Here is a 72,089-nt window from a genome sequence, read left to right on the forward strand (position 1 = left end):
TTATTTTGTATGCTTGTGTGCTGGCTTCTTTCCTGGATAGGAATAGTTTGCTTATGCAAGTAGGATAGAAAACCGAACTTAGGGTAACGATGCATGACAACACTAGGCTCGAGTCCAGCTCCCTAGTAGTGTGTCTTTCCCCGGTTTCTGGCTAGTAATTCAGTCCCTTTCAGGGGAACTACATCGCCCTGATCCTTGTTCCAGACAAGGTATGTAGGCAGGTGGTCGTGCGAGACCACTCCGGGCAACCTTTTTCTTTTTTGCGTGTGTTTACTTGTTATCTGACTGTGCTGTTTGGTGTTTTGGGTTCGGATGCCGACGTAATTCCATTCAGTGGTTGTCGGGCTCCACGTTTGCCCTTTTGAGTGTGTTTTGGTTCGGATGCCGACGTAATTCCATCCAGTGGTTGTCGGGCTCCATGTTTGCCACCCTTGCTTGTTTGTATGTTTTGTGTTGTTTGGCGTGCGTAAGCCGAACTACAGTGGCTCTGATTCTTGTTCCAGACAAGATATGTAGGCATAAGGTGTGATACCTTATCGAGCTCGTTCCTCTTAACCCCACCTGCGTTCCCCGTGTGTGTGTGTGATGTTTAGCAACCTTTTCTTTATTCTAGGACGTGGATCCCTAGGAGTACCTAGGACGTGAGGGGTGCTAATACCTTCCCCTCGCGTAACCGACTCCCGAACCCTTTCTCTTTGGTCGCGAGACCATGTCTTTTCCAGGTTTTTCTGAGCGTTTCCTTTCCCTATCTTGGGATAAATAACGCGCAGTGGCGGCTCTGTGTGTTTTTATTTTTAGGCTCGCCGGTTGATTTTTCGCAGGATGCGACAGACAGTAAATAAACTAAGTAATGCAGAGGAAAGTTTTGCTTTACCTTGTCACCTTCGACCCCAGGGATGTAGCTATCACTCTCACTTTAGGCCGCCGCTATCTTTGCCATTTCTTCAGGAGTAGGCTCTTGGATAGTAAGTGCAGAAGGCCTTTTCTTCGAGAGTTTTGTTGGAGGCTGGCTCAAAGCGTCAGTGATCTTAGGTTACTGCTTCCTCTTCTTGGAAGTTAGGTCAAGCATCGGCGACAGATCCTCTTTGTCATATTCTATTATGACGGGGAGTTCTGTGGGTTTTTGGATTTTGATGGGAGTTAGAGGAGGTTTTCGAGCAGCCTGAATTAAGAATTGGAATGTCAGCATCATTAAACATAACAAAAACAAAAAGAAAAGAGAAGGTAAAGTATACCTTTGTAGGCTTGCTACATCCCTCAGTATTTGATTCGACTGGTCTTCTGATGATGGGTTTCTTAGGTGGAACCCTGATGGCTAAAAGAAAATAACATAAAGCAGTTAGTGTCAGCTAAGAATAAATAGCCTAAAAGAGGGGTTTTCTTCGAGGAAAACCTCATGTGTCACACTTTCATATATGTCTGATTCGATGCGAACATCTTCGATCCCTATATGAAGATGCCCTTTGAAACTGTCTAGAGTATGCTTAGTCGCAACCACCCGCTGAGCTTTTTTCTTGGACTGCTCCCAAAGCATCTTAATGGAGTCCCCACAAATAAACCAGTCTGGAAATAGAGGGGCAAGGGCCACTCCAAAGTCAGCATTAGGCAGTGGAGGGAATTTTGGGGGAAATAGTTTGAAAGCCATCTCGTAGCGTTTCTCATGAGGAACGTACGAAGGAATTTTTAGACTTTCCATTTTCTTCGAAAAATTTTCTTTGAGCATGATAGCTGCTTCGCAGATGGTTCGACTAATATCATCAGGCCTATAGGCAATTTCAAAGTAACTTTGAAAAGCTTGGATTTCTTTGATAAAGGAAGAGACGTCATAGAACTCTTCAATGTAGTATTTGGTCCACCATCTCCCAAACTCTCGAGTGCAGAGGAAGTTAGGCTCGAAGTTAAAAGAAGTGAGTTGGGTTCTGCCAGTATATCTGGATATCTGCTTGAGGGCAATGCTACCCTTTTTATCATACAGACACTTTGAAAGAACCCGAATTAACCTAAACTGTCGAGCGACAAGGTTGGGTTGATAGGCGATCAAAGTAACCTGAACCTTTGAGGGATTAAATCGAAGGGTTAGGATCCTAGGGGTAAAAAAGGCTTCCCAAATCAGTAAAGATTTTGTCTCTCGTTGTTGGATGGAGATGGGAAAGTCCTGGTAAACCTTTCTGGACCATACTTTCTGGAAGCAAATGGGGCCATGCTCGAAGTGAAAACATGGCGCTTGGAGGACATCATTATGTAGCCCATGAAAGTTGATTGCAGGGCTTGTCCTTCGTCACTAGGAGTCAGTTGGGCCAGTCAAATGCCTTCGATCCTTCTGTTTTTAACCTTCTCGGTTTGTTCGTCAATGAGGCCTTTGTTCGGTAGACTAGCCTCGAAGGTGGCATTAAGCCAGAGTTGTAATAGCCAAAAGGGGCCAGAGAGAAGAAGATTCCCTTTTTCGCCCAAATTCTTCAATTGAGCGACTCCATCACTCAATGACTCATAGAGACTTGTCAGTATTATCTCACTTAGACAAACATCATGTCCAGCATGTAGTTGATTCACCAAGGTGATATATTTTTTGGCAACTTGCAGAGACTTCGAGCAGAAGACAGAGTGAGACAACCACGGGGCCAAGAAAGTTATGTGCTTCACGTCGAAGACGGTGTCAGTGCCTTTGTCGTGATAATGGGTGATGTGAGTCGAATATTCTGCTCGAGAGGTCGAAAAGGCTATGGTGTCTTCAGCATCAATTTCAGGATCGTATGTATGTCCAATAGGTTTTAGCCCTGTGATAGAGGCCACGTCGAAGAGTGTTGGTGTGGCCATGCCACATGGGAGGTGAAAAGTATAGTGTGTACTATCCCAAAAGTACAATGATGAAATAAACATAGAGGTGCTATACTCCAATTCTATCTTTGACAACATGATCAGGTTATAAATTCCCATGTCTTTCCAGTTCTGGGTAACCAATATAAATAATTTGTGGGGTCTTTGAATGTGGGGGTAGCGCGAAAAACTCAAAATCCATTGTTCATGAACCTTAAATTTATGATTTCACTAGCATTTAAGTTTTCAGTGGCGATTATTCCAGCCCTAGGATTTTTTTGCTTGCCCTATAGGCTTGCATTTATGATAAGAGGGGAAATACTCTCTAAGCTTACCAGAATCAGTGTCTAAATCAGTTAGAGACCCCAATAATGCATGATTTTTTCCAGAAATAGAAACAAGGATAAGTACCTGAGAAGCATAGATTTTGCGCTGTTCCTCCGTTTTGGGTTCTGGGATATATTGCCGGTTACCCACCGTTATTGGAGTAGACAATGTAGTGAAATGAGGAAGCTCTGAAATCTTCTTGGGAGCTTTTGTTTTAACAGTTGTGGTCTTGATAGCTACGCTCACTTCTTTAGGGGTTTTGCTTGAAGTTGCCATTTTTGTTGAAGGTTGAAAGAGAGAAATCTGGGTTTTATGGTTGAAGATTGTTTGAAGAGGAATAGCTAGTGTTTGGAAGTTCAGAAAGCGTAAAGTGTGAAATGGGTAGGTTTATGGTTTTTATAGGCGTGCTTCGAAGAGAAAACGCTTCAAATCAGCATTGATGGTTGACAAGTTAGTGGGACACGTGCCTTCCTTGGGAAGTGTGATGGAGAGATGTTAATTAATGTATGAACCCATGATTTCCTAGAGTCTAGGAAATATGATTAGTGAAAAGATTCGATTGTGGGCTGAAGAGATGTGGTTAGGAGAAGGGTAATGATGATTCTGACGTCATCAGACAGTTGGAGAAACTGAAAAGTTTTGCAACATTGGAACACTTGGAAAAAGGCCAAAGTTGTTTAAGGCGTCGAAGCGTGTTTTCAAAAAATGTCTTTTTCTCTCATATTTCAAAAATAACATTTTTGGGGGGCAATTTGTTATCTCATAATTTCGATGCCCATTGTAGAATTACCAAAAGAGAAATTCTATATAGAGAGGTTTCGACCATGTAGAGAGGTTTCGGCCAGGTAAAGATGTTTCGACCGGATATGGTATTAAAGACATCCAGTCGAAATTCCCTGGGTAATAAGGGCCAGCGTGCAGTTAGGACTTAGAAATACTTCCTCAAATGTTTAAAGACGGTTTTTGATTGGAGATTCAAAATTCAAATAAAGGATGGAACTTTGCTCTTATCTGAAACAGCTGAAGGTACACGTGGGGCATAATGGATAGTTGCATCCATGCAAAGTGCCATGTGTCTCGACGTGATTGAAGGGCCGTTAGAAATGATTATTTCGATTGAGTATAAATAAAGGGTCTTAGTGTTAGGATCGTGTGTGTGTCAAAGTGTGTACAGAGTCTGTAAAATTTACCAAATACTCGTGTGAAGAGGAACCGTAAATTAAGAAATGTACGTTTGTTTACACCATTGTCAGTTATTTTGAAGCAATACAATTTACCTTTACTTTTCCAGAAATACATCTTTTTACTTCTTTATTTCAAACAGTCTTAATAATTATTTAATTCGGACATTTACCTTTGCTACTTGGTTATCATCAGTTCTTTTACAGTTTTTCTCTTTAATTCATATTATTCTCTTACTGTCTAAGTTTTAATCATCAGTACCACAGACATTGTCGAAGTGTTCATATTTACTAGAATTTACTTTAAAAACAGTTAGAACATCTCCTAGGATCAATCTGATCTATCTTGTGAGTAACCACATTTAGTAATTTGGAATATCAGCGATTGTTTACCAATTCTCACGGTAAACACATACTCTTTTGCCCTTATGAAGTTCAGGCTCTGACTTTCAGGTCAGTCTCTTTTCTTTATATAGTTTACCCTATGGCATGCTTATACATCTTGCCCATGGAGTTCAGACTCTGGCAACCTTTGACATTGGCTTGAAGTTTAGACTTTGGTACTATATTCATTTTGCCCTTATTGAGTTTAGACTTTGGGAATCTGTTCCTTGCCTTTTTAGCAGTTCAAACCGTGGCATTCATCTATCTTGCCCTGTGGAGTTCAGACTCTGGCTATATCTCATTTGTCCTTTTGGTTGATTACCATCATTGGTTATTACCACATTCCTGCTTGTTAAGCAATTTGCCTTCTGGAAATCAATCAATTTCCCTTTATTTGCAATTGTGGTAGGTTGAACTACGATTGCTCTGATTTTCTCATTGCAAAATAAGAATATGTAGGCACAAGGGTTCGAATCCTCCGCGAGCATACTTATTTATTACTCCTGCCTTAAGGCATTCATCCATCCATCTCCATGATGCATTCATATCCTCCCTTCGTTCACTCCATGTGATATACCCTATTCTTTGAGCCAAATACATTATCCCTTTGAGCTACATCTTGTGTCTCCTTGTGAACCAAGAGATGTTTGGATCGTCCCCAAACACTTAATTCACCTTCTTTTAGGCTATACCATATATCGGCCAACGCCAGTTTTACTCTTGCGTTCATCTTTCACCTCTTGTTGGAGTTCAAATCTTACTATCCTTTGGTTCAGACCATACTCTGATAGAAAATTCTTTTCATCTGAATTCCTCATTGCACTATGAGGATACGTAGGCATTAGGTCCCCAATCCTCACCGAGCACTTTATTTATTTCCTTCCCTTTTCCCATTTTTTTGCGAGTAATCTTTAAATATAACACCCATTCGAGCGAGGATGATCAAAATGGTTCCCATGGAGTACCATGGATGTAAGGGGTGATAATACCTTCCCCATGCATAACCGACTTCCTTACCCATCATATCTCTTTCCCCCGGGTTTTATCGATGTTTTCTCTTTTCTTCGGGAATAAATAAAGTTCGATGGCGACTCTGTTGTATGTTCGAGTGTGCGATGCGTTCGGGTATATTTCCGCCAGTTTCAGATGTAGATGAAGGTATAAATGATGGGTTTTAATGAAGGAGTTGATGGTGAAACTAAGGATGGTGAGAATCCAAGTGAACCACCGAATAACATATTTATCACACAAGATATGGGTAGGGAACATATCATTAAAGAAGAATACAACATGATGAACTTGATAGTGAGACAGATGGTGATAGTTGTGATTCTATTTTTTATCAAAAAAAATCTTTTTTTTTCTATAATTTTTCTTGATTATTCTATTTTAATATTTAAAGTTGTACACAATTATGTAAAAAAGCAGTACGCATTATTTATTTACGTCTCATTTATCTTAAATAATCATGAATGTGAACTTTAGAGTGATGGATATACAACATTTCCGTTTGATGTTCCATGACATCTTATTATCTTTGTTTGATGTCCCATGATATCTTATTCCTTTGTCAACTTAATTTATAAATTAAAACTTGACTAAAACAATGTCAACACAACTATAATTATTAAACTTTCCTTTGTTGAAGGGTTTAGAGAGTTGTACAATGAATTTATCTTCTTCTTGGGTGGCATAAATTGACGTTCTTGCTGAATCAAAAGCGAAAAAAGTTTGTTGATTGGGGGAAGAGGTTATATAAGCATGATACTGGAGTGAACTGTTGAGTATTTCTCATTAAGGCCTTTTAAGAAGCGAATGACATAGTCATTTTCACGATATTGTTTTATTGTGGGGAGAAGGGTACATGAACATTTGATGGTACATAGACACGAATGGATTGGGTGGAAATTCTCCAATTCTTGCCACAATTTTTTCAAAGTGGTGAAGTATTGCGTGATAGACGAATCACCTTTCCGCAGAGTGAACATTTCTTCTTGGAGATCTGAAACCCTTAAAATGTCTTCTTGATGGTAGTGATCTTGTAACTCTTGCCAGATCTCGTGCACGGTGTCCATCCACAATACGCTTTCAGCTATCTCTAGTTCAATTGAGTTGGTAATCCAAGCTATAACCATCATGTTACAGTGATCTCGTGCTAAGGTCGTGCGATATGAGGAAGCGGGACGAATTAGGGTTCCATCGAGGAACCCTAATTTGTTCTTAGATCGATTAACAACTTTGACAGAACGAGACCATGAGTGATAGTTTTGATTGTTAAGGGATAATGAAATGATTGAGATATCAGAATTATTGCTCAGATGCATATAGAATGGATCTAACATGTTTTTTGATAAGAGTGATTGGTGGTGTCAGAGTTGTTTTTTGTAGGTTCAGATGATTTTGATGGTGGTGTTGATGGATGAGAATTTTCAGGTGAAGTCGTCGTGATGAAGACGACGATGAAAGTGACGAGAGTGAAAAAAGATTTTAAAAAACAGTGAGAGAGAAGATAGAAAGAATAATGACGGATGAAAAAAAAGAGAGAAATAGTCCAAGAAACGAAAGGATAGGGATAAAGAGATAGTCAATGGGATGGTGGTGAAATCTGATAAATCAATTAGAATAAAAAAAATATGATGAGATAGAAAAAAATCAAAATAATATTATTTATCTGATATCATCTTAACATCTAGCAAAGTAATTCCAAATAAAAGAGGAAGTTTCATACTAAAAAAATATTGTACAAATTTATATTTATAATAGATGAAAGATCCTTAAATAGATTATACATCAATTAAAAAATAACACTAGTTGTTACATCAAGTAACGACTATAAGTGAAATATAAAAAAGGATAAAAAAAGTAATAAAATAATATTAATCTATTTTAATAATAATGATGAAGATGAAGATTGGAATGAAAAGGATAAAAAAGTAATAAATAATGATAAAGATGAAGATTGGAATGAAAAGTCCAATTCTAAAAGAATTAGTGTGAATGAGAAATCTATATTTTTCATGTAGGCAATGCAAGCTCTTGAAGTGGCATTTTCTCTATTAGCAAGAATACATTAAATTTATCTATCCAAATTAAAAGTAGAATTTTTTTTTCAAATTTCCTTCTTCTATTACATCATAAATTAATAACACTCATTATTTCATAGTGTATTTTTTCTCTCTGTAATTGATTTTTTTTTAAGTCCATTTTAATATTGAGTTCAACTATAAAATGTCAACCAACCAATTTTCAACCTAATTAATTTAAATCCTCTAATTAAATCTTAATTTAACTGTAAAAAAATTGATATTAATAAATTGAAAATCAGAATTCTCTCGAATATTGCGGAGATTCTGTTTTAATTTTAAAAAGAAAGTATTTTGTAAAAATAATAATAAGTTTGTTATTTAAAATATATTACTAAAAATAAAATTCAATAATATATTTTTTAAAAGTTAATATATTATTCTATAATAAATAATAGATCAAGCCTCATGCAATACTACATTTATTTTATTATAAAAACATCGTAACAATTGAATAGATAGTAGTATGAATTATCTTTATGTATTTAATAATAACATTTGTTAAAAAGTCATTACTCAACATTTTTGTAAAAAGAAATAGACTAAAATTAATAGTGTATGGAAGGAAGAAAGATAGACAAATATTTATTGTCATAACCTCTATTAAAAATACACAAAAAATCATATGTGGTGTTTGACTAAAACTTTTGTCTTGTATAGATTTTTAAAATATGGTTTTATGAAAAGAAAATTAAAATATTAGAAGTTATTTTCAATGATTTTTTATAAAATAAAAGAGTGATTTTGACATCTAATAACTTAAATATTTATTATTAAATGTTTTAATATAATCAAAATCACATAATCTTTATAAACAATATATTTCAAATATAATCTTTTTTTCTAAAAATCTATTTAAAATAATTTTATTGATATTTTAAAATCTAAAATAATTATAACAGAATAATAAAATGCTTAAAATAATTTTTAAAATTAAAATAAACTACATTTTTATTTATTGAATGATTAAATTGATACGTAGGTTGGTAAAGCTTATGGATTATTAGCATACCTAATAAAAATATAATGAACCTTTGGATTTCAAGATTTCAGAGATGTTTTGCTAGACGCACCCCAAACACATACAATCAAGATTGTATTTATATATTGTTGTTTGTTTCCTAAGTACTATTCATTTTCTTAATGTAATTTGCATAACTGTCGAATTTTAATGTAATTTGCATAACTGTCGAATTTATATATAACAACTATTTTATTTATTTCAATGTTAAATTCACAATGATTGATCCGACCCAACAACATACAAAATCTTAGAAGAATCTATCTGCACCATCAGATTGACCGACCCAACAATATCTCTAAATCATTCAAATCATTTTTTTTAAATATTTGGTATGGTTTATAAATTATAAAAGCATATATATGACCATTGTGTATAGATCTTATAGATGATGTGTAGGAGATATTACTACCAATTCAACGAAGGGTTGCATGTTTGGATTTTTAAACTATTTTTTTTATGTTTTATTAGTTAAATTTAAATGATAAATATTAGTCTTTGATTTAATCTGGATCATCGATTCAAATTAATCAATGGTTCATGTTTGCAATCCTTATCTTATTTCATTCATCCAATAAAAAATTAGAAAAATCAAATAATAATAATATTAATAATAAAGAAAAATCTCTCCATTTTTATGTGAAGAGAGATAGGTGGCGTTGGATTATTGGCTCCCCTTTCTCAAATTTAGAAAAAAGAAAAGCTGAAAAAATACACCCCTTCATGATTTTTTTCATCACTCTCAAACAAACTCATGACAGCTCATTATTGGCCACTAGCAAAACAACCTCTCTCATCAACATTTTAACTTTGGGGAAAAATTCTTTTTCTTAAGATCTCTCTCAGACTAAAGGAGAAAAACTTTCAAGTAAAAAGTTCATTCATTTTGGTGGATTAGAGTTTTCACTCTATCAACGTCCAAGGTCCATTGAATTTGAAGAGATTTGAAGTCAAAATCATCATAATCCAAGACTAACAGAAATCCACAAGGTCAAACAAATTAAAAATAAAATTAAATGAAATAAAAATGCATAAAAGGTATTTTAAATGATTTTTAAAATAGAAATAAAATAGAAAATACACAAAGTCCTTCAAAACACCAAATAAATGACCAAGAAAATTATGGAAGGTTAGAAATAAAATGAGAAATATATAATAAAATTTTCAGAATTAAAAAATGCAGAAAAATATTTTTAAACCAATTAAAACAGAGGAGAAAAGGGGAAATTCATAAATAAAAAATAAAAAATCAATGAAATAAAGTGTGGAAAAATAAAAATCAGATGAAGAAAAATAAAAGAGAATTTTAAAAATTATTTTGGGATATTTTGGATTAAAAAAATGGAATTACTACGGTTTTTTAAAGAAAACGCAATTTAAAATAATAAAAGAAAAAGAATTCAAATCAGAAAAAACCAGGAGCGTTGGATCATGCCTCATTAATTGACGTGGCAGATCCAACACTCCAAATGATGAGAAACTCGATGGAACATGCTGCAATCAGAACATAGGATCCAATTTGAATTTAACCAATCAAAACATTTCAAAATTCCAACGTGTCTGGTTCAAACTCAGACCACCTGAGAAATACTCCGGTCATCTTCTTCGGTGAGCTCTCACCGGAGTTTCATCGTTTGGTAACTTCAAGACACGAGACCACCACCATTGTGATCCTCTTCTCATCCCGAATTCCACCTCATGCCTCAAATTCATTTATGTGAAATGAGCAAAGGGAATTTCAAAGAAGTTTCAGAAACAAGCAAGCCATGAAAAATTAAATTAAATGATGAACACGATCAATCAACACCAAATAAGCTAGGGAGAGAATCAGAGAGTGAAGGACTACATTGTGGTAACTTGTTTGAGTTCAAATGATGCCCAAAACTACCTTGTCCAGATGGTGATCAGAAGTTGATGAAGCTCGATCTGGTTAGAGCATTTCAGAAGGTCTCAGAGCTTGGGAATTGTTCCAAGATTCTCAGAGGATGCCGATGGAGCTAATAGAATCAAGAAAATGGATTGAAACAAGCTGAAACTCAAAACACGATAGTTGAATTTTCTGGAGAAATTTCAAGTTGCAGCAGGGGTTTCTTGGCTCTCCAAACCTTACAAATGAAGGCAATAGCATCCTCTATTTATAGGCAATGTAATTGGATCCAAATACGTGTGGAATGATGTTGAATTCATGCAAAACGAATTTGATTAAAGTGTGTGAAAAGTGTGACTTGAAACTCCTCAAAACTCAGCCAAATGGTGTATTTTAAGTGTCAATTAACTTCTGGAGGTTTGATTCAACATGTTTAGGACCAAAACACTTGCTAATTGGGCTTGCAATTGAGTTTAGTCATGATCAAATTTCGGGCAATGGTGATTTCTTCAGTTTTAAGTTACCATGTTCAACTCAACGGGGCATCATATTCAAGAGGCTTTTTGACTCCATTCTTTTTGCAATGTGTTAACATCATGACTAATATTACAATGAGCCAAGAAAGGTTGCCTTTGGATGCTTGAGCACAAAGTTATGGTGTGTAGAAGTTGGCATAAAATATTGGTTCCATAACTTAGAAAAATTTGAATGGTCCATGGCAGAAGATGGCCTATAATGTCCCAATGAATTACATGGCCTTCCATGCATAATTTGAACTTGGTCCTTGAAGCAAACTTGTAGAGGGTATCACTAATGGAATTGTGAAAAACGAATCAGATCCATATATTGAAAATTGAAGAAGTTATGATCTTTGAAAGTTGGCAAAAAGTCACTTGAAAATAGGTCAAATTTCACTAAGTCCACAAATGACCTATAATGTCTCTAAACGTTTGATGATCCTCCAAGCATAATTAGCTCTTTTTATGTAAAGAGAATTTGTATAGGATATTAAGAAGAGTCATATACAAAATGTGGCATTCAGAAATATTGAGAATTGAAGGAGTTGTGGTCCTTGGAACTTTGACTTCAAAATATTGACTTTTAGGTCAAACCCCTTGAAACAAGCTTGTGCACTTGGACTTTCCTTGTATTTCAAAGCACATTGGTGATCTTATGAACTCAAGATATGGTGTCCTTGATGGTATATTAATTAAATTGCTCAAATATTTAAGTTGCTTGTTGAAGAATGCATGGAAATAAACACATGAACCTTTGACTTTCTTTGAGAAGTAAGCAACAAAACTTTGAGATGCTCTTGATTTGGGGAGCCCTACCTTGCACAATAAACTCGAGAGAAACATGACATATTTTTGATATTTTGATTAGTGGTTAGATAAGCAAGGAATCAAATAAACACAAAGGTAAAACAAAAAGGTGTTTGGTGATCCCTGCAAGAAGCAAACCCAAGGATGGTTAAGGGAATGGCCAAGATGGGACCTTGTTTGTATATAAAAGATGCAAATGAGATGTGGGATCTTAGGGTTAAAAATTAGGGTATGACACGAGCAAGCACCAAAAAGTATCAACCACGAGCATGTTTAACATCGGTCAAGGCCATGTTGAATCACTCTGGAAACACCTAACTCACTTCAATGAAGAAACCATCAAGGTATCCCACCCGAACTAGGATATGTTCATAAAAGCATTCCAAAACGACCTAAAGGATGAACACTTCAACTAATCTTTGGCCTAGAAGATGACATCAACCATGGAGGAAATCATGAATAGACCTTAATGCTACATAAAGGAGAAGAAAGCAATGTAGAGAAGAGATCATGTGAGGCTATAGAAAGGGGGATGTCCAGGGCTAAAGGATATGGATAGAAAAAAGAATATTGACTGGTCCTGACTAAGGGAAAAGCTACAATATAACCCAATCGGGATCATTTTGAGATTTTTACCCAGTTGACCTTAAGGTGAGAATAAATCTCGAGAGAAGTGTATAATACAAAGATAATTCACGAGCCACCCTGACCAAGGGATCAGAGGATGGGATTGGAGACAAACAAATGGTGTAAATACCATAAGATATGAGGTCATCATACTGACAATTGCCATCACTTGAAAGGATAAATAGAGGCTTTGATCTAGAAGGACCATTTGTAGAGGTACATGCAAGGCATCCCCCATTCGGCTGAGAGAAGTAGTCTACCACGAAGGTCATCCCGGGAAAGAACCTCGCCTCCAAAAAAGAATTGGAGTGTAAAACAGGTTCATGAGGTAAGAGCCACTGACACACCTTGAACACCTTCGCAAGGTTATTCGCAATCGGTGGAGAATCCAGCTCATCTAGGAAGAAGTATGTTAGAACAGTAATGCATGTCACCAAGGCCCCACCTATCGAGTTCGGGAAAATGCCCCCTATTAGTTTTTCCTGGTGGTACGCTGAAGGAGTATTAACACATGAGGATGACCTAATGTTGATCAATCTCTAGATCCATGACTGGAGTTTGAAAAAGGTTTTGATCAATCTTGGGAGCTCGATTGACATAATTTATTGGGACATTTTCCAAGGAACAGAAGATGGACGCTAATGACCTCCAACTGTTCAATGGATCACTCATTTTTTCTAGATAACAAGTTTAAGTTTTTGGATACATTTCCATGAAAGTCATATATATGGTGATAAATGCATTCTCTCCATACAATATCATCATTGGCAGACCGACTTTCAACGCTTCGGAGGCAACTTTATGAACATTATACCTCACCATGTAGTACCCATTATCTAATGTGCAGGTCAGAGTGATAAAAGGTGAACAAGAGTTGGCGAGAAGATGTCATCAAGACAATTTGAAGTTGAAGGAAATATGTGGCACTAGGTCTTACCGACCAAAAGATACCCATAAAATAAATTACGTGGATCTCAACCCACGTGACAACCCACCAAAATATAGCTTGATACCTACGAAGGAATTAAAAGCCATCCTGGTCAGACCAGATGAGCACTAGACTACACAAATCAAGCCAAAATTGCCACAGGATGAGCATACCAAGATAATAAGAATGTTACAGAAGAATGTAGATTTATTCGCTTGGGCCCCTTCACACATCCCCTAGATTAATCTCGAAGTAGTTTGCCATCAGTTTTTTATCGATTCCAACATGAAACCTTTCGCCTTGACAAGCTTAAGTATTCAACTTGGTTAGAAAACATCGTCACAGTAAAGAAGAACTCGGGAAAGTGACGAATTTTCATACACTTCTTAGATCTATATAAGGCATACCCTAAAGATCCATATCATTTACCTAACATTGACAAGCTTATAGATGGGACCTTGGGTTTTTTCATTTTAAGATTCACTGATGCTTATTCTGACTACAACCAAAAAATAATGAGTCCAAGTGACACCCTGAAAACCGCATTCATGGAGAATTGCAACAATTATTACTATGAGATCATGCCCTTCGATCTAAAGAATGTGGGAGCAACTTATCAGAGAATTATGGAAATTGTCTTCATTTAGCAGATAGGCTAAATTTTGGAGGTTTACATTGAGGACATGGTAGTCAAGATCCTAGATATGGGAAAGTACTATGAGGATTTGGAGAAAACTTTGACCTCAATAAGTATATTCAACATGAGGTTAAATTAAAATAAATTCTCTTTCGGGGTGTAGGTCGGGAAGTTCCTAGGCTTCATGCTAACCTGTTGGGGTATCAAGGCGAAACCATACAAATGCCAACCCATAATTAACATGAAGAGCCCAACCTCAATTAAAGAAGTCCAGTAGTTGATGGGTAGGATCACCAACCTTTCCAAGTTCTTATCATATTCAGGAGAGAGGTTCATACATTTTTTTCAAGCTAAAAAAGTCAGTGAAGTCCCAGTGGACGAAGGAATGTGAGAAAGCCTTCTTAGAGCTGAAATAGTTTTTTCCTCACATTCAATCCTTACCCGACCTAAGGAAAATGCACTTCTGATTCTATACTTATTAGTCACAGAAAAATCTTTGAACTCAGTCATGTTACAAGAGGGCGGCGATGGTTGTCATACCCCAATTTTGTCCTATCTATTTTTACATTGCATCAAATAAAGGATGCACTCTTATGTGATAGAACTTTTAAGGAAAGTTGGAGCAAAAGTATATAAAGTGTCTGCTACAAATCATATTGAGGCAAGATTTGAGATATCAAGTATCCCCAATTCCCTTTGAATGTTGAAAAATGGCTCGGTCGCAAGTGGTTTTGTAAAGATATTCGCAAGTTGATTTTTTCTATCAACATGCTCAAATACGACGTCTCCTTTCTCAATATGGTCACATAGGAAGTGGTGACAGATCTCAATATGCTTAGTGCAAGAGTGTAGCATAGGATTTTTGGTTAGATTAATAGCACTAGCGTTGTTGCACATAATAGGAATACGTTGTAGTTTAATATCAAAGTCAAGTAGTTGTTATTTGAGCCACAAAATTTGAGTACAACAACTACCGGTCGCTACGCATTCCACCTTGGTAGTTGACAAAGCAATGAAAAAACTTATTTCTTGTTATGCCAACTTACTAAGGAATTTGAAAACATGTGGCAAGTTCCACTAGTACTTTTCCTATCCGATTTGCAATCGGAAAAATCGCAATCGATATAACCAACCAAATTACAATAGCTTCCCTTGAATGCCAAAGTCCATACTTAAAAGTACCATGAAGATATCTAAGAATGCATTTTACGGCTTTTAGATGAGATTTCTTAGGAGCCGATTGATAATGAGCGCACATAGACATGCTAAACATAATGTACAGGCCTAGATGTAGTGAGATATAGAAGAGAACCAAGCATACCTCTATACTTATTTACATCAACATCCTTACCATTTTTATTCATTTCCAAGTTTTCATTTGTAGGCATTGGAGTGTCAATCAATTTTGCATCTTCCATACCAAATCTCTTTAGTAATTCGTTGCAATATTTGGTTTGACACACGAATGTCCCTTCAATGAGTGGCATGATTTGAAGCTCATGGAAGTAATTCAACTCCCCCATGAGACTCATCTCAAACTCACCTTGCATAAGCTTAGAAAACTCCTTGACAAGTTGCATGTTAGTGGATCCAAAAATGATATCATCGACATAAACTTGAATTAGAAGAGTAATGTTTTCCTTGACACTTAATGAAACGTGTAGTATTTACCTTTCCCCTAGAGTATCCTTTATTGACTAAAAACTTACTAAGTCGCTCATACCAAGCCCTAGTGCTTGTTTGAGACCATACAAAGCTCGTTTTAGTTTATAAACATGATTAGGATACTCGTGATTTTCAAAACCCAGAGGTTGAGCTACATAAACTTCCTCATTAATATAGATATTAAGGAACACACTTTTCACGTCCATTTGAAATAACTTGAAATCTTTGGAGCAAGCAGAATCTAGTAGAAGGCGTACAGCCTCAAGAGGAGAAATCGGAGCATAAATCTCCTTATATTCAATGCCCTCCTCTTGGTTATAACCTTGAGTCATTAGTCGGGCTTTGTTCCGGGTTATCATTCTATATTCATCAAGTTTGTTTCTAAAAACCCATCTAATGTCAATTACTTGATTATTTCTCGAATGAGGGACAAGGTCTCAAACATCATTTCTTTTAAACTGGTTTAATTCATCTTGCATGGCCATAAGTCAATGCTCATCAAGTAATGCATCTTTAGCATTTTTAGGTTCAACTTGTGAAACAAATGCAAAGCAATAACAAAACTTTCTTATCTTGAAGCATGTTGTCATGCCTTTGGTGATGTCTCCAAGTATGTTATCAATAGCATGATATTTGGATGTTCTCCAAGCCAAAGGTAGACCGTCCACTGCAGCTGGACTTTCAACCTTGTCCTCTTTATTACCATGATCTTCTTCTTTCTCATTTTCCACCACTTTAGGCTGATCAATTCCACTTTCTGGTTCCTTGAGAATGCCTTGTGAAGATACACCTACATCATGAAAAGAAACACCTTACCCAATATTTTTCAAGAAAGACTCGTCAAAAGTAACGTGTATCGACTTTTCAACAATAAGTAATATTTTGTTATAAACCCTATAAACTTTTCTAGATTGCGAGTATCCAAGGAAGATATCCTCATTGGCTTTCGCATCAAAGTTACAAAATTATCCTTTCCATTATTCAAAATAAAACATTTACATCCAAAAACGTGAAGATGTGAAACATTAGATTTTCTATACCTAGGTAGTTCATAGGGAGTTTTGTCTAAAATATGACGTATTAGTATCCTATTCAAGACATAACATGTCGTGCTAATGCCATCAGCCCAGAAATGCTTTGGTAGATTACCATCATTAAGCATAGTTCTAGCCAACTCCTCTAAAACATGATTTTTACACTCCACAACATTGTTTTATTGTGGAGTTTTAGGAGCAGAGAAGTTATTCCCAATGCCATGTTTATCACAATACTTCTAAAAGAGGAGGGTTTCAAATTATCCTCCATGATCGCTTCGGATAGGAACAATTTCAAAATTCATCTTATTTTGGAATAATCTTGCAAATTGTTTGAAAGGTAAATAGGTCTCATCTTTACTATACAAAAACATGACCCAACAAAATCTCAAGTAATCGTCTACTATCACAAAACCATAATAGTAACCACCTAAGTTTTTGGTCCTTGAGGAACCAAATAGGTCCATATGAAGAAGCTCAAGAGGTCTCTAACTTGAAACAATGTTTTTCGATTTAAATGAGACTCGTGTTTGCTTACCCATTTGGCATGCATCGCATAGATGATCTTTTGAAAACTTTATTTTTGATAGACCGATTACTAAATATTTTGAAGTCACTTTATTTAGTAAATCAAAAGTTTACATGAGTTATGCGTCTATGTCATAACCAAGAGTTTTCACTCATAGACACTAGACACTTAGTTCCAACCAAGGATACATCATCCAAGTTAAGCATATAGGTGTTATTAACCCTCAATCCTTTAAACATATAATCCTTATTTTTATTATGTTCAAGCAAGCAACAAGTATTTGTAAAATTAACTTTAAATCCCTTGTCGCATAGTTGACTAATGTTAAGGAGGTTATGTTTAATACCATCAACTAACATAACATCGGAGATAGTAGTAGATGAGGGATTACCTACAATATATTTTTCAAGTATTACTCCCTTGTTGTTGTCTCCGTAAGTGACGAACCCCTTATTCTTTGGCACAAAGTCAATGAGTAGAGATATGACACCCGTCATATGTCTTGAGCATTCACTGTCGAGATACCACATCCTCTCTGTAGAGTCAAGACATTCAACCTGTAGAATCAAACAAGGGAAATAAGTACCCAATTTTCATTAGGTCCTTGAGAGTATGTGAAATCAATGTTGCATTTGGACAACCATTGAAAAGCTCATTTATGATCAAAAAGCTTTCTAAACTTGCATTTTTCAATAGTATGACCTTTCTTGCAACAATAGTGACAAGATAAATTGTGATGAGATCTGTTTTTTCTATTTGAGTCTTTTTTTTAAATATTTATGCCTTTTATATAAATGGTTCAAAGACCTTTCAAACTTTGATAAATCAATAGAAAATGCAATCTTTGGTTGTAAGGCTTTGTTCAATTTGACGTGAAAAATAATTATCTCTTCTTTCCAATCATGACAAGATTCACAACCAAAACTTGAAGGTTTTTCATCATCATTCTTGTCATTTTGAATATCTATCATAGACCGTTTAAGAGCTTCCATCTTCTTTTCGGATTCTTAGACTTTAACTTCTAAATATAAAAAGATTCTTTCATGTGAAGCTAACTTCTTAAAAGCTTCTAAGACTTCTCTATGAAGATTTTCAAATGCCTTTTGTAATTGAGAATAAGATAATTCATTAATAAATTCAAGCTTAGAAAAACTTACATTCTTCTTCTTCTTTCTATTTATCATGAGGCAAATTTGGGTTGATTCAACATTTGAAGTTAAGCTTTCATCACTTGACGAATCACTTGCGCTCTCCCAAGCAACATAGACTCTTCTAGACTTGCTAGATTTCTTGTGATGGACTCTCTCTTTGTCTTTCTTAATCATAGCGCATTCTAGTCTATAATGACCAACTTCTCCATAATTATAGCAAAAACTTCTAAATTTACCTTTCTTATTCTCATCTTCCTTTGAGAATTTAGATACCCTTCTAACCTTGGTTAAGTTCTCGTCAGATTGCTTGACTCCATTTTTCCTTATATATCTTTGGTACCTTTTGACAAACAATCACATGTCTTCATCATCGGAGTTCTTGTCATCTCTTGTTTCATAATCACTTTGCTCATTATGTGAGGGCCTTAAGCTTGAAGTCTTTAGAGCAATATACTTTTTCTCTACCTCTTTGTCTTTACCTTTCTCCTTATTTACATTCTTCTCATGTTTTTTCAAGCAAGTGAGTTCTTGCTCATGTTCTTTCAATTTGCCAAACAAAATAGTGAGATCAGGTGTTTTAAGATCATTCGCCTCTTTAATTGTGGTGACTTTGAATTGTCATTCCCTATTAAGACACCTCAAAACTTAGCTAGAAAGAATTTAGGATAAAAAATATATTTTAATGTCCTATTCGCCTCTTTTTTAATGATAGATGAGTAATTTATTTTTTATCACGTCGTACTTATTTTTTCTTTTTTACTCCTCTCATATTTAGGATAAAAATTTAGCTAGAAAGAAATTTGTATGTTTTTAAACTTATCATATTTTAATACCGTATCAAATACAAGACTTGTCTCTTATCCTACACATTAAAAGAGTCATAAGAGTTTAATCAAACATGGTGGAAAATAACCTTATAATAGGTATAAGGAATAATTTTACATTCTGAATTTGATGAAAGAGGAGGAATTTCTCATCTTAAGCTTTGTTTCAAACTTTCTATGTGCTTTTTGTTTTCAACAATATTTTTCTAAGGTACAATCGTTATTTTTCATCCTTTAAATAACATATGAATTTAGTTTTTACAAATAATTGGATAAAGCCTTTGAACTGTCTCGAATTTCAGTAAAAAATTTCAAGAAATGACATGTGTATCGTAGAAGGGGAGTACATTGCACCCTCTTTCGTGATGTATTTTATTTAGTGATACTCTGTTTTTTCTTCAGGGAATTGTGCCATCAAATGGAGAGACCATCGGTTTGAATCAATTTTGGTTTTTATTTTTTAAAATATATTTTATAAAATTATTTTAGAAAAATATTTTTAGAAAGAGTACAATTAAAAAATTTGTTTGGTAACACAATTTTTCAAAATTATTTTAAAAATGAAAAAATAAAAATATTTATTTGGTTAATTAATTTTTAAAAATAACTTTCAAAGATGAGAAAATAAAAAATCTATTTTATAATCTGATTTTTAAAAATTATAACATAACATGAAAAAGACTTTTATTAAAATTAATAAAAATATTTTTTGTGTAATCTATTGAGCGCAACCTGATTAAAAGCTCTATTGATTCGAGATCTGGTCTGGTGTAAAATTACTCTAGATTTCTTAATTCGGTCTAGTATAAATACTCAATTAGTTTGAGATCAGTCCGATTTATTATTTTCACATTATCAACCAATACTCATACTATACTCATACTCATACTTGACACATTCTCAACACTCCCTTCACATTATCAACCAATACTCATACTTGACACATTCTCAACCTCACAACCAATGTGGGATTATTATTTTCACATTATCAACCAATACTCATACTATACTCATACTCATACTTGACACATTCTCAACACTCCCTTCACATTATCAACCAATACTCATACTTGACACATTCTCAACCTCACATTATCAACCAATACTCATACTTGACACATTCTTAACCTCACATTATCAACCAATACTCATACTTGACACATTCTCAACACTCCCTTCATATTATCAACCAATGTGGGATTATTATCCTATCAACCAATGTGGGATTATTCTCCCCCTCAAGTGTGAGTCCATAATGCGTTCTACTTACTTCTCTTGTCTCGCACGGGGGAGTTTTTCTTCTTTTTCTAGAGCAACACTTTTGTGAGAGACACACAACATATTCACCCAAAATCTTAAGGTGATAGGTGAGTGGGTTCTCTCACTTATAAATGCTCAAGTATTCACATTATCAACCAATGTGGAACTATTATCCACACTACTCACACTTGACACATTCTCTGCATTTTTGTATTTCTAGAATGTGCAGAAAAATATTCAAAAATGAAAACCAAAACACAATTTATTAGTTTTGATTTTTTAATTTTGAAAACAACCAAAATTGAAACAGTTTTGCAAAATAAATTTTAAAAAAATAAACCAAACAATTTTTTTAATTTTTAAATTTTTGAAAAGAAAAAAACGTTTTTAAAAGTGAATCAAACCGGTCCTAACACGTTGTGGCGACGGACTTCTAATGGACTCTAATGCATTTGCTGATATTTGTTTGTGTCGTCTCACTATCATCTCTCTCATTGTGTATTTCTTACTAACACTTAGTAATTATGCTTCGTTCCGAACATTAACATAAGCTGCAAAATTTAGTAGGTAGAAAAAAAATTATATAAATTTGTCTAATTAGTGAGAAATCAATAATCATATAATCTACAAATTAAATCAAGAAAAGCTGAATTTCGATGGAACCCGATATCACTCTCCAAATAGCCATATTGGTAAAATAAGAAGGGCATTTAGGATGAATACCACCCTTCAAGAAAAGCTGAATCAAATGTCAAAATGCCTTGCAGAAATTGAGAACCAAACGGTTATCATTGAATTAAAGGAGGAAATAAAGAAAAAAGTTGAAGTCCCCATAAATGTTGTTCTAGTGTCATATTCTACTAGGATGGATCAAGACAGTGAATTTAAAACTTTGTTAAGAGGCTAAAATTCAGTGGGATACAATTACAACGGATTTTCCTCTCTATGGAAAGTGTCCTCTGTATGAAAAGTGGAAGAGGAAGAAGAAGATCTCTTGTTATTCTAAGTAGCGTTAAGTGGTGTAGTTTCAATAGTGTCAATACATGATACAGTAAATGTAATAGTGTCTCATTGAGTGGTTTAAGAAAAGTGATGTGTCAATTAGTCTTAAGTGAGATGTGTCAAGTAGTCTTAATATCGTGGTCATAGTGTCTTGATGCCATATGTCTTACTGTTTTCATATACTATATTAAAAATGTCGAAAGTCTTTCTATTTACAAGTATTACAATACGTATTTCCATGATTTCTTTTATGTAAAATTAAAACAACCATGAATAATTATTTTTTAAATCACAAACGCACATCTAAGATATTTTTAACCACAACCAGATATTTTGTGTTAGGATTACCGTGATGATTCAAATCTACAATTTTAGATTAAAAAAATTGCAGTTTGAAGGTTTACATGACATGAATGAGACATCTCACATAATGCAGGGCCTCACAAAAATAGAAAACCAGTATCGGCTTCTAGCAGTTCCAAGGAGCTAAATAAAACTTTGCAAAAAGATAACAAGGCACGTGTTCATAACACGGGCATCGGATCGACGTGAGCTTATGTTGGATGATTAGAATAAGTCAAATGCAGTGTAATTGGCTTTTGAAGTGTTTTTGGAGAATAGCTTATTTGAGAAGCTATTTTGGAAGGCTTCTTGTTTGCTGCAGAAATAGCAATTTCCTGAAGCCAAAACAGAAAAACAGTTTTGGATGCTTTGTTTAGTCAGTTTGTTTAGTGGTTTGTACACTATAAATAGACCTCAATTGTAATATTTGTGGTTAATGCCTTCAGATAATGCCATTCAATATTCTCATCTCAATTTTCTTATTTCTCTATTTTCATCATCTTCATCTTCATCAATTAACCTTTCTACCACCAAAATAACAACTTCCACCATTGATTCACCTTGAACAAGTTTTATCTTGTTCCAACATTTGGCATCAGGAGCTTTGGTTCTGATCCTATTCCGCTGCAATCATGTCCGTTTCAAACGATAAAATACCCACCAACCTTCCAATTCTTGATTCGAAGAACTACGACAAATGGTGCAAGCAAATGAAAGTCTTGTTCGATTATCAAGATGTGCTTTATGTGATTACCACCGGTGTTACTCCTCTTGTTGAAGAGGCTACTGCAGCCTAGCAAGCTACTCATAAAGAAGAGAAAAAGAAAGACTACAAAGCTCTCTTCTTGATACATTCTTGTGTCGATAGTGACAACTTTGAGAAAGTTGGTGATTGTGACTCGGCAAAGCAAGCTTGGGGGATTCTTGAGAAGGCTTATGCAGGGGCAGACAAGGTGAAGGTTGTGAGGTTACAAACTCACAAACGTCAATTCGAGTTACTTCAAATGGAAGAAAAGGAAACGGTCAACAATTATGTGACGCGTGTTACGCGTTTGGTGAATCAAATGAAGTCTTGCGGTGAAGCTATTTCGGAGCAGAATATTGTATCGAAAGTGTTGCGTTCTTTAACACCTAGATTCGATAACATTGTGGTTGCGATTGAAGAATCAAAGGACCTCAAGACTATGACCAAAGATGAGCTTCAAAGCTCATTGGAAGCTCATGAACAAAGGATGGATGAAAGAGGAAACAATAAGGCGAAAGCGGAAGTGGCTTTGCAAGCTCGTTTAAATGAAAAGAACAAGAGATCGAAAGAGAAATGGTCTTCTAGAAGTAAGAAGAATTTCCAGAATTTTGGTGGAAAAGATCCACAAAATTAAAAGGGGCTAAAGGGTGAAGGAAGCTCCAAAGAGGGTAATCAAAGCGCCTACAAACCACTCGACTAAAGTTCCATGAAGTGTTATAACTGTCAAAGGTTTGGGCATTTTTCGAGAGAATGTCGCTCAAAACGCAAGGAAAATGATGCGGATAAGGCTAAGGTAGCTAGGCAAGAAACGGATGATGAAAATACGCTTCTTGTGGTGATTACGAAGGAGAATAATGGCATGGACAGCAGTAGAAAGTTGCTGGACAGCAACTACTGCAGTACCGAAAAAGTGCAGAAAACGCGTTCGGAGAAAAACGCATTGTAACGGTTCGAGATGGAGTTCAAGGTAGTGATGAGTGGTACTTGGGTTCTGGTTGTTCGACTCATATGACTGGTAGAAAGGATTGGTTCGTGAAGATCAATCAAGTCACGCGAAGTAGAGTGAGATTCGCAGATAAGACGACTTTAGCGGCCGACGGTGTCGGTGATGTTTTGATCATGAGAAAGGATGGTGGTAATTCCTTGATCAAAGATGTATTGTATATTCCTGGAATCAAATGTAATCTTTTAAGTATTAGCCAATTGCTTGAAAGGAATTACACGATTCGCATGAAAAACAAGGTTTTGCGTGTTTTGGACCAAAACAGTATTTTGATCCTTAAGGCTCATATGGCTGCCAATAGAACTTTCAAGATTGAGTTGAAAGTTGTGGAGCATAGGTGCTTAGCTACTGCTGCAAGTCATGAAGAATGGTTATGGCACTACCGTCTCGGTCATCTCAACTTTCGAGACCTCGACGCGTTACATAGTGGTGTCCGGGCTACCACGGATTAATATTCCATCTGAAATATGTGATGAGTGTGTGCAAGGGAAGCAACACAAGAGTAATTTCAACAAGGATGCGGGTCATAGGACCAAGCATCGCCTTAAGGTGGTGTATTCCGATGTATGCGGACCAATGCAAGTCAATTCGTATGGAGGCAACCGATACTTCGTCACGTTTATTGATGATTTTAATAGGAAGCTATGGATTTATCTCATTAGGAGGAAGGATGAGGTGTTTGAAGTGTTCAAACGGTTCAAATCCATGGTTGAGCGACAAAGAGGTCACAAACTCAAAATTCTCAAAACCGACGGTGGAGGCAAATTTACTTCGGGTGAATTTAGGAGTTATTGTGATGACGAGGGTATAATGCGTGAGGTTGTACCACCTTATACGCCTCAGCAAAATGGTGTTGCCGAGAGGAAAAATCGGACGATTATGAACATGGTGCGTAACATGTTGAAAGTGAAGAATTTACCGAAAGAGCTTTAGGGTGAAGCCGTTTCTACTGTCGCCTATTTGGTGAATAGATGTCCTACAAAGAAGCTTGAAAAGGTTACTCCAGAAGAGGTATGGTCCGGATTCAAACCGAGTTTGAGTCATTTGCGTGTTTTCGGTTCGGTAGCGTTTCGACATATTCCGGGTCAACTTCGAAAGAAGTTAGATGACAAGGATGAAAAAATGTTGCTTGTTGGTTATCATCCTACCGGAGGCTACAAGTTGTTTGATATGAGTAGCAAGAAGATCGTGATTAGTCGAGACGAGATCGTGGATGAAATTCAGACTTTTGACAGCAGAATTTCTGCTATACCAGTCCAGGAAATTGATTCCCAGAAAGGGGAAATCGATTTCCAGCCCGAAATTGCACTTCCTGAAGCTACTGAGATTCGAAATGCAGGCCCAGAAATCGATTTACCACATGGGAAAATCGATTTCCTGGGAGGAAATTTGAATTTTCAGCTTGTTAATGATGTTGGACAGCAACCATTCGCAACGGAGAATGGTGAATCGAGTATACGACCAGCGAGGCAGAGAGGTATGCCTCAAAGACTCCGAGATTGTGAGGTATTCCGTGATAGTGATATCAATAACGATGGTGATCTCATTCATTTCGCTTTAATGGCCGAATCCGAACTGGTAGATACGGAGGAGGCATTAAGCGATCCAAAGTGGATGAATGCAATGAAGGAAGAGCTTGAATCGATTGAGAAAAACAATACTTGGATGTTGATTGACTTACCGAAAGGTAAAAAGGCAATTGGTGTGAAGTGGGTCTTCAAAGTGAAAGTGAATCCGAAAGGCGAGATAATCAAGCATAAGGCTCGATTAGTTGCAAAGGGATTTTTGCAAAAGGAAGGCATAGACTTTAATGAGGTATTTGCTCCGGTTGCTCGACATGAAACCATCCGGTTTGTTGTTGCGATAGCAAATAACAATAGTTGGCCGTTATATCAAATGGACGTCAAATCGGCATTTTTGAATGGTCCATTGGATGAGGAGGTGTATGTTGGACAGCCCCCTGGTTTTGTTGTTTAAAATCAAGAGGCAAGGGTCTACAAGTTGAGGAAGGCACTCTATGGTTTGAAACAAGCTCCAAGAGCTTGGAACAAACGCATAGATGGTTTTCTTAACGACATTGGTTTCAAAAAGTGTGTGTCCGAGTATGGTGTTTATGTGAAATCGGATGTAAGCGAAGGAGTAATCATATTTTGTCTATATGTGGATGATTTGTTGATTACCGAAAATTGTGAAAAGTACATTTCAAGCTTCAAAGAAGAGCTTATGAAGGAGTTTGAAATGAGTGACCTTAGATATGTGAAGTACTTCTTAGGCATAGAGTTCCAAAAGACAAAGTTGGGGCTGCTCATGCATCAAAGTAGGTATGCTTTGGAGATCTTAAAGAGATGTGATATGGAGCATTGTAATGCTGCCATAACTCCAGCCGAGGCACGGTCACAACTATCCAAAAGCGAGGAAGAGAAAGATGTGGATCCGACTCAATACCGGAGATTGATTGGATCATTGCGTTATTTGTGCAATTCGCGACCATATTTAACATTTAGTGTCGGTATTGCTAGTAGGTTCATGGAGAGGCCAAAGGTATCACACTTGACAGCGGTTAAGAGGTTCCTTCGTTATGTGAAAGGTACTCTTGACTGTGGAATTTTGTTTTCGGCAAGTGATACGGACAGAAGGTGCAATTTACTTGGATACGCCGACTCCAATTGGTGCGGAGATAAAGATGATCGAAAGTATACGGCTGGTTATGTCTTTATGTTCGGCGGACCACCAATCTTTTGGTGTTCCAAAAAGGAGCTGGTGATTGCTCTCTCTTCTTGCGAGACAGAGTACATTGCAGTGTCATTGTGTGCATGCCAAGCTTTGTGGCTTGTGAACTTACTGCGTGTGCTGGACAGCAACACGAGAGAAGTTGTTTTGTTGTTGGTGGACAATGTTTCAGCCATCAATCTTGCTAAAAATTCCATAGCACATGGGAGGAGCAAGCACATTGAGATGAGATTCCATTACTTGAGAGATTTAGTGAGTTCTGGACAGTTACGTTTGAGCTACTGCAGAAGTGAAGAACAAGTCGCGGACTTGTTGACGAAAGCGGTTGCGAATGATGTTTTCAAGCGACTCGTGGTGAGATTGGGCATGAAGAATATTGAGCATTTGACTTAAGGTGGTGTGTTGGATGATTAGAATAAGTCAAATGCAGTGTAATTGGTTTTTGAAGTGTTTTTGGAGAATAGCTTATTTGAGAAGCTATTTTGAAAGGCTTCTTGTTTGCTGCAGAAATAGCAATTTCTTGAAACCAAAACAGAAAAACAGTTTTGGATGCTTTGTTTAGTCAGTTTGTTTAGTGGTTTGTACACTATAAATAGACCTCAATTGTAATATTTGTGGTTAATACTTTCAGCTAATGTCATTCAATATTCTCATCTCAATTTTCTTATTTCTTTATTTTCATCATCTTCATCAATTAACCTTTCTACCACAATATAACAACTTCCACCATTGATTCATCTTGAACAAGTTTTATCTTGTTCCAACAAAAATAACAGTTGAACATGTTAAACTTCTGCTTTACACATCAAGCAACAGGTTTACACTGCTAGCAACCAGTTACTTGTGTATCAAGTCACCTTTGATTCAACTCACTATTAGTTGGTACTGATGCTATTCACTTACAATCATAGGTTGCAAATAGTTAGTAACAAGTTAGCTAGAAGCTTACATTCTTATCTATACCATGTTGTAACTAACTTCTCCATTAAGGCAAATCAATTCTTTTCACATTTTGCTTAATCTTCTTCTACTTTACCATGTTTTCTCTGGTTTTCATCTTACCATCTCCAACATGCTGAAGTTCACGACAACAGACAACAATGGACATGTTCATCAAACAAGCAGTTCATTCAAAACGATAACAACGAACAGTTTCAGGATACATGCACTTCGAAGGAGCTTAAAAAATCTATACAAGCATATAACAACACAAATATGCAGCCGCGCACTGAATACACCGCAGAAGTTTGCAGAGAGACATAGTTATTTTACATGGGAATGAAATTTTTTTATATAAAGTTTGCAGAAGTGTCTGCTACAATCTTCAGATATTTTATGTAAAATTACTATGTCTCTCTGCATCTTAAGTTATTTTTAATCACAATCAGATATTTTATGTTTATATGCTTCAAATCTAAAATTTTAGATAAAATATTCTCAAAGCCAAAACACGAGCAGGTGAATGAATGCCACTAAATAGAGATTTCTTACTATGTATCATCATGATGTAAAATTAATTCAGAACTTAGCCAATTTCAAATGCATGTACTCCATTTACACTACAAACTTCAAAGACGAACATTCGAAAAGAAGAAAAAAAGCTTCAAAGACAAAATAACAAAATGTAGGCATCCATACAACAGAAAGTGATTCAATTGTGTCTAAAATTAAATTTAATTCACCACAAACTCTAGTGAATTGTATACATAACTAATTGTTAATTAAATATAAGACGACACTTGAATATTCAATCACGCAAACAAATGTTGCTAACTCTGTGACACAGAAATCTGGCCATGTCTTTCCATGACTCTTCTAGTAGCAAGTGCTGCAGCTTCACTAGCCCGCATTGTACCAGTTGCCATTATAGCAGCAAACTCTTTTATAATCTCATCTTGAACCTTGTTGCGTGCATCCCCTAGAGGATCTACAACACCATTTGATACTGCTGCTGGCTTTCCAGAAGCTGGCACTGCATTTTCTGTCTTCTTAACCTCTTCTTTGCCTTTTACTTCCTTGTTAATGACCTTATTCTCTGTGGATGAGTTAGGTCCACTTGAGCTCTTTTTGGTGTTGACTGAGACAAAATTTGTAGCAGGATTCACTGTTGAAGGCCTAAATTGTGGTACTTGTGGAACTCCACCTGATTTTAATGTTGTCTCTAAATTTTGTATCATTGGCACTGTAAAATTGAAGAAATAGATTTAAGTAATGACAGTATTAGGAAAATCAAACATGCATGAACATTCAAAATTCATTCTATATACGGAGAAATGTAGTTTGAAAATAACTGCAAGTAAAGTGACAAAGAGTTAGCAGAAAAGCTAAGGATATGTTTGAGAACTTAAACACAGATAGACTAGTCATCTAGAGTGTGACTCAACTCATTTTCAAGCCATGTCTCAATGAATATAGAACTCTTCATAATTCTTATCCCACTAAGTGGAATCCACTATATAGATCAACTTCAGTCATGCTTTTATCCAAATTGTTAATCTCAAGTTCTTTTTTAATAACTTCTTACAATTGTTCTAGGTCTTACTCTACTTCTAAATCTTGGAACAGAAGCAATACAACATATAGATGAATGTGTTGATATGTCTAAGTTGTTTTAAACAGTTTCTACAAGTCTTAACGTTTTCAACAGTTAAATAGTTTCTACAAGTCCTTATCGTTTTGATTAAATGTATTTTGTTACCTATATCTATCAGAACATGATACCATATTAAAAGCATAACCATGTCTGCAAGAAGATGACAACTAAGAAGTTCAGATTTGAGTAAAATAATGCAGGTGATAACTTACACATGAGAGCACCCATTGGGCTATTCATAACTTCATTTGGGAGCTGAAGAATGTAATCTGGAATGGTACCACCAACCAAAAATTGTGCAACTTCATTGCTGAAGTTATTGCAATTGTGCGTAAGCAGACTATAGGTTTCAGCCAAGTAGCGCGGACTGATTTCCTGCAAATACATTTCAAAAACATCCTTTGGAACATGTGTAACACCTAAATCTACCACTTTAAGTGGAGTTCCATATGGTGTTGATCCAGCAGGACAATGTTGTATGCCACCACCATAGTAATACTCGTTTCCATAAACCACAACTCCTGTGTGCCTGAGGTATAGAACAATAACCCAAATTATAATTTTTCAATAGCCGCTATAGTAGTATGAGAATTTTAACAAACAGCAATTGTTTCGCAATACACATTTCCATACAAACTACAAGGTTTTGTCAAGTAAATCACTACCCGTACATTAAACTTGTTCCATTTTCCAAATTATTATCAATGTGACATGTTAGTATCAGTGTTGTGTACGTTCTTTGTGTCTACATAAGTGCTTTAGAGTTAAAAAAGCAATTCCATTCATTTGAAACAACAGGAAACAACATACATAAAACAATTCCCTAACCTATTATCCTAGAATACAACAAGAAGCCGTTACAGTGGTATCAGAAAGTGCCGATGCCGATACCATCACCATTATTCACAGTTCTTATGATAAAGAAAAAAATTAGGATTATCATAAAGTACCTATACTATTATTCACAAAAGCTTGAAGGCAACCCTTGACAACAACTAATCAAGTTATTAGAGCAAATCACTACGTTCTATACCAACAACAAATAGAAACACTCACCAAATGCCTTCAATAGCTTTCCCCAAAAACGACACTGAAAGCTGTCTAGCAAGTCCTTGGCTTAGATCATAAACATTTAAAGCAACCCTGTAACCCTCCTGCAACCAATTGCAGTGATAAATAAACACCATGGACGACAAGTGTGCAAATTCCCAAATAACGAACAAAAACAAAACTTGATTCAATGTAACATAACATACCTCAGCCATGTGGTGCAGTCCAATAAAAATTACTCAGCCACAGAAAAAACACTTGTAGAGAATTATAAATACTTCAACAGAACCTATCACAAAAACCTAACAGAATCAATAACCACGTGAGAAAAAAATTGAGTAAACATATTAAAAATATATTAAATTAACAATAACTATCTCCTATTGACAAACCCTCGAAATTTTCATCAAAATTGTCCCAAAACAATAAATTAACAAAGCAGATAATTACATAATTAAAACACATAATGGTATACGTAAGGCTAAATTGAGAACAAAAATCTAAAATTGGTTACATTAATGGATCTAATACAAAATTTGACAACCCCAATTAAAAACTACCTCTGAAAAAATCTCGAAAATCAGAGAAAATTCACAAACAACTAGAGGAAAAGGAAAATAAGTTAAGAGAGATTACAAGGAGAATAAAAGGGCAATGGAGTGACGAAGAAGATGAGGAAAAGTTCAAAACACGTTTGTGTGAAACAAGACAGAGCGGTGAGAGAGGAAGGTTCTTAAATATGGAGATCGAGATTTTCTAGAACCGTTTCAATTTTCGTTTTACTATTGCTTCTATCACCTTCTAGAATCTATCAACCATTGGATGATCGCCACGTGTTTTTCTTGTTTTTAATGTGAAAAGATTTGAGAAATTGCGGTAAATTAGTTTTACGAATGAGGGAATAGCGCACGTGTAAATTAATTTTAAACTCATAAAAATAGAACGAAGTAGTTACTTTTAAGAAAAATAAACTAAGATAGAAATACGTATTTCAGAGAAATCATATTCCTACATCCAAAATCATTTTCCTACCTCCAATTCATATATCTACGTCCTACCGTGAATAATAAAATATTATATATATATATATATATATATATATATATATATATATATATATATATATATATATATATATATATATATATATATATATATATATATAAATTATTAAAAAATATTAGTATAAAATTATGTGATTAATCAATTTCATAATTTCATTCATCAATTTTTTACATTGTATTTTAGTGACTGCTCAAAATTATTTTTAATATTTCAACGTTTATTAACTAATTTCATAACATCATTAACCAATTTTTCACTTTTTATTAATCAACTTTGATTTACTACTAAAAAATCATTTTTGATATCTGAGCATTTATTAATCAACTTTTTACATTTCATTAATCAATTTTGTTTACTATTAAAAAGTCTCCGTTCATGTATTGTGCACGGACACTGTTTACGGTATTGTTCACGCACATGTGCATTATTTATCTGACACTATTTATGTATTGTTCCCCGTACTTGTGAATAGTGTATACAGTATAGTGTATAAAGAGCTAAAAGATGAAAGATGATGCAATGTTTAATGTTTTAAGTAACATCAAAATTATATAATGAATTTCAAAATAGAGTTGATAATTCTCAAGTTAGTGAAACGCCATAAGAGAATCAATGAGATCAATGAGACAAAAAAAATTTGAATATCATTCCAGTTTTATTGTAGAATATTAAACAAAAAAATTTATTATTATTATTTTGAATTAATCTAACTTAATTCAAAAATACAATGTTACTAATTTGTGTATCTCATTAAATTTCATTATAAATTTGTATACAAATTTAATATATTTTGATGTTATTTTTAATTTTTCATATATATTAAAACTATTTTGAATATTTTTATTAATACAGTTATTTTTATCGAATAAAATGTAATTTGATAATATAATATAATAAGATAATTAACCGCCAATTTTTAGTTAAGAATATCATTTGTCATTTTGCATCTATCAGCTAGTGTAACAGTTAATTTATCAAACATTCAAATTAATTTATCAACTATCAATCATCAGCTATAAGCTATCAGCCATCAGCTACCAACTATCAGTCATCAGCTACCAACTATCAACTATCAGCTAGTTTTATCAAATAGAGCCTTAGAGTCTGTTTGATAAGACCTAAAAAAGAGCTTTTAACTTTTATTTATAACTTTTTAACCCACATTGATGAAAAAGTTATTTTTGATAATTGTCATTTACCTTTTAGGTATAATTAGTCCCAAGGTCATATAAGTTAATTTTTAGTTCCGCTTTAGTCCCTTAATAAAAATTTGTTACAGTTTGGTCTCGTAGTATTAGTTATGTTAGCAATGTTGGCCTCTTCAATTAGTTTAGCTGTGAAAACGTTTGTATTTGCTAACGTGGCGTGCCAACTTTGTAATGACTCATCAAAATTATTTATAAAAAAAAACATTATTTAAGGTTGTCTGTGTTAGAATTTAGGTTATGTTGAACATTTTTGTGTTTATTGTCTTCCTCAATCCCATCGTGTAAAAAAAAACCTCTTGTGATTACTTTCTTCCTCAATCCCATGGTGTAAAAAAAAACTCCTCTTGTGTTTACTTTCTTCCTCAATCCATTTCTAGGTTTTAAACTTCATTCTCTCCAATATCAAAGTTGTCAAGCAGTGCTCTTATTGGAACAACTGGATCGGTAATTCGTAGAAGCAAGATGAGGGAGTGTTTTTGCGAAAAAGAAAATGTCATTCGTAATGTGGGTGACATGAACAGTGTTAATTTTGGGGGGAAATTATAGGGTTATAGAAATTACAGGAATCATATGCATAAGGGATGAAATTATTTCAAATGGTTAGATGACGACATTATTAATGAAAGGGATCTGAAGATTCAAAAGCAAAAGAAGAAAGTGTACAAATTGAAGAATGAAATCAGTCAGACTAGAGGATTGTTGAAAGTGTCCATTGTGGTTGGAATATTGAGCTTAGTGTTGAATGTTGTATTTGTAACAATGTATTTTTAGGTTTGAATTTTATCAGTCTATGAATTTATCTGTCTTTTATGTGTATCTGTCATGAAATGTATATGTCAACATTGTTATGTATGTTGGTTGCATTTGGTGAACAAAAGCACATCTATGTAATGAGTTTATGAATGAAATGAAATTGTCATGATGTTATTAGTGAAATGTTACTTTTGTTTCCAATGAAAATATCAGAACAGATGTAATTTTGTGTAATGAGTTTATGAATTAAATGAATATTTCATTATGTTATTAATGACAATGTTGACATAACCATAATTTTGTTCATAGAACATAAGGTTGCATTATAAGTCATTACAAATGAATGCCTCAGAACATATCAGAACATAACCATACGTCATAACAATGTTGACAGATACATAATTTTGTAATTTTGTTTCTAATGAACACCTCTGTGAGCCATATAACCATAAGTCATAATAAAAGGTTGCTTTATAAATCATAACAAAAGGTTGCATTAGAAGTCATTACAAAAGCGGCATTATAAGCCATAAGTCGGAAACTACAAAATAGGCATTGTTAGCCATATGTTACAGAACACAACCAACAAACGTGGAATTACAAGACATGAGTCATAAACAAAAATAGGCATTGTAAGTCATATTTTATATAACATAACCAACAAAAGTGGTTAAGAACAAATCATAAGTATTAGGGTTGGCTAAGAACAGGTTTTAGGCCTTTTTTAAGTCTCCTTTTCTTTTTGGGTGGTTGTTGAGTTGAACCTCCAGTTGGTGTTGGATGACTTGAAGCAGCAGGCAGTGATGGCCCATATAACCTCATTCATGTCTCATGCATATTCATCATCATTCATTTGTGGTTAACATTGACTAACAAACATCATGAATTCAAGGTTTATGGATAACAAAGCAGGTTTAGATTAGAAATTATGGGTATTGATCATCCTGCAGGTTGCAACCCAAATTCTTGGTCTTGAGGAATCTTTTTGCTCGGCCTCCGAGCATGAACTGGGCTTCTAAACCCTAGTTGTGGGCCCATGGTTCGATTTTATGGTCATGTTCGTGTATTAAGTCAAGTCATTTTCATTTAATCGGTCAATTCCTTTCATTTTATACATAAAATATTCATTACATGCAAAAAAGGGTGCAAAGAAGGTGTAATACATTGCAAAAACTCATTTTTGGAAGTTTTAGCCCTATGAGTCGACTCATGACTCTGCGCAAAACCCTCGGGTCCGAACAGGTCGACCCAAAGGTCGACTCAATTCTGGGAAACTTGAGTGAGTCAACTCACTCACCCTTCACGTCGACTCATTCACCTTTTTCTTTGAACCTTGTTCCCTCGGGTCGGAACAGGTCGACTCCCAGGTCGACTCAATTCTGGGAAATCCTGATTGAGTCGACTCATTCACTCCTTGCATCGACTCATTTCCAATTTTCCTTTCAATCATTTCGCCGCGGGTCCGAACAAGTCGACTCCCAGGTCGGCTCAACCCTGGGAAAAATTCTATTTGAGTCGACTCATTCCCTATTTGAGTCGACTCATTCCCTATTTGAGTCGACTCATAGCTTGTTTCGTAGGATTTTTGCACTACTAATGTGAGAAGGGAACTTTTGGGTTGAAGCATGATCCTTTATCATTGAATTTATCCAAGGCTTTCTGTCCAAGACGAGTATGCACACCTGCATGAACACTAGGAGAACCGTGAGCATCCGACAACACTCCAAGGTTCATTACTTCATCAAGCTTCAACCATATGCATTGTGAACACATTAATTCTGCAGCAAACCAAGTGCAGCAGATTCACAAACATTTGAACCTGCACAAGCAGAACAAAACCCAAAATCACTCTTGCATAACATAACCATAAAATGAGTAACATACAGCTGTAAGTCATCCACACCTAAATCAAATAAATAGCATGTCATTAGCCAACATCAAAGCTTAATTTCATTCAAGTCCTCACCTGCAATAGCCAGTCATAAACCCCCATTTCCACTAAATTAACCAATTAACTAACTTCCAACTCAGTGAGTTAACTACCTAAACTCACTGAGTTCATCCCAACTAACTTCAGACCTCATTTAACTAACTTCAAGCCTAACTCTAAGCCTCATTAATCCCAAGCCTAATCTCTATAAATTCTCATCTTCACCATCATTTGAAGTCTTCACTTCTCAACACTCAACCTTTTGCAACCTTTTTGCTTTCATCACCTTCAATTCTCTGCGATCTTTCTCTGAACCCTCTCCCTCTCACACTCAAAGCTCAATTTCCAAAACTCCATTGAAACTTTACATTGAAGCTTCAAGAAGAGTGAGCTCAACCTCATTACACTACAGTATTTTTTCGAAGAAGAAGAGTTGGAAAACAAGCTTATCAGAATGAAGCAAAGGCAATATCTTACCTATTTGTACAAGTGATTTTCCGTCTTCATCTTCTCCGATCAACACTTGCCGGAGAAAATCTCAGCTTCGGAGGTAGGTTCATTTTTCACTATTTTCATTACATTTGTGTTGCTATGATGAACCTTGCATTATGTTGTTGCAAACCTCTATCATGAAAAGCTTCGAATCTTGCTCATGGAGGAGTATCATAGATCTGAATTTTAGGGATTCTTGGGGATTTGGTCTCAGATGTTGCATTTAGGCCATAAATTAGAGAGTTTGGAGTTTAGATCCTTATTCAGGAGATGGAGACGAAGATAGGGGTGTTTCCGCTTTTCATTTCCGGTAGCCACCACCGCCGGAAGCGATTTCAGGTGCGGTGGCCCACAGCGGAGCTCTGGCGCCGACGGTTTGAGTTGTTATGGAGAAGGCGCAATGCATATTCAAAATTCGGTTGGCTTGTTCCAAACTAGCCCCCCAATCTGTGGGCTTATTTCTGTTTGGGCTTGTCATACTACAAGCCCAATGCAGAATCCTCTCACTCCATTTTCTCTACTGCACCCCCTGGATGAAAAGAACTTGTTCATCATTGGGCTTTGGCAACTGAAGCCTATGCATTTGGACTCTGTTTTGCTCTCTTTTTCCTACACACATAAACCAGGCCTGCATCCTCTGTTTTGCAAAGGCCCTCCTATTTTATTTGCTTTTTGTTTTCATGTTATTTGTTGATTAGATTAATTTTGATTGTTAGAATTTAGGTTAATTAAACCAATTAGGAATTCACCTAGAATTTTCATAATTAGATTTTTAGATTCGATAAAAATTGACAAAAGACAGTTTTACCCTTTAGGGGTAATTTTGGACATTTTTCACTATAATCACATGCTCCTTTAGGAATAGAATTTAAGTTAGAATTTTAATCCCAAAGTCCTAACAATAACATGTTCCCTTAGGAATCGTAGCATAGACTTTTAGTCAAACTTTTGACTAACCATGACATGATCCCTTATGATAGTTTCTAACAATTCTAACCATTAGATTAGATTCAAACCTAGTTCCAATCAAATCAAACCCATGATTAAATTGATAAAAAGCAATTTTGATTAATTAAATACTTTGAACTTGTATAATCCCACAGTCTAATTTGAGTGACCAAAAGATCCTTGGTCACTTAATAAGACTTTTTCTCTAAGTTGTGGAACGCGAGGTCTCAAGTCAAATTTCTCAGTCAAGGCATCCTCAATCATATCAAGCAGCGAATTATACAAATGCTTCAAAGGTGGAAAAGTACAAGATCTTGTTAAATCAAAGTTGGAATTGTGTGGCATGAGCCTTAAGCAATAGAGAAGGAATGGGACAGGAGAATTCCTACCCCCATTCTGAATATCTTTGGGTATGGGACGAATGACCCAACGCTCATCGTATTCACCTCTATTCATAGGCTTTAGCATAATCCTAATCATACTATTGGCAAGTGTCTCTTCACAAAGCAAGGACTACATCAACAACTTATCAATCATGAATCAAGTTGTACGACACGAGCCTTAAGCAATGGAGAAGGAATGGAAATGAAGAATTCCTACCCCCATTCTTAATATCTTTGGGTATGGGACGAATGACCCAACGCTTATCGTATTCACCTATATTCATAGACTTTAGTGCAATTCGAATCGAATGATTGATAAGGTCTACATCAATACAAGAAACAACAACAAAGATTCTTCTCTCTCCACTTGAAAGTTAAGACGAGAATTACATGCCACAAGCCTTAAGTGGTAAAGAAGGAATGAGACTGGAGCTTTCCTACACTCATTTTGGATATCTTTGGGTGCGAGACGTTTGGCTCGTTGCTTATTGTATCCATCCACCTTTACCCATAGACTTTAGTGTGATTCTTATTCTACAACTACCAAGTCAACTCAATCTCCATTCTGGTCATTTCAATTCAACCATTCGATCATCTCCTCTTGCCTCTTTAATCACCTTGTTTTCAGCCCTAGTAGGTTGAACTACGAAAGCTATGATTTCCTTATTGCACTATAAGGATACGTAGGCAGGAGAATCCAGATTCTTCGCGAGCTATCTTATTTATCAATCTACCTCATCTATTGTTACCCTATTTATCAATCAATCATTCTCCATTCATTCAATCATATCATCCTTTTGAGATCAATCATACTTCTCCTTAGACTCCTTATCTATCCTTTTGAGATGTCTTAACGACAGTCCATCTCCTCAATTGAGAGTTGTTTGGAGGCTTTGCCCAAACACTTAATTCAGTCTTTCTTTTTAACTTTACCTTATACTGGAGGTCCTGCTAGTCCACGTACTGGTAAACACCTACCTTGCTCTCTAATTCAGAGTCTATCTCCTTCTTTAATCCAAGATATTATCCTTCGTTGATCTCAAACTGTTTGTTCCCCATCCAGTGGCACATTATTCCTTGTACTGTCATACTACAATCATTCTTTGAAAAGTGGTGTTTGTCTCGTGAGCCTCTGTTGATTAGACAAATGTCTTTCTCTATTCTCGTGGTTCCGAACTAGGATTGCTCTGATTTTCTCATTGTACGATGAGAATACGTAGGCACGAGGATGCGATTCCTTAGCGAGCATAGTTCTAATTATTCTTTCTTTTGCCTTAAGGCACCATCCATATCTTTCACTATCCATTATCAACCTTCGATCATAAATCGTTCACCCAGTGACATACTGTCTCTTTGACATCGAAATACACTTTCTTTGGGATTCCATATATACCCTTTCCGGACGTATAGCGAATAGTCCTCCTTTATACCTAGAGTTGTTTGGGCTACAACCCCACACACTTAATTCCTCCCCTTTTGGCTAAACACCCTATAGTGGCGGCTTGCTGGTCCACGTGTCGGTTAAAGTTGTTTCCCTCTATGGTATGAATTTCATTTCTCTTATGGATTCCAATACACTTTCACTTTTCGATTTCAAACAATAATTCTCCAGTCACTCATCATCAAATATTCAATTATTGTGACTTCGGTCACTTCATTGATTCATTTCCACGATACATTTGTATTCTACCTTCCTTCACTCCATGTGATATACCTATCTTTGTGCCAAATACACTACCTCTTTATGATGCTCCTTGCATCACCTTGTGAACCAAGATATGTTTGGGATTGTGCCTAAACACCTATTTCTTCATCTTTTTGTCTTTACCTTATAGTGGCGGCCTGCTGGTCCACGTATTGGTAATAGCCACCTTACTCTTGGGATCATCTTTCCACCCTTCTTAGAGCTTAAAATACAATTCTTTGATTCAGACCATACCTTGATCACACTTCTTTTCACCTCCTGCCTCTAGTTCCTTGAACTATGAAGCTCTGAATTCCTCATTGCACTATAAGGATACATAGGCATGAGAGCCTAAATCCTCATCAAGCACTTTATTTATTTCCTTTCCCATCCTTTTGTGAGTAATCTTATATATCACACCTATTCGAGCGAGAACAATCAAAACGGTTCCCATGAAGTACCATGGATGTTTGAGGTGCTAATACCTTCCCCTTTCACAATCGACTTCCTTACCCAACATATCTCTTTCCCCGGGTTTTTATCAATTTTTTCCCTTTCCTTCGGGAATAAATAAATTTTGATGGTGACTTTGTTGTATGTTCAAGCGTGCGATACGTTCAGGTATATTTCCGCTAGCTTCAGTAGTGATGGCTGACTTAAAGTAGCAGTTGGAGTAGGTTAAATAGAAGTAGCAGCAGTTGGAGTAGGCTGAGCAATAGCAACAGTTGGGGTAGACTGAGTAGTAGCAGTTGGGCTAGGTTTAGTAGCAGCAGCAGTTGGGCTAGACTCAGTAGCGGCTAGGGGTGGAAAAACGGGTCTGGCCCGTTGTGTTGGTGTAATCCCTAGAGGCCAATACTTTTGGTACTTGTATCAAATTATTTATTAATAATAAAAGGATTTTTCTTTATTATGTTTGTTTAATAAAGTCTCTAGAATAGCTAGTTCGTTTAATGTATCAAGTGTGACTTAATCATGAGATCCCATTAAACATAAGGACATTATTCTTAAAGTATATGTAGTCGAGCTTTGTTGTGAAGTGGGATAAAATTAAAGTATTAAGACTATTATGTATATAGACTGGTGATCACATCTCATGGATCATGTATAAGGAGTTATCAAGTCTTAAACATATGTATGAATATTATGAGTAATATTTATAGTGGATTTACCTGCTATGAGAATACTATATAGAATGTTATGCAAAGTGTCATAAGTTATTCTCATGGTGATAGTGGTGTATACCACCATTTGACCTGAAACCACTATGGACCCTAGATGTAGAGTCGAGTGCTTTATTGTTAATCAAACGTTTCCCGTAACTGGATAACCATAAAGGCAGTTGATGGGTACTCCACGAAGAATGTTGAGGGACATGAGTGACCTAGATGGAATTTGTCCGTCCTATGTAATAGGATAAATGTCTAATGGCCTGATATTGAACTGGATAAGGATGATACGTTCGATGTCTTGTGTTCAATATAAACATAAGGGCAAAAGGGTAATTGTACACACAAGTATTATCACAAAAGGATTTGTCATATCACATGACATTTTCGTGTCTTGGGTAGTAGTGACATGTTGCTCGATACCACTCACTGTTTATTATGTTAAATACGTGATTTAATATAATTGTCAATGTTGTGAAAACCTACAGGGTTGTAGCGGTGTATTCGTCGCTATATGATTTATCGATTAAACCATAAGCAAAGCATACAATGATTTCGAGTCGCCACCGCACTTTTATTTATCCAAAGGACTGGCTAAAAAGCGAACAAAAGCCTAAGAAGTTTTACACGTAGAAAACTAATAAAAAGATCAGAGAGTCTGGGTAAGGGGTAAATTACGCAATGGGAAGGTGTTAGGCACCCACTACGTCCTAGGTACTCCTAGGGAGCCCTTTTCACACTTGTTGTACTAAATTGTTATTTGTTATGACATAAGCATTGTGCAAACATGATTGGGATGGTGAGAAAAGAATATACAATTTTATTATTGGGTTTGAACGGATGAACCCGCTGCCTACGTACCTTCCATCAAAGGTAAGGATCAAAACACCGTAGTTCGGCTAAAAGATTTCCAAAAGGTTGGTGGATTCAATTTTAAAAAATAGCACTGAGGCTTTTCATTATCAATGGGAGAAAACTCGACCAAGACCAACATCCACCATGTGAGGATAGCTTCGACGCACTAGAGGGGTTAACCCTGTTTTCAGTACGGAAGTCTTATAGTCGACTCACTAAAGATAAGGTGAGGTTTACATCAACCACAATGATAATTGAAACCTATGGCTAATGTGTGAAAAGATTAACAATGGACAAAGCCAAAACAAGTGAATGGGTGAAGTTAATTGATTGTGATTATGAAAATGGAGTCAAAGTATGACTAAGATTAATTCAAATGAGTATTATGAAATGAAGTTTGAAAAAAGTCAAGGACTTGGGTCCAGGTTTTTAGTTTGGAAAACATGAAGATGTTTGCACAATATCTATGTTAAGTTTGAAATCAAAGTATGAAAAGGTTTAGGACATAATGGGGATGAATGGATGAAGATGGATCGTAAAACTTCTTAGAAGGTTCACCTCTTGAAATCATATAGAAGATGATTCAAGTGTGTCCTTTGGAATAGGCAATGAATAATAATAATGTAAGCAAACAAATGATACCGGATGCCATTCAATGGTCTTACTCTAATCTCACAAACAAAAGCGGATACCGGATACCACTAGATGGATTTACACCAATCTCCTAAAACAAAACTGGATATCAGAGGCCACTCAATGGACTTATACTAATCTCCTAAAACAAAATGAAACTTGGATACCGGATGCCAATCTGTCTGGACTTATACCAATATCCAACATATGATCATAGGAAAGCAAATGCCAACTTGCAGGGACTTACAATTGCATCCTCACATAAACAAACAAAAGCAAAACATGGATGTTAGATGCCAATCTGTCTGGGCTTACTCTCACATACACAGTATGATCCTAGGAAACAAATGTCAACTTGCAGGGACTTACAGTTGTATCCTCACATACAATCAAACAATGCAACATGATCACAGGAGAGCAAATGCCGACTTGCAGGGACTTACAATTGCTTCCTCACAATCAAACAAACAAAACAGAAGCTATGAGTGACCAATGAGGTCTTACACTCTATCCTTCCATATCATAGGAGCAAATGGCCAAAAGAGATGGACTTACAATTGTCCTCAATGGGCAAACAACAATGATAGCATCACAAAAGCAAATGAGATGATCATGCATTAATGGCAATTGATGATGATAAATGCATAGCATACAGGCAAACAAGTGCATATGAAGCAATCAATCAATCAATGAATAGCAAACAACACACTCTATAGCCAAACAATGGGGGGCTCACACAAGAGGGTTTGACTTTGAAAGTCCACTGTAATAGGTGAAGGTCGCTCTTAACCTTGCCATTGAGAGGCTAAGGTGAAGCAGATGAATAGGAGATGAGGGGTGTGCCTCATTGCTTCTATCTCAGATCAGAGAGAGCATCAAATAATAGAAAGTGGGGGAGTTCAGAAAGATGGAACTCTTTCCCCTTTATTGACTCGATTAGATCTTGGGTTTTTATCTCAATGCTTCAACCATATAATGGGAGCAAAGAGAGGACACACTGAATAGTGGGGAATAGATTGCTTATCCCTACCTTCCACCAATTGCCTTACTTGAAGGACTTTTCCTGCTTGGGACAATTTTAAACACACACAGGCATTGCCTCTTAAGGAGGACTTCAGACAGTTTGCCCGGTCAAATAACAGACCGGGTCTCCAGACTACATGAAGAAGAAAGGTTTATACCTCAAAAGCAATTGCTAAATAGCAAAGCAAAGCAAGTTCAAGGAACTTAAGCAACTAAAGTACCTGAAAAAGTCAAACTTATTAGTAGACAAGTTAACAGTTCAAATCAAAGGAAAATGAAACAACAGTCAACCACAGAGGGACCAATGTGCATAGCACAAGACTCAAGTATATGAGTCACACCTACAATACAAGGGTTAACACATGATATATACAATCCAACTCAATCAAATTTGAATGATCTTTGAGGCATTGGTGCTTAACCTGAAACAATAGCTCAATTGTAAGCTCAAAAGACCACTAGGGCTAGCCTAGGGTCAAAGATGAAAGAAAAAAAGTCAAACAGCAAAGGAAAGTCAACCCAATTCATGTTCAAACATTTAAGAAGCAATCTCAATTGGATTCATAATCAAATCATGCACCATTGTCATTTCATACACCAAGGAATGCAAAGCATGGCAAGAGAGGCATACAAAAAGGTCAACAGCAAGACTTCATTCAAAAGTCAACCCAAACAATCTCAAAAATTATCAAATAAATCACATTCAATCCTAACACCTAGCATGGCAAGCATGTCAAATTTCATTGCATTTGGATGAGAGGAAGGCAGTCAATTAAAATCATGAAGTCAAACCAAATTCAAGTAAGCATAATGAAAGTCAACAAGCATGGGTCAACTTCAAAAAATCATATCAATTTGAAAACAGCAGAGAAATGAGTGAGATTAACACCAATGCAAAGCTTGAGATGTCTAGTTATCACATATGAAATTTCATGGTCATACAATATGATGTGAGAATTTCACAAATGAAATGGCAATGTGTAGCACAAAAAGTCAACCATAGACTAGGCAGGGAAGAAAATTCACAATCAAATGGAAAACCAGCACAATTAATTCCAAGAAAATTCATACACAAACTAGACATGTGATAGATGATTCATGCAAAAAATTGGGTCATTTGGATGTGAGGAAGCATGTGAACAAAAATTGGGAAAATGCATATCATTCATGTAGCACCAAATGTAACACTTCACTTCAAAAAATCAAAGCTCACACATCACAAATGAGAAATGCATAAACTCTATATGGAAACAAAGGTCAATGAGTCTAGTTTCACCACAAAAAATTTCAAGCTCATTGGATGCAACATGACAATTTCACAAAAGGAATGGCTAAGGGTGTCAATTATGCATACATGTCAAGAAACTTCATGTCAATTAAAATCCAGTCAACCAAAAAATGATTAAACATCATAATTAAATACCAGACACACTCATGAACATGATGGAAAAAGTTTCATGATTTTTGGATTTAAATTGAAAGAGAAATGGATTTTCAAAGTTGAATGAATAATTGGATGAACATAAGCACATAACATGAGCTAACGAGTCAAACTAATGGTCAACAGTGGCAGTTTGGTAATTCAGGGTGTCACTTATCAAAGTGCTGCGTTTTGGCAAGGCAATTGAAATGTTGTGATTGGCTACCAGCCAATGAAACAGTACCGTGGCCAATCATTCAAATTTTCTGGGTTTAAGAAAAACCCTAGGGTTTTAGCACAGCAAGGTTCATGGTATCTCCAACATCCAAACAACATTCGACCAGCATACAACAGCATAGCATTTGGTCATGTTCTCATAGCAACCAGACAACAGCATGCAACACAAATCATATGGTTTTTTCTGGGAATTTTCTAGGGTTTTAGAACAACAGCAGGGCATTTCATCATCCAACTTCATCATCATGTAATCATCATAAACAAACATCAAGCAAACAGCATGGTAGTAACAATGTTCTTCATGACATAAACAACAAAACAACACAAGCAGGAAAATTTCTGGGCAGGATTTCCTAAACTGCAGCAAGCATTCATCAACATCATGCATTCGACCAAGAACAAAAATCCCAGGAACAACAATCAAGCATGGCAATACACTCATTAAACATTGTACATCATAAATCCATTAGCCATTTTCATCAAAACACACAAACAAACAAGATTCGAGCAAAAACACACATGAGCATTAAACTTTAGATCAGCATATCTTAATGAATACTGGACCATTTTTAACCATTTGAAGCTCATTGAAATCAGCACAAAACAAGCTATCTAAAACATATCATAGCATAGAGAATGAAGAGATCGAGATTTTTACTTGGTTATGAAGAAATGGAGGAAGCAGTGGTGTTTTGAGGTTGTTGTGCTGAAACAGGTGGCTCTTATGCTTGGCAATGTTGAATGCTTGAAGAAAACCAGCTCACACTTGCTTGAAACTCCCAAATCTCGATTTCACCATTGTTGTGACTTGAAGAAAACAGGGCAGGAAGATACAGTTACAGCAAGGGTTTGATAGTTCAAATGAGCTCACAAAGATGGCTAAAGCATGAGAGAAGCAAGAGTTGATCGAGGCCTTTGGAGATTTTGAGCAGAAAATGCTAAAACAAGGTGAATGCAGTTTTTAGGGTGAGTGAGCCATGGCTTTTTTCTGCTGTCAAATGGCTGCTTCTGTTGGTTCCTCATGACAGAAACATGATGGTAGATATGGTATTGAGCCAAGCCAACTTTTGTTCTCTTTGGAGTTTTACAGAAAATTGGAAAATTGCCACAAGCCAAGTGAATGTTCCTAGAGAAAATGAATCATGTGTCCAGTCAGTAGTGTTTGTCCATGACAGAAAATCTGATGCACCAAACTGTTATGTGTAAGTACAAGCATGGTTGTGGAAGTATGGTGCAAACATGTACTTTTCCAATTCTTAAGCAACTAGGACATGGCTTCTTGTTTTGCTGTTAATTTTAGGCTGCAAGTGAGGCTTCAAATGACAGAGAAATGACTTGCTAATTTTCTGTTTGAAGGTACCAAGGCATGGTTCAAATGCAAGCATGGAGAGCATGGGTGAAACTTGTACTTTTCTTCCAATTCAAGCAACCAAGCATGGATACATGATGGCCTCATGTACTGCATAATATGAGCTTGCAAACACATTCTAAATGATATTTCTGAGCTGTTCCAATTGGCCAAATGCTAGAAAAATGTTTATATCAAAAAGTCAAACATTGGTCAAACTTGCATTTAAATGAGAAAAGTCAAAATATGCCATCTTGATTGGTGAAGTTTTGGCTCATGAAATTTATATTTTTGGAAAGAGGGGATCAAATGTGACTTGTAGGAAAAAACCCCACCAAAATTGGCCAAACGGTTTGGGAGATATGGCCTTTTGAAGTTCAAGATTTTCTGAAATCGATTCGATCATAACTTGCCAACCACACATGGGAATTGAGAGTTCTTGGACTTTTTGGAAATGGGAGAACAAGATCTTCAACTTTCATGTTGGGCAAAAATTCATTTGAAGCTTGTATCATGATGTAAGTTTGAGGATCAAGACTTTCCATTTATGGCAGGTTTCAGTTACAGGTCCAGTTTCCATTTCTGGAAATTTTCTGTTTGACTTCAAATTCTTCCATGATGAGGTTGGACATGACATATGAGGCTTGTATAGACATGAATGAACTCCTTCAAATCAATTCCATCCATCAAATCACTGATTAAATGGCCAGTTGACCAAGTTTGACTTTCTGTTGACTTTTCTAGGGTTTTGCATGATTGAACCACTTCTGATGAATTCCAAACCCTAATTCCTTGAGACCTTGATTTCCAATGATGTCCCAAGTTGTGTGAACTTCTTGATTATTGGTCATGGTGCCCAAATTCTGCAAGAATGGCCATCATCCATTGCTTTGACTGACTGTTGACTGTCTTTGACCTAATTGCTGATAATTGCTTCAACTGCAAGCAACAAGGTTAGACTGACAATATTTTTGTACTTTTTGGATGATAAACATATGAAAAGCAATAATATACAAATGCAAAACATGCTTGGTGATCAAGAACCACACACACAAGGCAACCTACCCACTAGGAGGGAAGCAAAGGCATGCAATGATCCTGGAGGCTATGATATGAGATGATATGGGCCATGAGGGATCTTAGGGCCAAAATTGGGGTCTTACAGATGCCCCTATTTAAGGTCATGCTAGCCGGAGAGGTGAAGTTTAGAAATCTTCATCTCGACGCGGTAGAATGGGCTTAAATAACAGTAATGAGACAAATTTTGGTCCCTAAGAGACCTCATGATGCAAATGTATGTATGCAAAAGACACAAATTCTGTGGGGAATACGGTTAACACAGAAGAAAAGACGATCCTATCGGAGTAATACACTCACCAGGAACAGAGACTCTGACAAGACTTTAGTTGGGGATAAACAACACTGAGACAGCGTGAACAAGACACGACTCTGATTAGAAGATAACAGAAAACAGACTGTAGGCCTCACTGGGGAGTGAAGGACTCACACTGGGAAAAGAAATCCAAAGGAAAATAAATCCATTGGAGAGACACAAGCTGACTCCTGGGGAGAAGCAACGGGAAAACTTCACTGAGGAAGCACCAAAGAAAGAGGTGTTACTGGTATGAGGGTAACAAAAAATCAGGAAGGAACACCAAGGATACCGGGTTGTAGGTATGTAACAGGTGACCGACCAAAGACGTGAATTGGTGTGTGTTCCAAAACACTCATCATCCTGAAGAGAGCGAAAGCAAACTTGTTTATAGGATGGATATTTGATTCTGTAGAGAATGCAAATCTTACTCAGTTGGGGAAACAAACAAAGTGTTCGACAAGAGAGTGCATGAGATATATTATCTATAGCCGTCAAAACGTAGATAATGTACTCGCATGGAAGATTATCCTTAACCGGGTTGTAGGTTGTTTGTAGGATAAAGTCCGAAATCGTGAATTGGTTTTGTGTTCGAAGACACTCATCACCCTGAAGAAAGCTAGAACAGCAGACTTGTTTATAGGATGGACATTCGATTCCACAACGGGAAAACGAATCTTACTCGACTGGGGAAGATCAACAAAGGATTCCGACCAAAGAGCGCATGAGACATATTATTCATAGCCGTCAAAACGTGAATAATAACCTCGCATGGAAGATTATCCTTAACCGGGTTGTAGGTTGTTTATAGGATAGAAATCCGAAAAGAAAGGCATCAGGATACCAGAATAGGTATATAATGATGACCAATCAAAAGGAGCAACAGACATTACCGACAAAAGGGTAAATGAAAGGCGATCTGCTGAGGATTCACTGGTGAAAACCAATGATCCAGGGAACACAATCACTGACACAAGGTGAAAGGACCCACTGGGGATAAAATTGCTAGCATACGGCAATTATCCACAAAAGACTTGCGAGGGATATAAGTGCTGATCTGAGCAACTTATCCAAGCAAAGGAAAAATCAACATCAAGAACTAGATGAAGATAACCACAAGGGAAATTGTCATCGGTTGAGATGAACAACAAAGTTAACTCTGCAAGTGGAGAAAACAGGGTTTATGACTACCGGTTTGTAAGTAGAAAAACCGCAAAGATAGGACTTACGACTGCTGGTTCGTAGGCAGAGGGCCAAAAAGGGTGGAGATGACCACAAAATTAGGGTTTACATCTACCGAATACGGGATAGAAGACCAACAACTCCACGTGGGGATAGAACGAATCACAAATCCGCACGGGAAACCAAAATAGGGTTTATAACAAACCACAAACTGCTGGAGAGCAGGAAAATAGGATTTACAACTACCGACTGTTAGGTAGAAAACCAAAACTCTGGCTGGAGAATAAAAGGTGTATAACCACAAATTCTGTCAAGAAAGCCAGGAAAAGTAGGACTTATAACCACAGGTATGAGGGTAGCGGCCCAAAATTACTCCGCTGGGGAACAACCCACTGGGAAGCACAAGACATTTGACAAATAGCCAATTCGGGAATAATCCGAAAAGACAGACTGAATCAAGACACGTCCTAATGAGGATGTAACTCAAATAGGAACATCCATCCCAATATATGTGTTGGGAGGAAACAGAAGAAACCGTCATCCACGAGGATATATCTCAGTGGGGAACTGCAGAAGGAAAGGCAACATTTTCTGCTTATGGGGCTGACTCTATATGGAGAGATTTTAAACACCCGACATCTGCTTGGGGAGATCTATAAAGAGATCTATATCACCCGTGCAGGAGAACACGACAAGCAAAAGATACATGGCAAGAAATGCAACATGAATATCTGAATGTTTATGAATATGCATGAATATGCGTGATTTATGTTTGATGAATGCTGACAAAACAGACAACTCCAACACAAACAGGTTCAGGAATCAAAACGTCCGGTATTATACTTCCAGGGGAACAACCAGCTGGAGAGCCAATCTGCGGAGATCTTCATGCTGTAAAGCAAAGATCTGCGGGTACTGCTGAAGAAGCAGAGGATCAGAGATATCAGGAAACAACCCAATCAGGGTACAGAAAGTCACAATGGGCAAAGCAGTCACCAAGACGAATCTGTAGGGGAACAAGAGAAGTCCCAAAGTATCTGCAGGGGATCTCAGTGTCAACTGAGAAACAAAAGGATGCATTGCACAAGCACGAACTGTTGTAGAAGCAACTCCACATAACTCCGCTGGGGAACAACCCACTGAGGGAGAGTGATATCATCCAAATAGAATCTAACTGCATAAGCAACTCTACTGGGGAAAACTGTCGGCTACTCTCTTGGGGAACAACCCACTGAGGGAGGACAGATCAAACAAGTATATTCTGCAACGAACCACTCTACTTGGGAAAGAATATGCATAGCAAACTGATCACAACAAGTAGATTCTGCAATATAAGCCACTCTACTGGGGATCACAAACAGTCAGGAAATTAATCCGTTCTCTGGATGGTAGAGCCATCATCCGACCATACCGGGGATTGAAGGAGTACTCAACAGGCGAAATTGCCATAACAAATACTCTGCAGACTATGCTGAGGAAAAAGATGGTTGAAAACACTGGGATGTCGACCCAATCAACCGCTGAATAGGAAAATAAATCCTACTCTGCTGAAGAGAACAAACTCTGATGGAGAGATAGCAACAATTCCGCAGACGACTTCGCCGGGGAAAAGGTAAAGTACCGGGTATCAAACCGCCGGCTTACCGAGTCTTCAAAAGAAAGCGATCGTGCTGAGGAAACAACTCCGCTGGCAACTGCATTGGGAAGAGTGATAACAACTCTGCTCGCGAATCCGATGGGGATATCAATAACAGCTCTACTCATGACTGCCGAGGAGACAAATAAAGTCTGGGGCATACGACCCACTGGAGAAAGTGACGGGGCACCAAGATGACAAACCATCAACCGCCGAAACTCACAAGGAAACACCCATGCTGGGAAAACTGCTGCTGGAGAAAACGAAGTCTTCAACAACACTCTGCTTGCGACTATACTGGGGGAACAACCCCAACAACAACTCTATTTGAGGAACAACCCCAACAAAGATCTGAAGAAAGAAGATACCACCAAACCAGGAATATGAACCAATGTCCTACCTGTTGGAAATCATGCCACCCTCGGGAGAGCACTGAGATATTCTTGAGTATCCTTTCAATCTTGTGAATGTTCACTTTGTTTAAAACAATTTTTTTGAAAAATTTTGATTTGTTTAAAACAATGATATTTTATCAATTTAAAACATGCAAAACATTTGTTGAATTGAAACAAATAGGAGTGCAAATAATTGGATAAAAACTCAAATTGATTTGATAGAATGGTAGTCTGCAAATGGCAAGACTCCATAGATCTGTACAAATTTGAAATCAGTGATATATATTGGAAGAGGGCTACATTGAACATAATGATCCTTTCTCTACCAATTTGAATCTCGATGAATTCGAAGCTTCGGTTGACGGCGAATCGAGAATCTTCTGACGAAATGACGACTGATGAACCAGAAAGTCTTGTCAGGATGCAGTTACTTGCCAAATCCCTAATTTTTGCCTAGATTGCCCCAGGGTGAGGTACTCAATCTAGCGGGATGCAAATATTCTCTCTTTTTTCATGTCTCTAATTTTTGCCTGGATTACCCTTGCGGGTTCTCCACCGAGACGCTTATTTTTGCCTAAGCCGCCCTTTCGGGTTTTCAACTTAGCGAGCTATTCTGTTTTTTTTCATTTGCATATACTTTTTTTTTTAGGCAAAGTATCTCTTGACTGCATCTGAATTCACAGGACGAGTGAAATCCTCCCCATCCATTGTTGTAAGCATTAAAGCACCGCCTGAAAAGGCTCTCTTAACAACATATGGACCCTCGTAGTTTGGAGTCCACTTGCCCCTGGAATCGGGCGCGAAAGACAAAACTTTCTTGAGCACGAGGTCACCTTCTCGGAACACACGAGGCTTGACCTTCTTATCGAATGCTTTCTTCATTCTCTGCTGATATAACTGACCATGACACATGGCAGTTAATCGCTTCTCTTCGATCAAATTCAACTGGTCATAACGACTCTGAATCCATTCAGCATCAGTCAACTTGGCTTCCATCAAGACTCGCATTGATGGGATCTCCACCTCTACTGGGAGAACGGCTTCCATGCCATAAACAAGAGAAAAAGGGGTTGCCATACGTACGGTATCCATGCAAAGCAAATGGCAGCATCTCATGCCAATCTTTGTACGTGACAGTCATCTTCTGGATGATCCTCTTGATATTCTTGTTAGCAGCTTCAACAGCCCCATTCATCTTAGGTCTGTAAGGAGAGGAGTTATGGTGTGCAATCTTGAATTCAGCGCACAACTCATCCATCATCTTATTGTTCAGATTGGATCCATTATCAGTAATGATCCTCTCTAGCACACCATAACGGCAAATCAGCTGGTTCTTGATAAACTTCACAACCACCTGTCTGGTTACATTCGCGTATGAAGCGGCTTCAACCCATTTGGTGAAGTAATCAATCGCTACGAGAATAAACCGATGCCCGTTGGATGCTTTCGGCTCAATCATGCCGATCATGTCGATTCCCCACATAGAGAAAGGCCATGGTGATGAAATCACATTCAGGAGTGTCGGAGGAATATGAATCTTATCCGCATAAATTTGACACTTGTGACATTTCTTCACATACTTGCAACAGTCAGACTCCATTGTCAGCCAATAATAGCCCGCTCTCAACATTTTCTTAGCCATGGCATGTCCATTGGAATGAGTACCAAATGAACCCTCATGGACCTCAGTCATCAATAGGTTTGCTTCGTGTCTATCCACGCATCTGAGCAAAACCATATCGAAATTCCTCTTATACAGCACTTCACCACTGAGGTAGAAACTGCCTGACAACCTTCTCAAAGTTTTCCTATCTTTCACAGATGCCCCAGGCGGGTAGACCTGGTTCTGGAGGAAATTTTTGATATCAAAATACCAAGGCTTGTCATCTTTCACTTCTTCGATTGCAAATATGTGAGCTGGTCTGTCCAAGCGCATCACAGTAATATTGGGGACATCATTCCACCGTCTGACCACTATCATGGAAGCAAGCGTTGCAAGAGCATCCGCCATCCGATTATCCTCTCGAGGAATGTGATAAAATTCAACTTCTGTAAAGAATGTTGAAATTCTCCTTGCGTAATCTCTGTACGGAATGAGACTTGGCTGGTTCGTCTCCCATTCACCCTTGATCTGATTGATAACTAGGGCCGAATCACCATAGACATCAAGATACTTGATTCTCAAATCAATGCATTCTTCAAGTCCCATTATACAGGCTTCATACTCCGCCATGTTGTTCGTGCATTTGAAAGTTAGCCTTGCTGTAAACGGAATGTGTGAACCTTGAGGAGTGATAATCACTGCCCCAATTCCATTTCCATATTGATTAACAGCGCCATCAAACACCATCGTCCATCTGGAACCAGGTTCTGGACCTTCATCAAGTGTAGGCTCATCGCAATCTTTCATCTTCAAATACAGAATTTCCTCGTCAGGGAAGTCATACTGAACAGACTGATGATCTTCAATCGGCTGGTGCGCTAGATGGTCAGCCAAGATACTACCTTTGATAGCTTTCTGAGCTCGATACTCAATATCATACTCAGACAACAACATCTGCCAACGGGCAATCCTCCCAGTTAAAGCAGGCTTCTCGAAGATATACTTAATTGGGTCCATTCTGGATATCAACCAAGTTGTATGATTTATCATGTACTGGCGCAAACGCTTAGCAGCCCAAGCTAAAGCACAGCACGTCTTCTCAAGTGTAGAGTATCGAGACTCACAATCAGTAAACTTCTTACTGAGGTAGTATATAGCAAACTCCTTCTTCCCTGATTCGTCTTGTTGACCGAGTACACAACCCATCGAGTCTTCAAGAACTGTTAAATACATGATCAGAGGTCTTCCTTCCACAGGCGGAGACAAAATCGGAGGTTCAGACAGATAATCTTTGATACTGTCGAAAGCTTTCTGGCAATCCTCGGTCCAATCATGCGACTGATCTTTCCGGAGGAGCTTGAATATCGGCGCACATGTGGCAGTCATGTGGGATATAAATCTGGAAATGTAGTTCAAGCGGCCAAGAAAACCTCGGACTTGCTTCTCAGTTTTGGGTGCAGGCATCTCTTGTATTGCTTTGACCTTTGCAGGATCAACCTCAATACCTCTTTCGCTTACCATAAAACCCAACAATTTGCCGGAACGGACTCCAAATGTACATTTGTTCGGATTCAGGCGAAGTTTGAACTTTCTCAAACGCTGAAAAAGCTTCAACAAATGCTCAACATGCTCAACTTCCGTTCGGGACTTAGCGATCATATCATCAACATAGACTTCGATCTCCTTGTGCATCATGTCATGAAACAAGGTAGTCATAGCTCGTTGATACGTGGCTCCGGCGTTCTTCAAACCGAAGGGCATCACTCGATAACAGAATGTTCCCCAAGGTGTGATGAATGTTGTCTTCTCCATATCCTCTGGTGCCATCTTAATTTGATTATAACCGGAAAATCCGTCCATAAAGGAAAAGACTTTGAATTTGGCTGTGTTGTCTACCAACATGTCGATGTGTGGTAGAGGAAAATCATCCTTTGGGCTAGCTTTATTCAAATCTCTGTAATCAACGCACATACGGACTTTTCCATCCTTCTTAGGAACAGGCACAATATTGGCCACCCATTGAGGATATGTCGAAGTCACCAGAAACCCCGCATCAATTTGCTTCTGAACTTCCTCTTTGATCTTCACTGCCATATCTGGATGAGTTCTTCTGAGCTTCTGCTTCACAGGCACGCACTCAGGCTTCAAAGGCAGGAAATGTTGCACAATATCTGTATCTAAACCCGGCATGTCTTCATAGGACCAAGCGAAGATATCTGAATATTCTCGTAGCAAACTGATCAAATCTTCCTTGACAGACTCTTCAAGAAGTGCCCCGATCTTCACCAGACGAACACAATCCTCAGACCCCAAGTTGACTGTTTCCAAGTCTTCGAGATGCGGCTGAATGATCTTCTCTTCGTGCTCAAGGAGACGGGTAATCTCATCAGGAACCCCCTCAACGTCATCTTCTTCTGCCTCAAATACAGGGAATTCAAAATTGGGAGATAGCGTTGGATCATTATGTTCAATGGGTTTTAGGATCAATCTGCATAATGATTTTGGTTAAGGAAAAAACTTCAGCATTTAAACAAGCAAACCATTATGCAGATGAAAAAATGTTTGCTCTTTTTTTTTTTTTTTATGGTTTTTTTGTGATCACTGATTTCATGCAGAAAAGCAAAAAGTGAAAACAAAGGAAAAACAAATGTTAAACAATGCATTAATTGAATGAAAACATCATTGTATTAAATGCTGCCAACAATGTCATCACTTCTCCTTTTGGCATGGGAGAAGGTTTTAAACAAAATGAACAATTTACTCTGATCTATGGATGACTGTAGGAACATCTACAGCGACCCAATTGTGGCAGACACCACCAGGAATAACAAAATTGTTCATGTCCTCTGCTTCCTCTTCAATGATGGCAGCAGCTTCCTCTTCTTCAGGTTGATTGGCGTGAATGAACCCTCCACTCTTGAACAGACCTTGCTCATTGCATGCCCCAGAACCATAGCCAATGCCAGCCCGGGATTTGTTGTCTTCAAGTTCAATCACCTTCCCCAAACCAGCAACTGCACCACATTCAATGGCCAGCTTAGCATCACGGTAGGAAGTGAATGAAGGAGACTTCTTCTCGATTGGTTCATCAATAGATAAAGCTTGGAACTGAGTTCCAACTTCATCCTCTGCGTCAATGTACGAGAAAGAAGACAGATGGCTAACCAGGAGAGCCTTTTCTCCCCCTACTACAACCAATTTCTTGTTCTTCACAAATTTCAGCTTCTGGTGTAGGGTGGATGTCACGGCGCCAGCCTCGTGAATCCATGGTCTGCCTAAGAGACAGCTGTAAGATGGGTGGATATCCATTACTTGGAAAGTGACTTGGAAATCACTTGGTCCTATCTTGATAGGGAGATCAACTTCCCCAATCACGGTCTTGCGCGACCCATCAAACGCCTTCACAACAACCCCACTCTGCCTCATAGGAGGACCTTGATATGATAGTCGAGAGAGTGTGGATTTTGGCAACACATTAAGAGAAGATCCAGTGTCCACCAACACATTGGACATTGCATCAGATTTGCAATTCATAGAGATGTGCAAAGCCATGTTGTGGTCTCTTCCCTCCTCGGGGAGATCAGCGTCACAAAAGCTCAAAGTGTTGCAAGCGGTAATGTTTGCAACAATGCTATCAAATTGTTCCAGGGTGACGTCGTGATCAACATATGCCAGGTCCAAGACCTTCTGCAGAGATTCCCTATGGGGTTCTGAATTCAGCAGTAGAGAAAGAATAGAAATCTTGGAGGGCGTGTGTAGAAGCTGGTCTACAATGTTGTACTCGCTTTTTCTGATGAGCCTCAGCATCTCATCAGATTCTTCATCAACAATGCCACTTGGGCCAACTGAAGAAACAGGAGTCTTTCGTACGGATGAGGAGGGTTTGGCAACATCAGGTGCCGGATTCTGAATGCTCACAGCGGTCCCAACCGGACGCTCAACAGTATCAGAAGCAGTAGCCTTTGGAGGCGCAGAAAATACACGACCACTTCGGGTCAACCTACTGACGTCAGCAATGTTGGTGACGGAAGTGGAAGGTAAAGGCACTTCGACCCCATCCTGGACAGCAACAGGATTGTATCTGAAGGGTACAGCTTTGTCAGATGAATAGGGCACAGGGCCAGCTGGTTTAATGACCAAGGAAGGGGAAACCTTTGGCTTGTTGCTATTATAGCAAATAACAACTGGTTCAGGCAGCTTGAACACTGGTGAAATGACGTTCACTTCAGGTTCGACTTCATCAACATTGCGATTCTGCAGAATCTCAATGGTACCTTCATTCAACAACTTCTGAAGTTCTCTGCGTACTTGATCGCAACCCAGACGATTAACCGAACAAACGCGGCACTTGTCGTGGTTATGCTCCAAATAACTGTACTGACACAGCATCTTATGTAAATCAACCAACGACTGCCTGATGTGGCTGACATACTTGACCTTGTACCTCCCAAGGCATTCTTGAATCATGTTGACAGATTTCCCATGCGCAGGCAATGGGTTCTTGGTGACGTTCGGGCTTGAGTCCTCAAAACTCAGGATTCCACTTCTCATAAGGTCTTGCACCTTAGTCTTCAGCTGGAAGCAATTCTCAATATCATGGCCCGGAGCACCAGAATGATAGACACAGTGTAGGTCAGGCTTATACCACCACTGAGGGTTGACCGGTATAGCCGGAGGATCTCTCGGAGAAACCAACTTCCGCTCTATTAGAGAGGGATATAACTCCGCATACGACATAGGAATCGGATCAAAACTGATCTTCTTCCTTTCGTAACCCATGTTTGCCTGATTACTCGTACTCCCACGAGGCTGATAAGCCTGTTGCTGTGGACGAGATTGTTGTTGTTGGTACTGCGGTTGTTGGTATTGTTGCTGATGCTGATACTGTTGATGTTGATATTGCTGATGTTGAGGAGTATTGTCCTTGAAAACAGGTGCTACGTGAGCCACCTGGTGCTGATGACTGACATGTCGTGCAGGATTCCTCTGAGCAGAGGGTCTTCTGTGTTTGGGCTGAGATTGAACGGCATGTGCTTCACCTTCTTTCCTCTTAAATGCCCCATATCGTTTAGAGGAAGAGCTATCATCCTTAGCCAACCGTCCTTCACGGACACCTTCTTCGAGACGCATCCCCATGTTCACCATCTCGGTGAAATCAGAGGGAGCGCTTGCTACCATCCGCTCATAATAAAATGAGCCAAGAGTCTTCAGAAAGATCTTGGTCATTTCCTTCTCTTCCAGCGGTGGAGTGATTTGAGCTGCCAGCTCTCGCCATCTCTGGGCGTACTCCTTGAACGATTCCTTGTCCTTCTGGGACATGGACCTGAGTTGATCTCGGTCAGGCGCCATATCGACGTTGTACTTATATTGCTTGACGAAAGCTTCGCCAAGGTCATTGAAAGATCTGATGTTGGCGCTGTCCAAGCTCATGTACCATCTGAGCGCGGCACCAGATAGACTGTCTTGGAAATAATGAATCAGGAGTTGATCATTATCAGTCTGTGTTGACATCTTCCTGGCGTACATGACCAGGTGAGCAAGCGGACAGGTGTTCCCTTTGTATTTTTCAAAGTCCGGGACCTTGAATTTGATCGGTATCTTGACACCGGGAACTAGGCAGAGTTCGGCTGCAGACTTGCCGAATAGGTCTTTGCCTCGAAGAGTCCTCAATTCCTTTCTCAGCTCAAGGAATTGATCGTTCATGGCATCCATCTTTTCATGAACGTCTGCGCCCTCAGATGGCTCGGAGTGATAGATGATGTCGTCTACCCTTGGCATGGTATGCACGACAGGAGGAGCGGCGATAGGGACCGAGCTAGACGCCGGCATTTGAGCGAAGGTTGGCGCAGGAATATCTGGCATAAAACCTGGGGGCATGCCCCAAGGAAACCCGGGCGGCATGGCATTGGGCGCGTGGGTGCTGACTGGCACTGTAGAAGTAGCTACCTCTGAAATGACTGTCCTCTGAGCAGGAGTTGCAGGCGTCGGAGCAGGTTGATTCTGAGCGGCAAGGAGTTGCTCCATCAAAGCGCCAAGTCTGGCGACCTCTTCCTTCAATTCTCTGTTCTCTTGTTCCAACTGCTCCATGATTCTTGCAGAGTTGACTCGTGTATAATACCGGTGAATCAGCTTGTCTTCAAAATAAATGAAGAACAGAGGTTAGGACAAGAAGACCAGAAACAAAGGGTACCTGTTTATGCAAGAATGATGCATGAAATGCTTGTGCAAATGCTTTGTTTTCAAGGAACCCTTAGGGTATTATTTGCAATATTTTGATTAATTTAAGCATTTTTGATTCCTCATGGAAAATATTTCATTCAATACATCAAGACAAAAAGTACAGCATTTTAAATTACAAAGAGAAAAGGTAAATGACATCCTATGGATCCCTAAAAGCTCGGGATGCTGGAAGACGAGAAGTGCACAACTTCTTGATCTCTCTCTCATAGGCCGCTTCCATGTCAGCTTTCTCCTTTGCAAGTCGATCATACCTCCTCTTCCAGAATTTGGAAGACTGAGGAAGCAGAGAAGTCCAAGCGTCGTTCGGATCATCGATCACTCGGTGCTCGAGGAATTCAATCATAGCGTCCTTCTCCTTGAGCTGCTGCAGCAATTCCTCCCTCTCACGGATCCAAGCACGCGAAAGGTCTTCTTCTCTCAACTCCTCTACACGTTGGGTAGGGAGGGTTGAAGGCCCAGCCACATCCAACGGTGTAGGTCTTGGATAATCATACGGCATCAAGTAGGTAGCAGCCCTCTGTCTGACCCAAGAGGTGTATGGCTCCAAAGCAATGCAGTTCTTTGGGCCCAACTCATTCCTACTCTTCTTGTGAACACTGCGCCATGCACGGACAAATCTGGCTTTCAGGCCTTGGGGATCTTTACCCTCCTGAAAGAACACACCTTCTAACAGAATGCTATTAGGTTTATCCTTTAGGGGGAACCCAAGCTGGCGACGTGCAAGTATAGGATTGTAGCTGATCCCACCACATGTACCAAGAAGGGGCACATTAGGGAATTCACCACAATAGTCGATGATCTGGACGGTATCGTACACGCGATCATACCAAGTGATATCATCATTGGTGAGAGACATGAGTCTCTGAGACCACCGTAGACATCCCTTGTTCTCCTTGAAAGCAACTGTCTGCGGCAAGTGCGAAATAAACCACTTGTACAGCAGGGGTAAACAGCAGACAATGACTCCTCCATTCTTCATATTCCTCAGGTGCAAGGAGACATATGTATCACCCAACAAAGTCGGAACTGGATTAAGAACCGAGAAGATCCTAATGGCGTTCATGTCCACGAACTTGTCGAAATTGGGAAATAGCACCAATCCATAGATGAGTAACGCGAATAGAGCCTCAAAGGCATCCTCACTCATGGCCTTCCCATAAAAGGTAGCTTGGGCAATGAGGAACTCGGAAGGAAAACCCTGAATTCCGCCTTTGGTAGTCAGGTTAGCTCTAATCAGATCTTCATCTATATGCAACAAGCTAGCAATCTCTCGAGCAGATGGAATATCCTCTAAGCCACTGAACGGCACTTGATCCAGAATTGGAATCCCAATGAGACGAGAATACTCCTCCAAGGTTGGCAATAGCTGGAAGTCCGGAAATAAGAAGCAGTGATGCAACGGATCGTAGAACTGAGCCAGAGTACTCATCAACCCTTCGTCAACCTGAGTGGTGAGCAGTGGTAGAAGCTTCCCATAGCGAGCTTTGAAACCCAAGGGATCTAGTACATACGATGTCAGATTCCTTAACTCTTTTACATCGGGCTGTCTAAAGCTGTACTTCTTTGTATGCCTCTTTGGTCTTTCCATGTCTGAAAATTTTGCAAATAAACCCTTTTTAAGTTCCTTGAAAATCTTCTTTTTGTGATGACACGAATGCGGATGAATGCGTGAATGCATGAATGCAACAAACACACTCAAGGATCAAGCAAAGCACACCAAACAAAGGTCGTGGGAAAGCTCTATGTATCCCTAATATCAATCATCCATTTTGGTGGATTTAGGTTTTCACCTTATCGACACCCAAGTTCCATTGATATTAACGGTACATGAACCGGTTCAGACATTCTTAATATCAACCAGCCGCTTTGGTGGATTTTAGGTTTTACACCTGATCCGGGATCCATTGATATTAACAATGTTTGAACGACTCAACCACGAATCACGGGTTTGTTGAGAGTCACGAGCATGGAGTCTCGGTTAAGAACCACCCAAAGGGAGTGTACTAGGGTTTAAACCTGCCAGACATGTTCTATCAGAGGTTCCCATAATCATCGTTCCATCTTTCGAATATTATCGGAGGAACGAATACTCGTATTCCAAGAATATTCTCAAGAGAAACTCTCATGAGTGTAGTATCGCGTGACAATCGTATCAGAACTGACATCTGAACGACCTCCGCACTACGGTCCTAGAAAATAGGCCAAGATGGGCTTGGTAAGCTAAGGTCCTTGGCTTCTGCGGAACATGATTGAAAGAATAATGCCTAACCACAAATAACTTGTGTGACATTATTAATCCAACATGACCTCCACCAAGTGAATGGACTCGCAAGTCAACTGGCTAAGGAATACTCCACACCAGTCAACAAGACTATGCCATTCTCCTATCCTAGAGTGCACTCGAGTTCGGGTATAGAACTCATCTCACAGATCACCAAAGCAAACAGCAATTGTATATCAAGCAATTCAAACATTACAATCAATACAGTTATCCCAAATTGTACAAAAATATGTCAAATAACAGATAATAATATAGCACAACAAGGGTGAAAAGTAGGCAATACCACCAAGGATCGATACTCTCCCCAGCAGAGTCGCCATTTTTCTGTAGCGGTGTATTCGTCGCTATATGATTTATCGATTAAACCATAAGCAAAGCATACAATGATTTCGAGTCGCCACCGCACTTTTATTTATCCAAAGGACTGGCTAAAAAGCGAACAAAAGCCTAAGAAGTTTTACACGTAGAAAACTAATAAAAAGATCAGAGAGTCTGGGTAAGGGGTAAATTACGCAATGGGAAGGTGTTAGGCACCCACTACGTCCTAGGTACTCCTAGGGAGCCCTTTTCACACTTGTTGTACTAAATTGTTATTTGTTATGACATAAGCATTGTGCAAACATGATTGGGATGGTGAGAAAAGAATATACAATTTTATTATTGGGTTTGAACGGATGAACCCGCTGCCTACGTACCTTCCATCAAAGGTAAGGATCAAAACGCCGTAGTTCGGCTAAAAGATTTCCAAAAGGTTGGTGGATTCAATTTTAAACAATAGCACTGAGGCTTTTCATTATCAATGGGAGAAAACTCGACCAAGACCAACATCCACCATGTGAGGATAGCTTCGACGCACTAGAGGGGTTAACCCTGTTTTCAGTACGGAAGTCTTATAGTCGACTCACTAAAGATAAGGTGAGGTTTACATCAACCACAATGATAATTGAAACCTATGGCTAATGTGTGAAAAGATTAACAATGGACAAAGCCAAAACAAGTGAATGGGTGAAGTTAATTGATTGTGATTATGAAAATGGAGTCAAAGTATGACTAAGATTAATTCAAATGAGTATTATGAAATGAAGTTTGAAAAAAGTCAAGGACTTGGGTCCAGGTTTTTAGTTTGGAAAACATGAAGATGTTTGCACAATATCTATGTTAAGTTTGAAATCAAAGTATGAAAAGGTTTAGGACATAATGGGGATGAATGGATGAAGATGGATCGTAAAACTTCTTAGAAGGTTCACCTCTTGAAATCATATAGAAGATGATTCAAGTGTGTCCTTTGGAATAGGCAATGAATAATAATAATGTAAGCAAACAAATGATACCGGATGCCATTCAATGGTCTTACTCCAATCTCACAAACAAAAGCGGATACCGGATACCACTAGATGGATTTACACCAATCTCCTAAAACAAAACTGGATATCAGAGGCCACTCAATGGACTTATACTAATCTCCTAAAACAAAATGAAACTTGGATACCGGATGCCAATCTGTCTGGACTTATACCAATATCCAACATATGATCATAGGAAAGCAAATGCCAACTTGCAGGGACTTACAATTGCATCCTCACATAAACAAACAAAAGCAAAACATGGATGTTAGATGCCAATCTGTCTGGGCTTACTCTCACATACACAGTATGATCCTAGGAAACAAATGCCAACTTGCAGGGACTTACAGTTGTATCCTCACATACAATCAAACAATGCAACATGATCACAGGAGAGCAAATGCCGACTTGCAGGGACTTACAATTGCTTCCTCACAATCAAACAAACAAAACAGAAGCTATGAGTGACCAATGAGGTCTTACACTCTATCCTTCCATATCATAGGAGCAAATGGCCAAAAGAGATGGACTTACAATTGTCCTCAATGGGCAAACAACAATGATAGCATCACAAAAGCAAATGAGATGATCATGCATTAATGGCAATTGATGATGATAAATGCATAGCATACAGGCAAACAAGTGCATATGAAGCAATCAATCAATCAATGAATAGCAAACAGCACACTCTATAGCCAAACAATGGGGGGCTCACACAAGAGGGTTTGACTTTGAAAGTCCACTGTAATAGGTGAAGGTCGCTCTTAACCTTGCCATTGAGAGGCTAAGGTGAAGCAGATGAATAGGAGATGAGGGGTGTGCCTCATTGCTTCTATCTCAGATCAGAGAGAGCATCAAATAATAGAAAGTGGGGGAGTTCAGAAAGATGGAACTCTTTCCCCTTTATTGACTCGATTAGATCTTGGGTTTTTATCTCAATGCTTCAACCATATAATGGGAGCAAAGAGAGGACACACTGAATAGTGGGGAATAGATTGCTTATCCCTACCTTCCACCAATTGCCTTACTTGAAGGACTTTTCCTGCTTGGGACAATTTTAAACACACACAGGCATTGCCTCTTAAGGAGGACTTCAGACAGTTTGCCCGGTCAAATAACAGACCGGGTCTCCAGACTACATGAAGAAGAAAGGTTTATACCTCAAAAGCAATTGCTAAATAGCAAAGCAAAGCAAGTTCAAGGAACTTAAGCAACTAAAGTACCTGAAAAAGTCAAACTTATTAGTAGACAAGTTAACAGTTCAAATCAAAGGAAAATGAAACAACAGTCAACCACAGAGGGACCAATGTGCATAGCACAAGACTCAAGTATATGAGTCACACCTACAATACAAGGGTTAGCACATGATATATACAATCCAACTCAATCAAATTTGAATGATCTTTGAGGCATTGGTGCTTAACCTGAAACAATAGCTCAATTGTAAGCTCAAAAGACCACTAGGGCTAGCCTAGGGTCAAAGATGAAAGAAAAAAAGTCAAACAGCAAAGGAAAGTCAACCCAATTCATGTTCAAACATTTAAGAAGCAATCTCAATTGGATTCATAATCAAATCATGCACCATTGTCATTTCATACACCAAGGAATGCAAAGCATGGCAAGAGAGGCATACAAAAAGGTCAACAACAAGACTTCATTCAAAAGTCAACCCAAACAATCTCAAAAATTATCAAATAAATCACATTCAATCCTAACACCTAGCATGGCAAGCATGTCAAATTTCATTGCATTTGGATGAGAGGAAGGCAGTCAATTAAAATCATGAAGTCAAACCAAATTCAAGTAAGCATAATGAAAGTCAACAAGCATGGGTCAACTTCAAAAAATCATATCAATTTGAAAACAGCAGAGAAATGAGTGAGATTAACACCAATGCAAAGCTTGAGATGTCTAGTTATCACATATGAAATTTCATGGTCATACAATATGATGTGAGAATTTCACAAATGAAATGGCAATGTGTAGCACAAAAAGTCAACCATAGACTAGGCAGGGAAGAAAATTCACAATCAAATGGAAAACCAGCACAATTAATTCCAAGAAAATTCATACACAAACTAGACATGTGATAGATGATTCATGCAAAAAATTGGGTCATTTGGATGTGAGGAAGCATGTGAACAAAAATTGGGAAAATGCATATCATTCATGTAGCACCAAATGTAACACTTCACTTCAAAAAATCAAAGCTCACACATCACAAATGAGAAATGCATAAACTCTATATGGAAACAAAGGTCAATGAGTCTAGTTTCACCACAAAAAATTTCAAGCTCATTGGATGCAACATGACAATTTCACAAAAGGAATGGCTAAGGGTGTCAATTATGCATACATGTCAAGAAACTTCATGTCAATTAAAATCCAGTCAACCAAAAAATGATTAAACATCATAATTAAATACCAGACACACTCATGAACATGATGGAAAAAGTTTCATGATTTTTGGATTTAAATTGAAAGAGAAATGGATTTTCAAAGTTGAATGAATAATTGGATGAACATAAGCACATAACATGAGCTAACGAGTCAAACTAATGGTCAACAGTGGCAGTTTGGTAATTCAGGGTGTCACTTATCAAAGTGCTGCGTTTTGGCAAGGCAATTGAAATGTTGTGATTGGCTACCAGCCAATGAAACAGTACCGTGGCCAATCATTCAAATTTTCTGGGTTTAAGAAAAACCCTAGGGTTTTAGCACAGCAAGGTTCATGGTATCTCCAACATCCAAACAACATTCGACCAGCATACAACAGCATAGCATTTGGTCATGTTCTCATAGCAACCAGACAACAGCATGCAACACAAATCATATGGTTTTTTCTGGGAATTTTCTAGGGTTTTAGAACAACAGCAGGGCATTTCATCATCCAACTTCATCATCATGTAATCATCATAAACAAACATCAAGCAAACAGCATGGTAGTAACAATGTTCTTCATGACATAAACAACAAAACAACACAAGCAGGAAAATTTCTGGGCAGGATTTCCTAAACTGCAGCAAGCATTCATCAACATCATGCATTCGACCAAGAACAAAAATCCCAGGAACAACAATCAAGCATGGCAATACACTCATTAAACATTGTACATCATAAATCCATTAGCCATTTTCATCAAAACACACAAACAAACAAGATTCGAGCAAAAACACACATGAGCATTAAACTTTAGATCAGCATATCTTAATGAATACTGGACCATTTTTAACCATTTGAAGCTCATTGAAATCAGCACAAAACAAGCTATCTAAAACATATCATAGCATAGAGAATGAAGAGATCGAGATTTTTACTTGGTTATGAAGAAATGGAGGAAGCAGTGGTGTTTTGAGGTTGTTGTGCTGAAACAGGTGGCTCTTATGCTTGGCAATGTTGAATGCTTGAAGAAAACCAGCTCACACTTGCTTGAAACTCCCAAATCTCGATTTCACCATTGTTGTGACTTGAAGAAAACAGGGCAGGAAGATACAGTTACAGCAAGGGTTTGATAGTTCAAATGAGCTCACAAAGATGGCTAAAGCATGAGAGAAGCAAGAGTTGATCGAGGCCTTTGGAGATTTTGAGCAGAAAATGCTAAAACAAGGTGAATGCAGTTTTTAGGGTGAGTGAGCCATGGCTTTTTTCTGCTGTCAAATGGCTGCTTCTGTTGGTTCCTCATGACAGAAACATGATGGTAGATATGGTATTGAGCCAAGCCAACTTTTGTTCTCTTTGGAGTTTTACAGAAAATTGGAAAATTGCCACAAGCCAAGTGAATGTTCCTAGAGAAAATGAATCATGTGTCCAGTCAGTAGTGTTTGTCCATGACAGAAAATCTGATGCACCAAACTGTTATGTGTAAGTACAAGCATGGTTGTGGAAGTATGGTGCAAACATGTACTTTTCCAATTCTTAAGCAACTAGGACATGGCTTCTTGTTTTGCTGTTAATTTTAGGCTGCAAGTGAGGCTTCAAATGACAGAGAAATGACTTGCTAATTTTCTGTTTGAAGGTACCAAGGCATGGTTCAAATGCAAGCATGGAGAGCATGGGTGAAACTTGTACTTTTCTTCCAATTCAAGCAACCAAGCATGGATACATGATGGCCTCATGTACTGCATAATATGAGCTTGCAAACACATTCTAAATGATATTTCTGAGCTGTTCCAATTGGCCAAATGCTAGAAAAATGTTTTATATCAAAAAGTCAAACATTGGTCAAACTTGCATTTAAATGAGAAAAGTCAAAATATGCCATCTTGATTGGTGAAGTTTTGGCTCATGAAATTTATATTTTTGGAAAGAGGGGATCAAATGTGACTTGTAGGAAAAAACCCCACCAAAATTGGCCAAACGGTTTGGGAGATATGGCCTTTTGAAGTTCAAGATTTTCTGAAATCGATTCGATCATAACTTGCCAACCACACATGGGAATTGAGAGTTCTTGGACTTTTTGGAAATGGGAGAACAAGATCTTCAACTTTCATGTTGGGAAAAAATTCATTTGAAGCTTGTATCATGATGTAAGTTTGAGGATCAAGACTTTCCATTTATGGCAGGTTTCAGTTACAGGTCCAGTTTCCATTTCTGGAAATTTTCTGTTTGACTTCAAATTCTTCCATGATGAGGTTGGACATGACATATGAGGCTTGTATAGACATGAATGAACTCCTTCAAATCAATTCCATCCATCAAATCACTGATTAAATGGCCAGTTGACCAAGTTTGACTTTCTGTTGACTTTTCTAGGGTTTTGCATGATTGAACCACTTCTGATGAATTCCAAACCCTAATTCCTTGAGACCTTGATTTCCAATGATGTCCCAAGTTGTGTGAACTTCTTGATTATTGGTCATGGTGCCCAAATTCTGCAAGAATGGCCATCATCCATTGCTTTGACTGACTGTTGACTGTCTTTGACCTAATTGCTGATAATTGCTTCAACTGCAAGCAACAAGGTTAGACTGACAATATTTTTGTACTTTTTGGATGATAAACATATGAAAAGCAATAATATACAAATGCAAAACATGCTTGGTGATCAAGAACCACACACACAAGGCAACCTACCCACTAGGAGGGAAGCAAAGGCATGCAATGATCCTGGAGGCTATGATATGAGATGATATGGGCCATGAGGGATCTTAGGGCCAAAATTGGGGTCTTACAAGGGTCACACACAAAAGGATGAATTGATGAGATAGAGTAAATAAGGAACACCGTAAGGTACGGTGTACTTAAGTGAATTGTAGAACATCATAAGGTACAATGCACTTAAGTATAATACGAAATATGGTAAGGTACTACGCGCTTAAGTGATTTTGGTATATCATAAGATATGGGCCACATACACTTAAGTGGGCTTTTTAGCTTACAGCCCACAAAAGTGGTTCTATAAATAGAACCCTTATGCAGAAGCATTTGTTCAGATGAAAATTTTGTTTCTCTCTCTCTCTCTCTCTCTCTCTCTCTCTCACACACACACACACACACACACACACACACACACACACTTAAAGCCTTCATAGCTAGCAGCTAGCACTGAGATTGAAGGAATCCGTTCGTGTGGACTGAGTAGAGGCGTTGTCACCATTCAACGTTCGTGATCACTCCTTAGATTTGCATCAAAGGATTCAATCTCCACAAGAGGTAATGATTTCTATCACTGATCATGCCCATTCATAAGGATCACTAAAGGAGAAAAATTTTAATTCCGCTGCATTTTGGGCCGTTATTCTCCTTCACACTGGGCATGCCCGTTTTTCCCGCACTTTAATGCGGGGCGAGCCAAGGATTTTGGCCATCATCCTCTAATGTGTCTGCCCCGCCCCACCCCATTTGTTTCACAGACTTTTACGGGCACGTGTGTCATACCCCAAAATTTGCCCGTTAATCTTGCAAGACATTTTTCAAGGCACTTCAACTCATTTTTCAAGACATTGATCTTAAAGGAACAAAGACCCAACACATAGGTGGCCAAATCCAGAAAATGACTTAAACTGGCTTGCTCGCTAGGCGAGCAAAATCCTTCGCCTAGCGAACTCTTCGCTGCACCGCTCGCCTAGCGAAGCTTGCGAATACCAGAAATTTTGGGCTTCATTCTGAGCCCATTAGGTCACAAAAACTATTATAAATACCAAGACCTCATTCAGAAAAAGGGAGGCAGACGGTGGACAGAGAGGGAACAAGCAAACCCTAACAGAGGCAACCGGAAAAACCCTGGAGGCTAACCAAGAGAATTCGGAACAACCCTAAAGGAAACTCATCTGCGCAAAGGTTACCTCCGCTCAACTCAATCCGACATCAACCCTAAGAGTGATCTGCCAATTCAACATTGCAATTCAATTGCAAACAGGTTTGCACTACCACTACCGCTTTATGCTCCCAATTTACATATGGCATTATGATTGAATTTATAAATGTATCTTAGGTTTTGCATGTGGATTTAAGTATGCATGGATGTCTTGAATGTTTAACCATGTAATTTCTGTAATGGATGCCATAGGGTTCGGAGCTTGCTGAAATCGTACTGTTATTAAACTCAAAACCCGCAGCCGTTTGCTAGCACATCGCTAAGCGAACATGTAGCGAGTGTTCGCCAAGCCTTCGCTAGGCGAGGCAGTAGCGAACGTGACAGTCGCTGATTTTTTTTTCTTTCTTTTTTTTCGTTCTGTTCTGTGCTTATCTAACGTGTTCTATCATAGCTATGTATTATTTGCCTGACCTTATTACTGCTGCGATTCCTTTGTTCGGTGCAACTATTGATCGCACCCCATTTGGTATTCTGACTTGTTTGCTGAATTTTGTGAGGGCTCACATACTCCCGAAGAAGGTAGCTTGCTAGGTATTCCACTTTATTTGTGGGATACCCTTGTGGAGATTCATCCTAATTACCTAACTGATTACAAATGTTGCCTTTGAATATATGATCTTGGCCCTCTCTTTGTTGCCTTACGGTATTACGGTCATGTCCCGTGAATGTGAGGATACCCTTAGCAAAGACCCTTCGGTTAAATCATCATAGTCCCTCGAATGTTGCCTTCGAATACATGACTTTGTCCCTCGATGACCCTTCGTGGTAGCCTACGGTTAAATGATGATCGTCTCTTCGAATGCTAAGGTATCCTTACAAATGTTGCCTTCAATGACCAATTGATGACCCTACGATGTCCCTTACATCCAAAGGACAAGACTACTTACTTCTCAATAGTAAGGACAGTTTTACCTTCATAAGGATAGGAAATACCCATAAAGACCTTGGGTAGTGTAGCGGTGTATTCGTCGATATATGATTTATTGATTAAACCATAAGCAAAGTATACAATGAATCGAGTCGCCACCGCACTTTTATTTATCCTAAGGACTGGTTAAAAAGCGAACAAAAACCTAAGAAGTTTTACACGTAGAAAACCAATAAAAGATCAGAGAGTCTGGGTAAGGGGTAAATTACGCAATGGGAAGGTGTTAGGCACCCATCACGTCCTAGGTACTCCTAGGGAGCCCTTTTCACACTTGTTGTATAAAAAATGTTTATTTGTTTTGACATATTGTGCAAACATGAATGGGATGATGAGAAAAGAATGTACAAGTTAGTTATTTTTGTGTTCAAACGGATGAACCCGTTGCCTACGTACCTTCCATCAAAGGTAAGGATCAAAACGCCGTAGTTCGGCTAAAAGATTTCCAAAAATTAGTGAGTTCATTTTAAAACACAAGCATTAAGGCTTTTCATTACCAATGGGAGAAAACTCAACCCGAATCAACAATCCACCATGCGAGGACGACTTCAACATACTAGTGAGGGGTTAACCCTATAATAAGTATGGAAGACTTACAATCAACTCACTAAGGATAAGGTAAGATTTACATCAACCACTATGGTAATTGAAACCTATGGCTAATGTATGAAAGCATATTAACAATGGACAAAGCCAAAACAATTGAATGTGTGAAGTTAATTGATTATGATTATTCACAAAATATGGTCAAAGTATGATTAAGATTGATTCAAAGAAGTGTTATGAAGAGTAAAGTTTGAAAAGTCAAAGACTTATGGTCCAAGTTTCTAATTTGAAAATACATGAAGATGTTTGCACAACAAGTCAAAGTTTTTGAAAGCAAAGTGTGAAATGGTTTAGGACAAAAGGGTGTGAATGATGGAATGTAAAACTTCCTAGAAAAGTTCACCTCTTGAAATCATATAGAAGATGATTCAAGTGTGTCCTTAGGAATGAGGCAACAAAACGAGTAAGCAAATAAAAGCAAGGTGATACCGGATGCCATCAATGGATTTACTCCAATCTCACAAAGCAAAAGCGGATATCGGATACCAATAAATGGATTTACACCAATCTCCTAAAACAAAACAATGATACCGGATGCCATCAATGGTCTTACTCCAATCTCACAAAACAAAAGCGGGTATCGGATACCAATAAATGGATTTACACCAATCTCCTAAAGTAAAACAAAACTTGGATGTCAGATGCCAATCTATCTGGACTTATACCAACCTCCAAAGGATGATCATAGGAATACAAAAGCCAACAACATGGTCTTACACTTGCATCCTCACATGCAACAAACAAACAAGCATTTAAGCAATGGACATGAGTGACCAAGTGAAATGGTCTTACACTCTATCTCTTCCAAATCATGGGAACAATGGCCAAAGAATATGGTCTTACAATTGTCCTCAATGGGTAAACTCAAACAAACCACAAAGGTATGCAATGATGATCATGCAATAATGAACAATCAATGATGACAAGTGCACAAAGGCAAGCAAGTAAACATGTACAAATGATACAATCGAACAAACATTTAGCACCCACTATAACCAAGCAATTAGGCTCAAGCAAAGGGTTAGACTTAAAAGTCAACTGGAATAGGGTGAATGGCGCTCTTAACCTTGACATTGAGAGCCAAGGTGAAGCAGATGAAAGGATATGAGGGGTGTGCCTCATCACTCTTATCCCTGGTCAGGGAGAGCATTGAATATCAGAAGGTGTGGGAGTTCAGAAAGATGGAACTCTCTCCACAAGTTAGACTCGATAGATCTTGGGTTTTTACTCACTATGCATCAACACATGTGGTGTGAGCAAGGTGAGTGACTCACAGAATAGTAGGAGATAGGCTACATATCTCTTTTGTCTACCAATTGCCTCACATGAGGTCTTTACCTGCTTGGGGACAAAGTTAAACAATCACAAACATCGCCTCTTAAGGAGGACTTCAGACAGTTGCCTGGCTAAATAACAAGCCAGGTCTTCCAGACTACATGGAGACAAGAGAGTCTACCTCAATGCTTAAGCAAAGCAAAGCAATACAAGTTCTCAAGGAACTAAAGCGACTATGGTACCTGAAATCAATCAAATATAATCAGTATACCAATCACAAAGTCAAAACAGACAAGATAAGAACCAACAGTCAACACAATCAATCACATGTGCAAAGCACAAACTCAAAGCAAATGAGTTAGCATCCTACAAAACAAACCAAGTTAGTTCATCACAATCAAGTAAACCAAACTCAATCAACTTGAATTAAACTCCTTAAAGCAATTGCTTCTTTAACCTGAAAAAACTCAAATGTGAGAAGTAAGACCACTAGGACAAGCCTAGGGTCAAAAGGAGGTGAAAAATTCAAAACAGCAAGTGAAAATTGATCAAAATCAAGATTTATCAAACAAGAGTAGAATCTAATTGGTCTCACATCAAAAATATGCACCAAATCCAATTCATAAGCTAAACATGTCAAACTATGCAATTTGGAATCACATTGGAGCAAACAGAATGATCACAATCAAACCAATACCAAAATAGCTCAATAAATTCCCAGAAAATTCAAGCTTAAACAGAACACATTCAATGAGCACCATATCAAATTTAATGGTATTTGGACCAGAGGAAGTAAGTCAATTAAAATCAACAAATCATGGTATGCAAAAGCAAGCTCAACCAAAGCCACAAATCATGTATCAACTTTAGGCAAGTGTAAAACAGAAATGGCATAAGATAAATGAACCACACCAAAGCCAAAATGAAGTTAAACATGTTAAGAATCAATCCACAAAGTTTCAGCTTCATATGATAAGGCATGAGAATTTCACAAGTCATGTAAGTTGAACACTCCACAAAAGTTCAAAAATGACTAAACAGCAAAGAAAATTATCAATCAAATAGGAAATTGATCAACAAATCCTACAAAAAATCATGCTCAAACTAGACATACAGAAGTAATCACATGCAAAAATCCAGAGCAATTGGCAAAGCATAAGCATGGAAACAAAATTCAAGAACATGAACAAAACCTAGTGTGACATCCATTGTCACACTCATGAAGATCACATCATATCTTTCAATCCAGGAACTCAAAAATAGCAAACCATACATCAAAATCACCAGGAACGAGTCCAGATCATGCATATAAAATTTCAAGCATTTTGGAGCAAGCATTATTATTTCATGAATGAAATGGCAAAACATATGCAAGAAATATACATGAACAAAGACACTAGACCAAAATAAAAACCATCCGTGCACAACTTTTATTATCATGCTCATAAAAAACTAGAGGAAAAATGGAGATCAATGCAAAAATCCCCATACAATTTGGATCAAGAATGAATTATTTATGATTTTTTGAAGTTTAATCAAGAAATGAAATAAGCATTTAGAAAATAAAATGAAATAATTGGACTGGCGTGGCAAATTTGTAAATACACGACTCACTTAATGAAACTCTGCGTTTCATTAAGTGAGATGT

The 72,089-nt window shown here is 37.8% G+C and overlaps 2 protein-coding genes across 5 annotated transcripts; one reads left to right on the forward strand and one right to left on the reverse strand.

The window, feature by feature from the left end:
• The first annotated feature begins 22,633 nt into the window (after nucleotides 1-22,633).
• LOC127131298 (uncharacterized) lies at nucleotides 22,634-24,201 on the forward strand. The gene is made up of 3 exons (XM_051060227.1): nucleotides 22,634-22,797; nucleotides 22,870-23,333; nucleotides 23,663-24,201. Exons 1-3 carry the CDS (start codon nucleotides 22,634-22,636, stop codon nucleotides 24,199-24,201), a joined length of 1,167 nt encoding a protein of 388 aa, XP_050916184.1.
• Nucleotides 24,202-28,094: 3,893 nt separating this feature from the next.
• On the reverse strand, nucleotides 28,095-30,918 carry LOC127127713 (uncharacterized). 4 transcript variants are annotated; one of them, XM_051056969.1, is made up of 5 exons: nucleotides 30,759-30,918; nucleotides 30,329-30,411; nucleotides 30,129-30,226; nucleotides 29,285-29,601; nucleotides 28,095-28,661 (listed from the first exon to the last, which is right to left on the reverse strand). In XM_051056969.1, exons 2-5 carry the CDS (start codon nucleotides 30,335-30,337, stop codon nucleotides 28,249-28,251), a joined length of 837 nt encoding a protein of 278 aa, XP_050912926.1. In that variant the 5' UTR covers nucleotides 30,338-30,411; nucleotides 30,759-30,918; the 3' UTR covers nucleotides 28,095-28,248. The 4 variants fall into 4 exon arrangements, with proteins under 4 accessions (XP_050912926.1, XP_050912929.1, XP_050912928.1 ...); XM_051056972.1 differs by having other exon boundaries at nucleotides 30,329-30,424; nucleotides 30,759-30,881; XM_051056971.1 differs by having other exon boundaries at nucleotides 30,683-30,865.
• Between the last annotated feature and the right edge of the window lie 41,171 nt (nucleotides 30,919-72,089).

Source organism: Lathyrus oleraceus, chromosome 3 (assembly GCF_024323335.1).
Source record: "Lathyrus oleraceus cultivar Zhongwan6 chromosome 3, CAAS_Psat_ZW6_1.0, whole genome shotgun sequence".
Classification (NCBI taxonomy): Eukaryota; Viridiplantae; Streptophyta; class Magnoliopsida; order Fabales; family Fabaceae; genus Lathyrus; species Lathyrus oleraceus.

Coding starts and splice junctions, on each gene's coding strand:
- LOC127127713 (XM_051056969.1), bottom strand. Junction 29,602..30,128: donor AAAGCTATTGAAGGCATTTG/GTGAGTGTTTCT, acceptor TCTATACCTCAG/GCACACAGGAGTTGTGGTTT. Junction 28,662..29,284: donor CCCAATGGGTGCTCTCATGT/GTAAGTTATCAC, acceptor TCAATTTTACAG/TGCCAATGATACAAAATTTA.
- LOC127131298 (XM_051060227.1), top strand. CDS start 22,634: ATGTCCGTTTCAAACGATAAAATACCCACCAACCTTCCAATTCTTGAT. Junction 22,798..22,869: donor GAAGAGGCTACTGCAGCCTA/GCAAGCTACTCA, acceptor TTGTGTCGATAG/TGACAACTTTGAGAAAGTTG. Junction 23,334..23,662: donor AGAGAAATGGTCTTCTAGAA/GTAAGAAGAATT, acceptor GAAAAAGTGCAG/AAAACGCGTTCGGAGAAAAA.